General features: G+C 37.0%; 3 protein-coding genes, 1 long non-coding RNA gene and 3 pseudogenes across 18 annotated transcripts in view; 6 read left to right on the top strand and 1 right to left on the bottom strand.

Moving 5' to 3' along the window:
- Positions 1-335: 335 nt before the first annotated feature.
- Positions 336-5363, bottom strand: LOC148790162 (uncharacterized). 2 transcript variants are annotated; one of them, XR_016078350.1, is made up of 4 exons: positions 5173-5363; positions 1227-5064; positions 1026-1093; positions 336-897 (listed from the first exon to the last, which is right to left on the bottom strand). It is a non-coding gene; the product is annotated as an uncharacterized LOC148790162 (long non-coding RNA). The 2 variants fall into 2 exon arrangements; XR_016078349.1 differs by having other exon boundaries at positions 1026-5064.
- A 2236-nt stretch (positions 5364-7599) lies between these two features.
- LOC104608848 (geranylgeranyl transferase type-2 subunit beta 1-like) lies at positions 7600-22369 on the top strand. 10 transcript variants are annotated; one of them, XM_088891870.1, is made up of 12 exons: positions 9480-9520; positions 11477-11574; positions 14332-14397; positions 14498-14648; positions 15156-15272; positions 15497-15563; positions 16493-16641; positions 20675-20808; positions 20883-20981; positions 21134-21209; positions 21721-21827; positions 21933-22369. In XM_088891870.1, the coding sequence occupies exons 2-12, from the start codon at positions 11515-11517 to the stop codon at positions 21960-21962; spliced, it is 1056 nt and encodes a 351-aa protein (XP_088747996.1). In that variant the 5' UTR covers positions 9480-9520; positions 11477-11514; the 3' UTR covers positions 21963-22369. The 10 variants fall into 10 exon arrangements, with proteins under 10 accessions (XP_088747999.1, XP_088747998.1, XP_088748000.1 ...); XM_019199701.2 differs by lacking the exon at positions 9480-9520 and adding an exon at positions 11326-11366; XM_088891873.1 differs by lacking the exons at positions 9480-9520; positions 11477-11574 and adding an exon at positions 7600-7683.
- LOC104608849 (pentatricopeptide repeat-containing protein At1g77405 pseudogene) lies at positions 9381-11301 on the top strand (annotated as a pseudogene). Its single transcript, XR_016078675.1, has 2 exons — positions 9381-9520; positions 9836-11301. The product of XR_016078675.1 is annotated as a pentatricopeptide repeat-containing protein At1g77405 pseudogene (transcript).
- A 2953-nt stretch (positions 22370-25322) lies between the features above and the next one.
- On the top strand, positions 25323-32723 carry LOC104608851 (zinc finger BED domain-containing protein RICESLEEPER 2-like; annotated as a pseudogene). Its single transcript, XR_016078926.1, has 2 exons — positions 25323-29754; positions 32387-32723. The product of XR_016078926.1 is annotated as a zinc finger BED domain-containing protein RICESLEEPER 2-like (transcript).
- Positions 32724-39361: 6638 nt separating this feature from the next.
- On the top strand, positions 39362-40027 carry LOC104608932 (metalloendoproteinase 1-like). Its single transcript, XM_010275059.1, has one exon. It carries the CDS (start codon positions 39362-39364, stop codon positions 40025-40027), a length of 666 nt encoding a protein of 221 aa, XP_010273361.1.
- A 5363-nt stretch (positions 40028-45390) lies between these two features.
- Positions 45391-46478, top strand: LOC148790161 (zinc finger protein CONSTANS-LIKE 14-like; annotated as a pseudogene).
- LOC104608852 (uncharacterized) overlaps positions 46188-60948 on the top strand; it is a 14912-nt gene continuing 151 nt past the window's right edge. Inside the window, exons 1-9 of one of the 3 annotated variants that reach the window (XM_088891333.1) lie at positions 46188-46328; positions 47408-49050; positions 49638-49864; positions 49944-50276; positions 56857-57103; positions 59289-59417; positions 59503-59718; positions 59826-59949; positions 60459-60948. The exon at positions 60459-60948 is cut by the window's right edge and continues 151 nt beyond it. In XM_088891333.1, the coding sequence (XP_088747459.1) occupies positions 47500-49050; positions 49638-49864; positions 49944-50276; positions 56857-57103; positions 59289-59417; positions 59503-59718; positions 59826-59949; positions 60459-60697 (3066 nt within the window). In that variant the 5' untranslated portion in view covers positions 46188-46328; positions 47408-47499 and the 3' untranslated portion in view covers positions 60698-60948. Of the gene's footprint in view, positions 46329-46867; positions 47159-47407; positions 49051-49637; positions 49865-49943; positions 50277-56856; positions 57104-59288; positions 59418-59502; positions 59719-59825; positions 59950-60458 lie in introns of those variants that run through there. The other 2 variants (XM_010274957.3, XM_010274955.3) reach the window with 2 other exon arrangements.

Below are 60948 nucleotides of genomic sequence, written 5' to 3'. Positions count from 1 at the left end.
AAAACGCAAGGAAACCAAACACTTTCATTATCGTTCAGTCAAATCCTTTTATTGTGTGAAAATAAAAAGCATGGCAAGATATTACATTGAACATGCGGTAAGAGGATGCAAACTATGTAATTGCATGGAAAATTTTTGGTCATTGGCGTTTGGGGGGGCTTTTTGGAAATTTGACCTATGTGTTTTGAAAAATCCATTTTTATCAGGCTTTTTAAAAAGAAAAAACCTTTTTTATTGATCGACTGGTCACCAATTTTTTTCTTTAGAATAGCCTCTTGCAAACATGAAAAGTCAAATGTAGTTTTTTTCTGATTTTTCAAACTGGATATCTTGAATTTAGTATTGTGAAGACAGAAAATGTAAATTAAACCACTATATGGACATTTAATAGATTACAGAGGTGTTTTCCATTTTCAAACTCCACCCAAAAATCCAAAGAAGGGAGACTCTTACCAAAGGTGAAGCACAAACTTTAGATTGACTCTGAACAAGATCACCTTTGTTTTGCACTCCTAATTGAATTGCTACAATTTGTTCAAACAACATCAACATTTAATCTCTCACAATTGTATCCCCTACTCCAGCATACACCATGCAGTGGATCTCAAATCCTATTGATGCCAATTCACCATGGTGATGTGGAATTCCAGCTCCCCCAGAACAAACTTGGACCATTTTCGGACTTCAATGAGAAACCAGAGTCTCCAAAAAATGCAGTCCATCAAATTCCAGTGCAAAGCGGGTTCTGTTACTCTGCAACTTAGAAGGTTCATCAAGCGGCGAGATTTTCTCTTTTTCCTTCTCCTCTGAATATGTCGCCATTCTTAAAGAGGTCCTTCCCTCTGTTGTGATCTCTGTTTTTGAAATCTCTTCCATCGCCCATCCCTTGCTCCTACTCTGCAAGATCACAGATCCATTCAGTCAAACTAAAATTTATAAATGAAAAGAGAGAAAGGAAGGAAGAAACCAAGAAAGATAGGAGAAAACAAAAGAAGAAGAAACCCAAGAGAAGCAGGATAATGTACCTCACTGACATAGAGAGCCAAAGCAGCGATGGTAGAGAGCGACATTTGCAGTGGAGATCGATTGAAACCTATAAAAGCTCACAAGAAAAAAAGAACAATTCTTTCGATAACTGTGAGGAATGGTTCTGAATATTCAATTTATAGTTGAGAGATTACATGGAGTAATAATACAAAAAAGGTTCGAAGGTATAGGCAATTTACTTCTATTTACAGTGGGACTCAACTCGGAACTCCTTGTTGTGGGTATGAACTCTGTCTTATGAGTGCAACGTAACTGGGATTCTGCCGTAGTCCGTTCCCTAACAAAACTGAGCGCCGAATGGTTGACGGAAAGAAATATCTAGATAAGATAAAGCTCAGATGCTGAGATGGATTGGTGTTAGCAGTTTTTATGGGGAGAGAAGAAGAGAAGCGTGTCAAAGCCTCAAAGGACCACGTCTGTCTCTCTTTCTCTCTGTGTTGGCCCACAGAACAACGTGATCCAACCATATCTAAGGATCTTCAATCTTCATGAGGTCGGAAGTCCTGCACGAGGAAAATGTGGGTCGGTTGACCTTAAATAACGACAGTTCTGTTAGATGATGCACCGAGTCACCGACACCTGCACGTCTTTATGTAGGGGATCCATGCCAAAGATGCTTCTATAGGCTCTACAGAGAGATTTGATGAGCCATATCTACATGATTTCCTGGGCTGAATTCGTATTGTTCCCATCATTTCCTCATATATTTTGGGCTCATGGTTTAGTTATTGATCTCCTACAAGCAAGACAAGTAAATTTGTTCGTGGATATATGATCCTTCACATCTTTTGTATAAATAGTTGAAATGGTCATAGCTCATTGCTATGCTTGTGCCTTGAATTCATTGTTGCCATCAGCTTCTTGACCCCCTCTGAATTAAGTTGAGAAAAAACCCGAAAGCAAAATTTCATAGTGATTTGTGGTGGAAGCATAGGACAGGACAGTTCGGACCTGATTCATATTCAGCTTATGGGTCTAATCTGAATACGAAGAGTTATATATTTGGGGGTTTTCTCTTGTTTACCGTCTTTGGATTGAATGAGAGATTGAGTCACTTGGTATATTTGGGGTTTATGGTTATCTTTGAGAGAGGGTGTGTATAATTTTGAACCCTTCATCATCGTTGATTCTATAGTAGATTTCTGCTCCTTCGCCCATGGACCTAAGCTATAATGAACCACATAAATCTTGTGTCATCTACTTCTCTTTATTTCTATTTTTCATTTATTTTTGGGTGTCAATCGAATCTGTATCTCTGGGTTATGTGCAACACTCATGATTCTTGATTCCAAGTTATTTTGATGGGTAACTTCATCAACAACCTTCAAAAAAACAAATAAAAAAAGAACAAGGTGATGATGCAGAAAATATACCACAGTACTGATTGAATGGCTAAGAATGTAAACTGAGCTGGCTGTGGTTGGTCTATCCACCATTAAATAATGCTATGACCCATGAATCCAACTGCAACTTTGGGATCATGAAACCCACCTGAAGAACTGTGTAAAACAAAACTTATTTCTTGGGCTTGTTTTAGCTCCAATTGAACTATTACTTAAACCACCAAAAAAAAGGCAACAAATTATATGTTTCAGATTATATTTGGCCAAATTGAAAGATGTTGCCAAGATGTTGCCAAATTATATGTTTCAGATTATATTCAATGGTTAATCCATGCCCTCTATAGACTGAGAGTGTTCTAGACATCCTGAGACCCAATATCCAAGATGTTGCCAAGTTAAACCCATGAATAATCTCAGATGGATTCAACTCATTCACACCTATACACAATAATATTGGATGAAAACCCTAGAGAAATGAATAAAGGCTCTAGATGAAAGCAAAATATGTCTAGAAAGAAGTATATTTTTTCCCAATGCAGTTGGCCTAAAGGTTTGAAGTTGGTTTTTGTAATCAGTTCAAATTAATAACTCACATTTAGGTTCTGTTAAATGCCAGTATCTTGAAATTTAGTCCCTTGTCAACTCTGCTCGGACTTTTATCTTTAAGACTTCATACCTTTAACAAGATGCTAAAATTAATAAAATATCAAAAGTACAAAACCCCTAAATGAAATCATCGGGTGAACGGGAAAAGATTAAGAATTCTAATGTTGAATGGATAGTTGATTATTACTACACATTCTGAGGACATGCTGAATTAAGAAAAAAGGGATAAAAGAGGTAGTTTTGGAGCCCTATTCTCCTAATTCCCACGCATGTTGGGAAGAAATACATCTTTAAAAGGGTAATAATAGTTTTAATTTTGAGAAAAGGGGAGGTGACACAATTTTTCTAACTTGAGGATCTCAGCAGGCAATTCAGGTTGGTTGGTTTGCTTAAGATTCAAATCTTCTAGGTTGTCAAGCTTCCAAATGGACCTTGGAACGATCTTAACTTTTCCATCTCTTAAATAGTTTGACTGTAAGAGACGATGGAATTCTTTTGAAGAGTTTTCCAGTGGGTTCAAATTGAAACCCCAACACTTTCAATAACTGTAAACCCAAGCATATACGTTCATCTTCCAAATTGTACTGAGATTCTTCTATTTCTCCATCAATTTCCTGGCTGCAACATTGCCGTCTTGTATTTTATGGACTAAAAGAGACTCTTCCTCTATGCACCTATTTCCTTGGGATATTTAAAGAAAGTTTTCATGTTGGGAACAGATCAGGGCCTACCAGTATGATGGAGTAGATCAAGAATATACAAGCCTTGTTCAAGTCACTGGAATAAAATCTTTGTATTAAGGAGTGATAGAAAAGGCTCTGCTATGGGCAGAGTGGAAATACTCCAAAGGAATTGATTATAATACAAAAGTTCAGAAATTCAATAGCTCGTCATTATCTATTACTCCTGTCGTTTATTCTAAACTCTGAAACCAAAGATTCCAATTTAGAGGATTCCTTTCATGGAAGTTGTATATACCATATCATTCTTTATCTTTAGAATGTAAGCTACCTTCTTGAGCTGTTGTCAAACTTTGGAGTCTAAAATGTTTCCTTTCTTCTATTTATTTGGATCTGTTGTATGTTCTGCTCTTATAGAAAGAAAGTCTCTTCCTCTTATGCGAAAGCAACAAAAGACAGCCCCTCCAACCTTATCATATTTTGTTTAGTCATGACAGCTTCCTTATTTCACCATGAAGATTTTTTGTTTCTTTTCTCCCATTCTTTTTGGTGCATGCGGCTATGATATTGTTCACCCGATAGTGTGTCCTACTCAGCTATGGATGTCAATGGTCATGTCCACGACCCTCTATCAGTCCATGGTCCTGGGAGGAAGTCTGATAGGTTTAACAGAAACAACTTGCAATTCTAATCCCAAGTCAATTACACATATAAGAGGAATAGATCCGGTTTTGGGTTGAGCATGAATGACATCTTTCACAAATTATTTTAAATTTTCAACATTTAGGGCCACCCCTTCTCCAAAATCTGGCCAAGAAATAAAAATAAAAGATACAGTCCTCAGGCCTAAAGACAAGAACCTACTGGGCTTTGAACAAAAGCCTTTCTGGTAATTATATTCAATTAGGCTGTGTTTGATTTGATACAAAATAAAAGAGAAACAGAAAGTTGAGAGAATGTTTTAAGGAATTTCACGAAAATATTTAGGAATTTTACCTCAACCCTCTGTTTCTCTCTTCCTTTTCTATCAAACCAAACACAGCCTTCTAGTTCTGGTGAACAACAATTATATGGCTACCTTGGTTCTTTTTCTTTTCCCTTGTAAAATTCCCACCACTGATGATAAAAAATCCGGGCTATGGGTCCAACTCCAAACCAACAAACAGGAATTTTCAACGAGGGACTAGTGTCTCAAAGAAATGCAGTCCATCAAATTCCGGTGCAAAACGAGCTTCACTTTTCTGCAAATTCCCAACAGGCGCAGAAGGTGATGATCTCTCTTTTTGCTTCTCTTTCACTAAAAATGTTATCATTCTTAACAATGCCTCTTCCTTTGATTTGCTCTCTGTCATATTATTCTCCTCTGTGCCCCATGCCTTCTCCCAACTCTGCCAGGATCCAGACCCAGTAAACCGAATTAAATAAAGAAAAGAGAAAAAAATGCAGAGAAGAAAGAGGAAACCAAAAGAAAAACAAAAGCCAAAGCAAATGAGTACCTCCATGGCATAGGCTGCAAAGGCAGAGAAACTAGTAGATAACAACATCTGCAACAAAAATTGAATGACCACAAAGCCTTCACTGCTCAGTGATCGACAAGAGGAAACATCTGGATGGACTCCGACAAATGTGAAGATTGAAGGGCAGAGGGTTTTATAATTTATAGGGAGAAGCAGGATCTCTCTCTCTCTCTCCCAACAACGCCATACAAACGTGAGTCAACCGTTACAAGATTTTTCTTAAATTTATGAGGTGGAGTTTCCTGCACGAGGAAAATGTGGGACGACCTTAAACTTATTGACAGTTTTGTTAGTTAAGATTGAGAAATGATAATCTACACCATCATGTACAATCTTGATATGCAAGGGCCCATGCCTGGGATGGGCAGACAGGCTTGTGGGGGCCCATCTGAATGCAGATCACAATCAGATCTCTTGTTTTTGTATGGGCCAAGATATATTGTTACTCTTTTTCTTTTCCCAATCAACGTTTTGTCTGAAGCTTGGGTTTCTCAAAGAAAGAGATCATTAAATCAAATCTTATTTTAAGGGTAAAAAGGCATCAACTCCTCATAACAAAGAGGATAGCCTTCTGAGCTACCATGTACAAGGCATCATCAGAACCAACCATTGAACAGGTCCCACTTTAAGATTGTCTACACCAAAAATTAGCCTGATCAGATGGTCATAACTGTAGACTTTGAATTTCAAAACCAAACCCCACTGAACCATGAAAAGCATTCCCTTACTTGGAGCTTAAAAATTATCCACAATGTGGGTCTCAAATGAGTCCCGTTGATCAAGATTATTGTCATCAGATGTTGAGAATCATTAGCAAATCTTGGGTCTGGGAGGCTCGGATCTGCTACCCACAAGTTGTTTTCACATCCCTATTCGCTACCCACAGAAACCACCACCGTGTATTAGGAGCATCTCTTCTCATGAATGACAAAGGGGATATTCCCAGTGCACATTTGTAATGTCAGGTGGGTAGGGATGTGGGAACAGCTTGTGGATAGCAGATCTGAGCCTCTCCTTGGATTTGTATTTACACAAGAGTTCACTTCTGCTACGACATTTGTCATAGCGCATGGCTAAAACCGAAAATCTAAGCCTTTGATTTATTGTTGTGGCCCCACCAAGATATCAATTTATCTAATTCAAGGTGAGGCCATATAGGGCTGGAAATGGATTGAATTGAATTTAATAAGGGGTATATTTCATCCAATTCGATAAGAAAGAAATCCAACTGATCTGAAATCGATAAAAATCACATTTCTAAAATTATGATTTGCATTCAAATTCGAATATCTTATTGGATATCCAATTTGATTTGGATTGTAGTAAAAAAAACTTGATGATATAATATAAATAATAAGAAAACTCTTAGGCTCCATTTGTTTTCGATACAAACGCCGAACCGGGGTATTTATGTATCCCGGTTCGTTTTTGTGAGTATTTGTTTAATACGTAAAAACGTAATGATTTATCTGAGCAAAAATATATTTTCTGACACTTTTGTATTCTGAGAAGAGAGCATTACTGTACCTAGTTTTTGGATACAATTTTGTGTTTAACTTTTAGACTAAAGTTAAGGCATTGGAGCATAAGATAGTTGGAGCATTTAATGATGGACTCACACTTTGCACCAATTTCAAACAAACAAGACAAATGCAAAAATGATTTAAAACGTGAACCGTATTTACATTCATGAACCGAAAAATGGGTAAATATATAATGTACATATTTACGTTTGCATTGCAACCAAACGCAGCCTTAAATTCAATGACTACTGCACTTGGCACTCATCCCTTCTATTGATGCTTGATAGTCCTCCATGGTCCACTCCATGATTTTAAACTTTGACAAATAAAAAAAAATCACAGACGTCTTGATCTAGAATTAGGTTGCCTGATCAAAATATTTTTAAATTTCAACTGGAATCGGTTCATGCTTTTGAGAGATTCTTCCACTGCCTGCAGAAACAAACCAAAAAAGGAGTGAAAGGACAAAAAAAAAAAAAAAAGATTTGGAGAATCACTTGTCAAGCTATAGGAACAGCTTACTGCAATAGAACAAGTGTCTTTTATGATAGTCCAACCAACCTCAAATTTTCTGCCTATGAGATATTATTGAATAGAATAGAACAGTTCCTGCACCCAAGATTAAATAGAATAGAATAGAACAGATTTGTTTGCCTTGGTTACTCAAATTCCTTTGGTTGAGTAAGCCATCTCAATTACTTTGGTGTAGGATAAGCTGTCATCAAAGTGCTTCCACATGTTACTAGGGACACTCCTCTGTTTTATAGTCAGTGGTGCTTCTTATCTCTCTTGGCTTTGTCAATGAACACATGTAGAGCTAGCAGGCTTTAATGCCCTGTAAGCCATGCACTGATAAAGCTATAATGGTTTTATAACCTTGATACATCCAGAATGTTTTAACAAGGCTTTAAGAGCATATATTCAATTGTTTCTACAACTTGAAAACAGCATTTCTGTATGTACAGAGGTAAGGTTGCGTAAATCTGTCGCTCTCCAGACTCCGCATTGGGAGCCTCCTGAACTGGGCTGCCCTATATTCAATTGCTTCTACAACAATATACTTTGGATTTTCACTAATGAGATGCCCCACCCCAGAGCATGGTTCACAGCTTTTTCATCCATTGCATCTCCAAAGGATTAATTTGATCCTGTCAACCAGTGTTAAGGCCATTTAACATTTCAGCATACAAGTATTCTATTTATTCCTTGCAAGTGATTCTTAATCTCTGCATGAAGACGCATCAATTTGCATTATGCAGCCTATTTCTTTTTTATTTTTAATTTTTTCAGTCCTAGTGGTTATCTTGTGACTAGATCTCCTTCAGAACCTTTTCCATAACTGGTGCCCTTCGAGCCAGGAGAAGGGATGGCACATATCCACCAGATTTCTTGATTGAAACTGAACCCTCATCAACAATAGGAATGAACAACCTGTTCTCTTCTGTGGGCATTTGGTTTAGGTGATGGGATGTACTCAGATCACTCTGCACTGCAAATGGATTTTGACATACACCCAAGGTGTCTCCACTCCCCAGAGGAAGGCCGAATTTTAGGATACCAAAGTCATCATCTGAAGACAACCCTTGTCCAAATATATTGGCATGTTCCTTCCTTTTGTTTATCCCAACAAAGTAATCGTTCATGAAATTAGACCCCCCTAACAGTTGTAGAGCTAGAACAGGAGCTGAAATATATGCAAAAACAAACTTATCATCATCATCATTATCATTACAGATACCAAGCTCCTCTCAATTTGTTTTCCTAGCTGTGACATTTTAACCATAAATCAGATAGACATTGTATGATCATAGAGATTTTCAATGAATGCAATGAACTTTTCACTGGAGTTTTTAATCCTTTTATCTTAACAGAATTTTCTTTATTTATTATAAAAAAAAAAAAACAGAATATGGCAATTGATGCAGTCATTGGAATCAGAACATAGCTATACCAATTACCAAGAACTTTTTTAGAATGACGGAAATGTGAAGCTTAAAAAAACATGCTAAAGTATTTTGCATTCACTAGAAAATCACATATCACCGCCTATTGTTCTAAAACATCATGGTCACCATTGACATCTGGTCCCAGTTTGATATTCTTGTTCAATTGAAAGATGTGAGCAGAATCATCAAAATTGTGTTTTCATATATTTTTTACATCCTCCTGTTAGTATATTGTTGATCTATTTAATTGGCAACTTTCTCTTAATCATATTAAAAGGGCAGAAACATGTGGATTATAGTAGGTTTTAAGGAAAACACAAGAAACTCTTGCCAGATATAATTCTTCTTCCTTGGATCTTGAAGCTGCAAAAGCTGAAGCCTCTGAATTGGTCTCCATGGTGGACAGTAGATGCTTGAGCTCTTCATTCTTAGGACTAATAGAAGCTAGAGGATTTAGCTTACAAGAAGTAGGGAAACGATCAATAGAAGCATGGATTGTTCCATGGACAACTCTTTTAACACCTCTGATATCTCAAGGAGAAAAGATCAAAATTCACAAAACTGGAGTTTGGACACTCTCATGGATCATTCCAATTTCCACCTTGTTCAATTTGTCAATTGTCATATAGGGGGTATCTTATCAATATGTTGAGAAGGGTATTTTTGTCAAATTATTTTTTTAGGATCCACAATTATGATATAGAGAAAAAATGGTTTTTCCCGTTTCCTGTTCGGCTCGTGAGTCGTGAAAGCCACAACTGAAACTTACGTTCTATTCGGTCTTTCCGATACGTCTGGCAAAAATTAGATCGAAACCCACTTCATTTCCACTGTCGACTGAGAGAAGCATCGATACAGGTATGTTCTTTCTCCATCCTTCAATCTTCCATTATTTTCATAGTTATACGCATTTTTCTTCTTCTTTTTCTTCACAAGTAATAATCGAGACTTGCCGTTCATCGTCTTCTACTTTTTCATCGATACTCAATAGTTCCGTAGGGTCAGGGTTTAACATTTGTTAATGTTCCACATATTTCTCCACGTCCAATGCATCGATTTCGGAGTCCGCCCAACTAGTTTGCTGTAACTAGATCTCAACTGTATTTGCTTTCCCTTCCAAAAACTCTCTTTTCTTTCGTTTTCACAGTGAGGACTGACCAATCTCTGTGACAGTGAAATGCTGGTGTCATCCTCATTTCTGAGAATATCAAGAGCTGTTGATTTTCTACTGCTGTTACTCCTCCCAAAGCGACAACCTCTTACATTCCCTGCTCAAAGACGTCGATACGCTTCTTCCCCTTCAATTCCCTGGTCAAAATCTCCCCTTTCTCGTACTTCCTGTGTGAGCCAAGTGATGGTTGTTATGCTCCAAGACAGACCTTTTGATGCTCAAACCGCCGCCTCAATTACTACGCTCAATTTCAATCCATGGACTGTTGAGACTGTCTGTGAGCTTTTGAGATCCATTCCCAGATTCTTTTTCCAATCTGCTAGATCAATTGGACGCCAAAAAGGTTTTAGACACTGGACACCTCTTAGACAGAGAAATCTACGACTAGAATCTGATAATCTTCGTGATGGTTTGCGTTTTTTGGCCCTGCTGCATACAGAGATCCTGAGAAGGTCAACTTAGGATTAGAAAAGGCGTTACATTTTAATTATTGGGTTGAATGCCAATTTGGATTTTCTCATAATGAGAGTACTTGTAGGGAGATGGCCTGTGTATTGTCCAAAGGGAATAGGCTGAAAATGCTGTGGAATTTTCTTAAAGAAATGGCTGGAAAAGGGAACAGGCAACTTGTGACAACGGCTACTATCACTTGTTTGATAAAAGTTCTTGGAGAGGAGGGCTTAGCTAATGAAGCATTGATAGCATTTTATCGGATGAAGCAGCTGCATTGTAAACCTGATGTTTATGCCTATAATACAGTCATATGTGCTCTTTGTAAGCAGGCAAAATTTTTATTGGAACAAATGGAAATGCCAGGTTTTAGATGCCCTCCTAATATATTTACATACACAACTTTGATTAGCTCTTATTGTTAAGCATAGCATGCAGACTGGGTGCCGCAAGGCCACCAGGAAGAGGTTGTCGGAGGCAAACCACTTGTTTCGGACTATGTTGCCTAAAGGTTTCGCTCCTGATGTTGTTACTTATAATTGTTTAATTGATTGCTGTTGCAAGACCTATAGGATTGGCAGGGCATTAGAGCTTTTTGATGATATGATTCAGAGAGGATGTAGCCCTAACCGGGTTACCTACAATTCATTTATTAGGTACTATGGAAAAACTAATGAGATTGACAAAGCCATTGAAATTTTAAACAGGATGAAATTGATGAACCATGGGATACCCACTACAAGCTCATATGCCCCTATCATACATGCATTATGTGAAGCAGGAAGAGTTCTGGAAGCACGGGATTTTCTTGTTGAGATAGTTAGGCGGGTCAATTCCTAGAGAATATACATATAGATTGGTCTGTGATGCACTGAGTTCAGCAGGTGATGATGGATTTTCTGATGAAATTTGGAGATGGATTGATAATGGGATCAAGAATAGATATAAGCAAGTGATACGGGTGAAACCAATAATGAAAGGTAGTTCTGTTACAGCAATGGTTAAATCTAGTGTTTGAGTGTTTGGAAATGCTCAACCATGCTGAAATATGAGAACATTATCTACTTGTGTAGTTTTCATCAAGTAAGCATTGCCATCATGATTTTCTAGATCCTAATCAATTATTCTAAGCATAGACTCCTAATTATTTATTTTTCACTAAAATGGAATGCACATTTCCCCATTGTCTACAGGTTGGTCAGTCATAAATTATAAGCTTGAACTCTGATTTATGCACTTCAATGGAGAACAACAGAGGCAGAGCATAATTTGCTTCCTGGTTTGTAGCTTGGTAAGTCCAGTTTAGGTGAATGGTGGGATATCAACTAATTAGCTGTGGTTTTCTAATTTGGTAAAGTGTGAAGTTCCTCCTTAGGTATCATGCGAAAATGATTCTCAGAGAAATAGAAGGTTTGCTAAACCGAAAAACCTAGAAGTTTCAATGTCTTAGGTATCAATGCAAGAATATTTTGACTGAATTTATGGTTGTGGTTCTCTAATTTGGTAAAGTGTGAAGTTCCTCCTTAGGTATCTTGCGAGAATGATTCTTTTGTCCAGGGAACTGTTGTACTTAGTTGTTTCTTTGAAATAAAATCTTGCCTTACTTTTTCCAAAAGAGTGCAAGAATATTATATGTTTGGCTGATGTTGGCCAATTTACTACCTGTCATGTTTTACCTTTGGGTTGTGGGAATAACTTGGCCTAGATCTGGAGTTTGCTTACTATCCACTAAATATGACATCGAGAATTGTTGAAAATGCTTTGCCACCATCAGTGTCCCTATGCCTGACAAGGATGCCGGCATACCAGAGAACTAATACCCAACAACAAAACATCAGGCCATATATGGATCCAATACCTACTCCCTTTACAATTCCACTTTTTTCCCCAAATTGACAGCTTTTGTGAGTGACCTGGAATATTCTTCAATTGCTTTGTCCTCCCCCACAAAAGAATACATTGTACGGACCTGTGAAATAATATGATCCAGAGAAAATTATATCAGTTTAATGTGAAACAAGATTGGAAGACTAAAAAGTTTAGTTAACTTCATGGGCCACTAATTTGAACTTAATTGATGCCATTTCGCTTTCACATATGCTAAAATAATCTTCTCAACTATATGCAACAGGATTTGTATTCTTGTCATAACCCTCCAACACAGACTAAAAGGGAAGCAAGTAATATCCTAGAAAGGGTTTATATACTAAAGAGTTCTGTTTACCAGGCTTGATCAACTCTAATACTTGAGTGAGGGTAGTGTCACCATGCAATCAAGCTTTTAAACTCTGAGGGCAATATCTATCAGATTTATTTTGAAACAGTACATACACTTGCATTCTCCATATTACAAGGTTCAATGTCCAAACTATTATTGTAGGTGTCAACTTGCATGGAAAATGATACATGATCCTCTGAATTACAATCAACCCCTTGAATTCCCAAACCATCATAATCATCATCCCTATCTTCAGTTGTTTGTTTTTCATGGATTATATTAGTTGGTTGGTCCAATAACTATGAAGTCTATGAACATAATATATGGATTTCAGTGTTTTGAGATGTGTTTTAATGGACTTGGTTTCAGTGTTAGTGGACTTGAAATGTCGGCTCTTGTCCCCTAATGTATGGAACTATGTGAAGTCCACATTGATTTTTTGTATAGGCGAATGCATAAGTGTGACCATAGGTGATAACCACATATGTCAATGTGTATATGGGGGCTACATTGATATCTTGTATAGGGAAATACATGAGTGGGGTCCACTTTAATATTTTGTGTAGGTAAATGTATAAGTGGGACTCACAAGTACCATTTGCATGTTTGATTGTGTTACCAGGTCCCACACATAACATTTCACACGTGTGTAAGTGCAACCCACAAGTATGCTTGGCAAACAATCTTTTGGTCTTTCTTTCTTTTGAGAAGATCTTTGAAAAAAATTGCAACCAAACAGTCTTTGGTCTTTAAAGATCTACCTGTGAAAGCTCACCAGTCTTTTGAGGTCTTGAGCTTTTGGAAGATCATCCTAAAAAGACTTGCCAAACGCTTCCTCAGTCGAAAGACTATTACCCAATGTTGCTCCCTGCTATCTCATTCAGGAGGGCTCTTTTACAAGAGGGATTTTTTGGCACAATTTGACAAGTATCAAATACGATACCCGTACACTAGGCATATTATACAGGTATCCAAGCATCATAGTGATGGAGTAGTGAGACGATTGTTGTATTGGGGGATGAGTACTAGAGATGGTCATAGACTCATAGTTAGGTTATTTTTGTCTAGAATTTGCTTCTTTCTCCTTGTAAGTGTTAGTTTCCTATATGATTTTAACTGAAGGGCAAAGGCTGATATTGAGTATGCAAGGTTAATTTTCAGAACCTTTTCTTTTCTTTTTTTTTTTTTTTTACTTTTGGTGTTACTAAGAAAGCAGGAGAGGTTCCTGCATCATGTATGACAAACATTTGACTAGGAAAGAGAAAAAAATAAAAAGAAGAAAAAGAAAAGCAAGGGAATGTGATTTGAGTGGGGCTGAAAATTTTCTTTGCTGGGTTAGAAATGACAGTAGTGTCCATACTAATTCAGTATCTTGTGATGAGGAACTTGTTGCAGTAGCTCTAGATTTCATTGAAAACTATGGTTTAGTGTGGAAATTGATTTATTTTTATCTTAATTTATTTTCTATCTTGATGCATTTTTTTATTTTTGTGAAATTTCTAATGTAATTTTGTTTTTTTTTTGTATTTTTGGGTTTATTCATGTAAGTTTTTATGTTTCATTCTGTGTGGATTGGGTTGGACCCAATCCGGCCCAATTGCATTTTAATTGGACCGGTTTGGACTCGATTTGTATGGGTTCAGATCAGATTGGGTCTGGTCCATTTGTAAATGGACCTTTGTTCGGTCGGATTGGATTGGTCAAATCCTGTCCAATCAACACCCCTAGCTGGACGTTATTTTATCTTCCCAAATAGTATTTTATTTATCTATTTGAGGCTTTGAAAATAGGTGTGAATTTTTATTCTACTTTATTTATTTATTCTTGCAGAAAGGTTTTACAATGGGGGAGCTTGAAGTGGAGAAACATGCTCAATACATTTTATCAGTTGAGAAGGTTGGTTTTCTTAATGTTTCCATGATTCTTACCTTGAAAAGTTTTGGTATGATCATAACTTTTATACACCCTTTTTAACCTTTGGCAATCTTGTTCTTAGAGAAAGGATGATTTTGAATCTGTGGTGATGGAACATCTAAGGATGAATGGTGCATATTGGGGATTGACCACTCTGGATCTCCTGGGAAAGCTTGAAACTGTGGATAAAGATGAAATTGTTTCTTGGGTCATGAGCTGCCAACATGAATCTGGTCTGTTACTAATTCTGCTCACTTCATCAGTCAGATTAATGTCTAATCAGATATTATCATACTTGCCTTTTTGTCTACCTTGTATGCTTTAGTCATAAATGCGATGCCTTGTTATTTGATGGGTCCACCTTGGATTCCATGTGCATTAAGATCCAGAACATGTGAATGATAATAACTTTTTCCAGTAGTTTCTGTAATTAATCTAAATGTTGTTGACAGACTGCCAGTAAAGTAATGGCTAAGTAATAATGTTGCCCAGCCAAGTCCTTCACCAAAGTCATCATGTTATAGGCCATTTGTGGCTATTAAGCAGTTATCCACAATAATCTTAAGGCCTTGTTTTGATATAACCATTAAGTATATTATATTATATGCAATGACACTATTATTCTCATATTCCTTTGCTTGGGGTGGAGTGACTTTTTTCGTATGTGATAGTAAAGGGAAAATTTTATTAAATGTGAAAAAAAAACATAATGACAATGGTTGTATATTTTGTATATGCAGGAGGCTTTGGTGGTAATGTTGGGCATGATCCACACATACTGTATACCCTTAGTGCTGTGCAAGTTTTGGCTCTTCTTGACAAATTAGATGTTCTTGATATTGATAAGTTGGCAAATTGTATCCTTTTACCTCCAATTTTGTGTGGTTTGAGATTTCCTCTCAAGATATCTTCTCTTTCTTAATAGATGATTATCCTGTTGGGAAATTGGGAATGGAAACAGTCAGACTTTGGAGAGCCACTAACCCTGAATTGTTAAATGATTTCATTTTGTATAATGCCAATCCTCAAGTGATAGGTTGCACCTTCATTCTTTTCTTGTTTCACTTGATTTTACTTTCAGATATTGCTAGTCTGCAGAATGAAGATGGATCATTTTCAGGGGACATGTGGGGTGAAGTTGATACAAGGTTCTTTGTTTTTGCTTTTGTGCCCTTTATCTTCCTCAGTTTATTTAACATTATGTCATTTCTTTGCATTTTTATTGGGTAAACTATTACCCCCTAAGGATTCTAGCAATTATCCTGAGAATTCATTAATCACTCTCCTCACCACTTGGGGATAGATTGTGTCTGCAAGGGGTTGCAGCCTTCTTTAATGGTGTAACTGTTTTATGTTTGTCACTGTCAGTGGGGAATGAATCATAAGAAACCTTATAGGTCAAGGCAAGATTTACCCTCTTTTTATTGTAGTCAAGACATAGAAGCTTAGGGTCTTTCTAGGTGAAGCATGGCCTTGGAAATGTCAACATAGCATTAAACTTCATCCTGAGTTCATGTGAACTCTATATTTTACATGGTAATGAATTTTTTCCCAGTCATATTAGGCATCCAAGATTTCTGTTTTATTTCTTTTTAATTTAGAAGATTTCTATAAAAAAAGTCTTGCTTTGAATGTGTGGCAAGGATACTTGGGCTGAAACTTGCCAAAGCCTAATGACTAGAGGATGAAAAGAGGAATCCATGGGGCTATTTTCATCTCCACACCATGTTGCCATTAAGAAAATACCTGGGTTGTTTGGACTCCTCTAAGTGAGTCAACTGGCACCCGGAAAAAAGGCGAGTCAACTGGCAAATCCATTCCATATTGAAGGGCAATTCCTCTTCCCACTTAAAAGAAAAGCCTTTTAATGTAAATGGGACCCTGCAGATGTTATGCCAACCCTTGACTAGTTGGAAAGATCTGTATTACAGAATATTACTTTTTAACTGGTGATATTGTGTCCTAAGTGTCTGAGGGGTGGCCAGGCAAAGTGGTCACCTGGTAGTTGGTTTGACTTCATTTATTGAAGTACTTTTCTATCAATGAGTTCTCTAACCAACTTTGTCTATGTTTGTAGATTCTCTTATATTGCAATATGTTGTCTCTCATTATTACATCGTATAGATAAAATCAATGTGGAAAAAGCTGTGAATTATGTTGTGAGCTGCAAAAATTTGGATGGTGGATTTGGAAGCATACCCGGTGGGGAGTCTCATGCAGGGCAAAGTATGTATGAGAAATGTAGTCTGCACTTTGTATTGCAGTTTGGATTTCTTATTAGTATATTATTATCCAAGTATATGCTTTACTTGTAGTAATTTAATCATCCTGTTCCTAGTAACCATGTAGAAAATTACCAATTTAAAACAAGTATACTCTTTCTTTACCCAGGAGTTGATATCTTATCATTGTATAACTCATGTGCATCTTGACAGTAGGGAATTTGTTGTTCCTCTTAATATTGTGGTAATTCTTTATATTGCAATAGAGAATTATGCTTCTTTAACTTATCTTAGTGTGGGAACATTGGAACTTTCTTCATTGCACTCATATGGTTGTTTCAGTGTTTTCAACCCATTATTGCCCCAGCCAGTCAAACTGATTACCCATTCAAAATTCCAGTTCCAATTTACCTTTAACCTGCCATATTACAGAAAACTGTTGATTCAATTAACAAACTTTCAACCTTGGTCATTGGACCGCTGACCTGTTTAGCCTGTTCACAGGGTTACTAGGTTTGTCTTTTTTTTGAAAATTTTAAATTGTTATGACATTATGAGTTGACCTGTTGACATGGACGGAGGAACCAGTGAACTGTCCACCTGGAGGGAAAAATGGTTCAGCCTCTTTGCCGGGTTTTAATATATTGGGTTATTTAGTCTGTCCTTAATTTTCATAACGTTCTGGGGTAGTGATTATTTGATAATTTAAGCATTAAGAATCCCATGCATTTTGATGATACCACAATGATTTGCCTTTTTTATCAGAAAGAAGGATTTTTATTAATTTAATAACAGATTACAGTACTTTCCTGAGTATAACAAAAATTGAAAGTTCCATAAAACAAGGATCTTTAACCCTCCTTTTTAGTACAGCCAGCTACAGTTTTGCCCAAAAGAGAGAATGCCTATCAACTCCCTATTTTTCTAGGATATATGCCAATCCATTTGCTGTCCTTTTAGTCCACCCAAAAGTAGAGTTGAAACTCTTAGCTAGTGAGTCAATCTCCCTGAAAGCAAATCTATACTTCCATGGTGCTGAGTTTACTTTCTTTGCCCAAGAGATGACCAAAAGTGAGTCCCCTTCCACTTCCAGTTCTCTAGCTTCTAACTTCACTGCTAATCTCAATCCTTGCAGGAGTGCCAATATCTCTGCCTGAACCGAGTCTGCATACCCAATTGGTCCTGAGAACAGTGCCATGATTTCTCCGTGATGGTTTCTGAATACTCCCCCTATTCCAGCCCTCCCTGGGTTCCCAAAGGCGCTACCATCAAAGTTCAGCTTCAATTTGTTTGGCTCTGGTGGTTTCCTATCTATTTTGATAATTTGTTTGTGCAAATCCATTTGTGCCACTTCCTTCCATTTCCTTATTATATCATTTGTTGAAACATCTTTGAAGAAATCTACTGTTTTTACCTAGTGAGCAGATCTGATTTTTATTGTTTCAATTACTTCCTCTTTAGATCTGCATTTTTCAGTGAAAATCCTTTGATTTCTTTCTTCCCAAATGGTCCAAACTACAGCTGCTCTTGTTACCCTTCATAAACATTTTTCCTTTTTTTTTTCTATTGCCACAGAAAATTGGAACTAAATAGGCTGACCACATTTTGTGGGGAATCCCATTTGCATCCAAAGAGCGAGGAAAAGTATTCCCAAACGCAAGGCACAATAAAGCAAGAAATTAGTAAATGAGGGTGGGTCTCACCATTAGTCAAACAGAGGATGCAAACATGAGGAGAGAAGCACTTGGCTGACCTTCTTTTCTATAGTAAATCACAAGTGTTAATCTTTCCAAGGAACACTTTCCATAAAGAGCCTGCACTTTGGGAGGGATTGGCTTACACCAAATTTCTTTCTCATGACTTATTTGTTACTTTTTCATGTTACCACTTCTTCCCAGCAATGTTGTTAAAATCTTACAATTTACTATATGATTTACGATTTGAATATTGAATCCCGAGGGTTTTGATTCAAATCTTATGTTTGAATCCTCTTCTGCAAAAATCTTACAGTTTTTGCTTGAACCTTAAGATTTGATTCATATATCTTACGATTTATATGATTCATTGTGATTCAAATCAATTCAATTAAGAATTAGTTCTTTACTTTGTCGTTTTGTTTTGGTTATATTAGTTTTGTCAAGGGTGACTTGTTTTAAAGACTTTACTAGAAATTGATTTATTTACGTTATTTAAATCCATATATTGAGTTTATTTTCTATCATATGTTGAATAAAGAGCAATTGTATGTGGGTTATTTGACTTTAAAGTTAAACTTGATTATATTATCTTAGACTTCTGTTGCATAAGTGGTAAATTCTACTGTTTTAGGTACATATATGGTAGATACAACTTAAAAATAGGGTGGAACACTTTATATCTATCTATCTATCTCTCTCTCTCTCTCTCTCTCTTTATATATATATATATATATATATATATATATATATATATATATATATATAATTTTTTGACAAATTTGTAAAAAATATAAATAATCTTACTATTTACGATATGATTTGATTCACTTTCTGTATGATTCATGATATGATTACGATGTTCAGAAAATTGCTTCCTAGAGACTTGATTTTTATCTTTGATTAGGCTTTGTTGGTACTCATTAATGGAGATGATTAGATGCTGTGTTGCAATAATAATAACATTATCATGCATGTTTCTTTGAGATGAAAAAAAATAATAAAGAATAAAAAACCACAGTTTTCTAAATAGTTGTCTTGATTATGTAGTATGATGAAGGCTGAAGGCATGTTGTTAGTGGAAAAACTTTTGGTAGAATTTCTTGTATAACATAATTTACCCAATTAGACTGGAGCTGGGTTTTTTAGTCTTTTGGTAAGCCCTATTCAGGATATCACGTAGATATTCCCTTAATTGCATCTTTGCTAGGGGCAAAGAAAACCTTTTGATTCTGATTTAAAGGTAAATGAACAGAGTATTGGTAAAATTCTGGTGCATTTCTTCCATGGTTTAAGATAAACTAGGAGAAAGAAACAAATGGATAACCTTTTTTCTTTAAAAAATATTTAAGTAGGGACCTAGGACCATAATCAGCCAAATTTCATAAACAAGGCTGAAGGTGGTTTTTCTTTCTACTTAGAATCAAAATTTTATGAAATAGAGAACCATAAACCACTAAGTTTCATGAACAGGGCTGTAGATGGTTTGTTTCCCTGTACAAGGTCTAGCTTCTGTAGAACTTTATGAACTAATGAGGCATAGGGAACCATAACTAGCCAAATTTCATGAACAAAGCTGTTTTTGGTTTCATTCCCTGTGTAGAATTAAGATTTTATAGAAGTTAATTAATGAGATGTAGGGAAGGGATTAAGAAAATCTTATGGTTTCTGAGGGGAATAACAGTAGTGTATCAATGGGTCCCGAGGGAGGAAAATGGGCTAGCAGATTCTCTAGCTAGACAAGGGGTTGAAGGAATTTTCTGCTTCCAAATACACACCCAAGGGGGGATTCTGCATTCACCCACATCAAGTTTTGGATCATGGAGCTGACTGTAAGTGGGCCTTTATTAATTAAGACAAACTTAACTCTTTTAGAGCCTGTTGCCCATTTAAATGGACTCTACTACAGGCCCATTAAGTGTTAATGACATGCTATTAGGGACCGAATCCCTTTTAAATCAATTTAAGGCCTCCTGCCTACTTGAAAAGGCTTTACTGCAGGCCCCTCCCTTTTTTTTAAATAAAATATTCCAACCGACCTATAGAATTGGGCCTAGAAGACTGGTCTGGAAAGAAAGGTTTTACAGCTCTGGGAGTAGCCTAATAGTCTGCTCCCAGTCCAGAAAAATTTGAGGCTTTAACACATACCCACAATTTGCTCTAGAGCATTGGCATGACTACCGGTTTCAGTACATTTATATGTGCATGGGTTCCCATTCTTGCTACATAATTGGCTTGGGCCACTTGGCATCTGTTACTATATGCCCATTTTCTTTTTTGCATCAAGTTCAAATTAGGCTTAAAAGTTAAAACTAACTTCTGTGTCTTGCAATGTCATTGCAGTATTCTGCTGTGTGGGTGCCCTTGCTATAACAGGGTCTCTACACCATGTTGACAAGGACCTTCTTGGGTGGTGGTTATGTGAACGGCAAGTTAAATCTGGAGGGCTAAACGGGCGTCCTGAGAAGCTTCCTGATGTGGGTGCACTTTAACTGAGTATCTTAATAAACGCCAATGCCTACAGTAGATTTATCCATCTTCATTTCTTCAGGTTTGCTACTCCTGGTGGGTTCTTTCTAGCTTGATCATGATTGACAGAGTACATTGGATTAACAAGGAAAAGGTTGCAAGATTTATACTGGACTGTCAGGTTGTTGATGAACTCAGTGACCTATTTTCTTTTCAAGTTATTCAGTGGGAAGTCTTAAATGTTGAACTTGTTATCTTCTTGGAACTTTCTATCTTTAAAAATCTGATCTTGACATGCACCTTGGCATTGACTTTCTATCATTAAAAATCCAGGACAAGGAAAATGGGGGAATTTCAGATCGGCCAGATGATGCTGTTGATGTTTTCCATACATATTTTGGAGTTGCTGGTATGAAAAGTTGAATTTCTGCTGTTTTTCTCTCCTAATTATGTTAGGGTTGTAAGCAACCAAGCTCATGAGCTCAGCTTACATGGGACTGTGTTTAATTAAACAGAGTTTGGATGGGCTTAGCTAAGCTCAATTCTCTTGGATGCTGTAAGATATATGATGTATAACTAGTGTGTTGAATGAGATAAATACAAATATTATATGTATTTTTTGTTTTGTTTTCTTTTAATATATATTATTTATGACTATGAGGCTCGGAATATGGGCCCATTAGCCTTGGTGTTTACAGCCCCAACTATTGGTTTTGGTTATTATTTTGTTTCTTATTGTCAATTTGGTAGTGCTGATGTCACATGATAAAGTGCAAAAAAGTTTTTCCTAATGCTCCCCTATCATGCGTCCATTGTTATTGGAGACACTATTTAATGGGTCTAAGGACTCCAACTATTAAGATTTCAAGATTTAAAACATTGAATTGCCATGAAGGTCTTACTGATCAAAATTTTGCTAGTATCTGATAATGACTTCAGTGACTCGTGTACTCCTCTTGAAGGGATCCATTGCATGGCCATGGTGGATCCCAAACCTCCAGTTCTGTTTTATATAGTGATGGAATTGGTAGGTTGACCCCGTTAAAATGTTAGCAATTCCAAGAATGCAGGGCCAGGCTTCACTCTTCCAGATTCCTAATATCTTTGTATCCCTTTTTTTCTGTTAATGCAGGACTTTCACTTCTTGAATATCCGGGATTAAAAGCCATAGATCCAGCCTATGCTTTGCCCGTTCATGTTGTAAATAGAATTTTCTTTGGCAGATGAAAACTTGTCCAGCGCAGCAGTCAATTCCTCACAGCATTTGAGTTGTCATACATATCATTTGTTCAGTTTGAACTGAGGGAAAGCCACAACTGAGCACATTGGCTAAACAATTTGGCAATGGATTCATCGAGCTTACATGACACTAAAATGGCTTTAGCTCATATTTCCCAAGTTGAACAGGGATATTAGAAGTTGAGTTAAATTATGCTTGGGGATGGGCCTTAATCCCATGTATTTTTTGGTCCTTCAGCAGTTATCTACTTTCTCTAGCATTGGTTCTTGTATTTGGCTTGTGTTACTGTTTGATTTACCCCCTATAAGGCATAGGAGTTAGATTTAAAACCACTGTAAGTTTATGGTTAATTATGATTCATCAAAAAAGTTTATGGTTAATTATGATGGTATAGGATGGATGATTCGAAACGGTAGTCTTTCTTTTTTAGCTTTTTTTTTATACAAGGGAAACAGTTGTTTACATTTTTTTTTTTTGTTTTGTTTCTCCATGTCGCGCCATAAGGGAATCAGATTATTAATTCCCCTTGTTTCATAAACGTCAACAATTGGGGCCCTGTCCCTGCAACTACAAGAGAATCTATGGTACACCATTGCAATACAGTCGTAACCAACTATGATCTTTTGCCCTTTTATGCTGGTCAGGCTATCAAATTTATTTATCTCAGTTCTTTAAATACAAAGAATACCAAATCTATGATACGGGCCCGAATCAATACGATACGCATAAAAAATACAGTATGCACAACTTTTATGTGTTTCCTATATTGATTTAAAAGATACCGATATATCGGGCATATCGTATCAAAATTTTGAACCTTCTGGACCACAAGATCCTTATTTGCGCTTTAGTTACCAGAGTTGGTTTTGCTACCGAAGAATAAAGTTCTCTGCCTTCTCAATTAACTGTGCTGGGTGAAGTAACCGATTCTCGTATATTTTCTCATTCCTCACATCTCAAATCAACCAGAACAAAATGAAAAACTTAGCAATGTTCCTTATTTTTTTACTAATTTAGTAGGCACCCAATCAGTAACAAACTGAGATAGATGGAGATTTTTTAATAGCCTCTGGGTTAATGCCAATTTGGGCAAGTAACCAAACACTGCTTTGACATAGTGTCAAGAAAAGAAAAGGTGTTGCCAAGATTCTATATCAAATTGGCATATCCCATACAATTGATCTTGCTAGTTCAGAAATACCAACTTGTCTTTTGTCTTGATACCATTCGACCAAGCTTTCCACATGAATATCTGGAATCTCAAAGGAACTTTTGCCTTTCAGATAATATTCCAACGGCCATTAACAGAGGATGCTGAAGGCAAATAAGATGTGAAGAGTGTCCTCTGAATCTACTGCTTCCCCAGGAATTTGTACTATATCGCTCACTGGATTAGTCTTATCTCTCCCCATTACATTTTCCTCATTTACAACCCAGAACAAAGTTTCTCTCCCCACCCCTTGTTTAGCTAACATATCACTTGATCCAATTGAAAGAAACTTTCATATCTTTTTCAATCATTTGAATTTCTTCTTTTTCATTGTTGCATATTCCACATCTTTGACTCCTCGCTAAGTAACTACCTCATTATCAATTTCCAATCACCCTCAATAATCAACTTTCTAGCATTCAATTCTTTCACCCTTTGTACACAGTACACAGTACACCTTCCATTAAAGTCAATACTTCTGCTGTAAGGGAATCTCTCTCTCGGGCTGATCTTGAGTATAAAGCAATTATATTGCCTTCTCGTCTCATACCGCCGCCAATACCTAATATTCCTGGGTTTCCCGTATTGTTGCCATCAAAGTTGAGTTTAAAGAAATCTCTTCGTAGTAAAGAATATTGATAATTAGATACAACATTAGTAGAACAAGATTCAGTTACGCCAAAACGGTGGGAAATATTTGATTCCTACCCCATTGGAGGACATGCATCCTACCAAAGCATTTTATATAGTAAATTTAAGATTTAGCATTAGAGTTGAAGGGTTTAGACTTTTGTTTTTAAAAGTTTAGAATTTAAGTTTTGGGGTTTAAGGTGATTTATAATTTTAAGGGCTTAAACTTTAAATTATAGGGTTTAAAGTTTAAGATTAAGAATTTAGGGTTTAAGGATTTAGGCCCTGTTTCGTTTGAAGGAATAAGGGTCCAAAATCGGAATCAGAATGATTCCAGGCGTTTGGTTGGGTGGAATCGATATCTGATTCCCCTTTCGGGCGGAATGGCAATCCCCCATTTGAGGGAATGGCCATTCCCAACCCACCCCAGGAATCGGAGCCCATTCCTGTTTCTTCAAATAAAATAAAAAAATAACATAAAAGCCCTCAAACTCTTCTCACTATCCGATTCCAACTTTTTAACCCTCTCTCCTTCGTCTCTCGTCCCTTTCTCCTTGGAGCTGAAGTTTGAAGAACGGATTTGGACCGAAGCTCCGACGATGGCAAGGTAAGTCATCGTCGATTTCTCTCTCTCTCTCTCCTCTTCTTCTTCTTCTTCCTCTCTCTCTCTCTCACTCTCAATCTTTTTCATTCCTCCCCTATCTTTCTATTGCAGACCAAATGGTGAATTGAATCAATGAGCCCAGCAAAGGCTATTTTGCATCTAATCGGAAATGATCGACTTCTAAGTTGTCGATCGAGATGTCAAGGTTGATGGTGCAGGCGATTGGAGGGTAAAGTGGGTTGTTTTGGTACTGGTCCTATAGAAATAGGACTTGAGAGACTTCAAGGATGAACACGATGAAGGATAGGAGGGGAGAGAGAGGGAGGGAGGGAGGGAGGGAGATGGTGATGGCAGAGACTCTGCTTCTGCCTTCGACCATCATTGATGACAGTGATGCAGTGGGAGTGATCGTCCCCTCTTCCCAAGCCAGGATGACTCAACCTTGCATGGGGTTTGTTCTAGACTTGGCACCTTGTCCGATTGGTGGTGGTGATGATGGTCCAATGAACATCACCACTGCTTCTCCTTGCTGTTCATGGGGGTCGTTCCCTACTTCACCACATCATTCACTCTGACGTTTTCCCCTTAAGTGTTTATTAATAAGGGCAAATTTCTTAAACTACCCCTAATGTTTAGAAAATTGACAAACTATACTCATATTGTTTCAGTATTGTATTAAAGTATTCCTACTAGTTATGACAATTGCCCTCCACTATTTCTCAAATTTTCAAAATAAAACCCAACTGCTGAAAAATTTCACCGCTGTCATGGTTGCTACATCCATCGTTTGCAACCGCCGTCACTACATCCATCAAGGAATTTGCTTATAGCTTTCTTCTTTACATGGCATTTCTGGTTGATCAAAGTTGTTGATGGCGAGACGAGATTCGGTCTCTTAAGGGTACTTTGGTTTTATCTAATCTACTTTGCTAGAACATAAAAGCTACTTTTAAAAAGTTGCCTTTGAGCCATGTCATTACCTCAAATGTTTCAACGTGCAATGGTTAGTTAAAGGAAACCAAGAAACAAGATAAATCGTACATTAAAAAGGAGGAAGGTTTTACTTGAACGATTTCCTCCGACATGGATACACACCGAGGTAGATTGTGATTCCTTGGAAGGAATCTAATTTGAGTCTTAGTATCCACCCTCATTTGCTCAATGATCACCCTACCCTTCCCCAACAAACACCCCACATGCATCCTCGCCACAACAAGCTTGGTCGCTACCCTACCCCCACCACCGCCACCACCACCTCTCGGCTCATAATCTTTGTCATCGTCACTAGTGCTTCCATCGCATCCAAACCCAAATGCAGAATCACTGTCGAGTATCCTTTCATGAATCATGAGCAGAGCCTCCTGCGCTAGTGAGAAAGACGGGATACGTCTATCGGGGTCCCGCTATTAGGAGAATACCTGAATTGGTTGAAGCAAGTTGCAATGAGGATTACACTTGCGATGAAATTTGTTATGAATCTATTACGGTGAAGGATCTGGAATGCCATGTCAGCTCCTTATAATAAATGTGGATATATATTTGATAATTTTAATACAAGAGACACAATTTCTTTGCCATTTTGTCTTGTTACCAATTTATATGGTATCAAAGCTCCAGGCTCTCATAGAAATCTCCGATTCTTGACTCCAGCCCTCTTCCTGGTTCTTGATTCGAATCCTCTTCCGTCAATGTCAAGAATGGCCATACGTCAAGAATGGCCATGAATGGAAGTGGAAACACTGTGTTCACTATCACTTATCAGATCTCCTCTTTCGTTGATCAGAATTCATCATTCTACCTCCATCCTTCGTTTTCGTTTGAACTTTGAAGCGTCAAGCGTAGAAGCTTTCGAAGGTTAGGGTTCAATGCCTCTGTGCCTCCATCGCTTCATCCTCAGTCTCGCCGGCGGACAACGGTATTTCGTTTGAAGCTTCGAATGAACTCCAGCCGTATTTCCCTTTCTCCGGAAATCTTCCTCTTTCCCTCTCACTTTCTCCAATGACAGAGCTTCTTCTTCTCTCAGTGCCCTCTCACTTTCTCTATTGACAGCAGTACAACACTCTCTTCTCTCAATGCCCTCTCACTTTCTCTAGTGACAGCAGTACAACACTCTCTCTTCTCTCGATGCCTCTCACTTTCTCCGGCGGCGACAACACTCCCTCTTCACTCAGGCAATCATATTTTGGTGATTTTTTTCTCTTGCATCTTGCTCTCAAGTGATAGTCTCCTCTGACCTCTGCAATTTGTTCATTCAGGTATCCTCTGTCATTAGAACCTAGCATAGAGTTTGGTAGATACTCTCCTAATTTTAATTGTAGACAGCAATACATGGTTCTGTTTCAATATTTGTTTGCTACAGCCTGAATGTTTCTTGGAATATGCTCTCAGTCTGAATGTTTCTTGGAATATCTTGAATATTTATGTTTGAATATTCAATGGTTCTGTTGAATATTTCTTGGAATGCCAATGGTTCTGTTTGAATATTTGTTTGCTACAATGTTTGGTAGAACCTAGCACAGAGTTTGCTACAGTCTGAATATTTGTTTGCTACAGCCTGAGATTTGAATTTTGAATTTCTAATTTTGTGCCATTAAATATTTTTATCAGAAATATAACCTTGCAATTGATGAGATTTGAACTTAAGTCACCCAAACGCAACGCAAATAAATAATAGTACATTTATGTTTAACTAAAAATTAAAAATAATAATCTTCAAAATCAATATTTTATAAACATTAACAGAAATGGATAAATCTATCAAATGTCATATTTATGTATCTTATAAATTCTAATAGATTTGATGTATTAAGTTAAAATTAAATATTTTTTTCCTTGGGGAAAATATATGCTATCAGAAAGACATGATACTGAAAGGGCTTTGACCAATCAAACCCTCCCATGAATTTTGATAAATATGATCTGATTGGATACCAGTTTTATGATATTGATTGATTGGTGATTTGGTTTTAGGTTTTTTTCGGTATCATAGTTGAACCCTTTTTCTTGTTCTTAAATTTGGTATTCAATTGCATTTTCTTTTTAATTTTACACTAGAAGAGGCATATTCAATGCACAAGTTGTAAACAGTGAAGGGATTTATAATTGTATCCTTGTAAATGGAGGTGTCAATGGACCGGGTTTGGTTGGACCTTATTCGAATCAAAACCAATTTGGACAGGCTGGACAGTCCAATAAGACAATGTTGAATTGGACTAGTCCAGACCTAATTAACATGGTCCATTTTTAATGGGCTCATATTGGAGCAGATCAAATTAGACCAATGTCCTATCCATTGACAGCCTTGTTTGTAAACAATCTATTAGGCTTTCTTATTGTTCATGTTAATGTGAAAATTAATTTATTTCTTTTCTTAATGCATTAAGGATGGATAAACCAAGTGCTGAAAATGCAAGTGTGCCTAAAAACCCAAGTGAATCATCTATGGCATCTAGCACTACTGGAAAGAGGGTTAGGTCCTAAGCATGGAAGCATTTTAAGAATATAAAATTGTATTCTAGGGAGCAAAGAGCTATTTGTAAACATCGCAGAAAACAATATATAGGTGGAAGTTCTAAAGGAACGAGCCACATTTTAGGGCATGTACCAAAATGTCCTAAATTAAAACAAATGGGCACAAGTGAACAAGAAGTTGTAGAAAACTTCAAATTTGACCAACATAGGAACCGAATGGACTTAGCAAAGATGATAATAAAGCATGAGCATCCTTTTAGTATAGTTGAAGAAGAGTTTTTTCAAATATTTGTCAATAATTTTCAACCATCATTTAAGCTTGTTTCCCGAAATACAATAAAGAATTATGTCATGAAGATTTACTTGGATGAAAAGGTTGTACAAATACTTTGATGGGTTGGATTGTAGGATTAGCTTAACCACCGATATGTGGACTTTGGAACAAAATTTGGGGTATCGTTGTTTAACAACACACTTTATAGATGATGGATGGGAGCTGAAAAAGAAAACTATTGCATTTGTGGCGATTGAGTGTCCCCATGATGGAAACACTTTGTAAGAAACTGTTATGGAGAGGTTGTTAACTTGGAACATTGATAAAAAAAATATGTTCTATAACAGTTGGCAATGCCTCTAACAATGATGTTATGGTTAGGGAGCTCAGGAATCAACTTTGTATTAAGGGGCTCCCATTGCATGGTGATCTATTTCATGTGAGATGTGTTGCTCACATCTTAAATCTTATTGTACAAGATGGGTTGAGAGAAGTATCACCATTGTTACATAAGATTCGAGAAAATACTAAATATGTAAAGCTGACACCCTATAAGAAGCAAAAATTTGACAATGCAAGAAGCCAAACAAAAGTACAATATAAGAGAGGGGTGGTTGTTGGTTGTCCAACGCGATGGAACTCTACATATGACATGTTGGACATGGCTTTAGAGTTGAAGGAAGCATTTTGTCAACTAGTTGAGGTTGACCATGGCTACAAGAATCTACCATCTGATGAGGAATAAAAGATGGGGATAGTAGTACAGGATTGTTTAAAAGTTTTTTACATCTGCATAAAAAAATTCTCAAGTACTACTTCTCCAACCTCAAATGTATTTTTTCTCGATATTTGCACAATTAAGCTTTCGTTGCTTCAATGGCTAGATAGTGAATATGAGTATGTTCGTTCAATGACAAATAGAATGAAGCAAAATTTTGATAAATATTGGGATGAATGTTCTTTGGTGCTTGCAATTGTTGTTGTTCTTGATCCCAGGTTTAAGATGGAGATTGTTACATATTACTACAATCTCATTTATGGAGAGACTACTGAGAGGCATTATTACAAGAGTTAGAGAGGCACTAAATGACCTATATTTAGAGTATGCGGGTTTTGATATAGAGGATAGGTCACTTGTAGACTCTAGTGTTGCATCTCAGCCATTGAAGATTCGTGGTATTGTAGATTTTTTGAGAGGTTTTGATTGGTGGTTGACTAAAGAGCGTTCGGAATGCTGTCTAGGGACTCAAAAGTCAGAGTTAGATTTTTATCTTGAAGAAAAACTATTTCCTAGAAGTGAAGGGCTTGATATTTTGAGATTATGGCGAGTTGATGGTCTCAAGTTTCCAAAACTCTCTAGATTGGCACGAAATATTTGGGCACTTCCAGTATCCACTGTAGCATCTGAGGGAACATTCAGTATTGGGAGCAGAATAGTGGATCAGTGTCGTACTTCATTACTTCCAGAGACTATGGAGGCTTTGGTTTGTGGGCAAGACTGGTTAAAAGCTCCAATTACAAAAAAGTAAGTTAAAAATTGGATCTTAAAGAGTTGTTATATTTCCTATATGTTTCTATTTATTTATATGTTTTTTTGTTTCTAATATGTGTTTTTGGTTGTGTATTATTATTTTTAGAATTTGATCTTGAAGCAGCCACTACCTCTCCTATATGTGTGACTTCTACAACTGACACTAACCGAACATGTAAATTATGTATTTCCTATTGATTTGCAAAATGTTTGTCTTTATGTAATTTAACTAAGCAAATGCTTTTGTTTCAGGATATTGGAGCATATGCCATGCATCTAGTTTGGACATTTTTGCTTCATGGGTATTTTTTCTTATATTTTTTTTTATAAAATATTTGCTTATAAAATTTGGATTGGATTGGACCTAGTCCATTTGTAATGATTTATATTGATAGAAGACAAGATTGGGATTATCAATGGACCATTCGACTATGTTTGGGTTGGACACAATCTGAATTGAATTAAAACCAATTTGAACATGTTGAACAGTCCAGTAAGACAATGGATTGGACCAGTCCAATCCAGTCCAGGTTGAACAGTCCAATAAGACAGTGGATTGGACCAGTCCAAATTGATCAACTCAATAAGATAGTGGATTGGACCAGTCCAATCCAGTCCAGATTGATCAACCCAATAAGATAGTGGATTGGACCAGTCCAATTCGGTCCAGGTTGAACAGTCCAATAAGACAATGGATTGGACCAGTCCAATCCGGTCTAGGTTGAACAGTCCAATAAGACAGTGGATTGGACCAGTCCAATCTGGTCCAAGTTGAACATGTTGAGCAGTCCGATAAGACAGTGGATTGGACCAGTCCAATTCAGTCCAGGTTGATCAGTCCAATAAGACAATAGATTGGACCAATCCAATCCAGTCCAGTTTACTAGGTAATATCATCCTCATCGCTGCACTCGTCATCTTCATCATCACTGTCATCAATATCTTCATAATCTGCACTATAGTCACCATCTTTATATTTTAACCATAGGTACTGATTAAACTATGAGCCCTTTAATCATCTCTTGCAACTTCAACTTGTCACTTACCAACATTCCCAAGATTAAGAATTATTTTGTCTATGCTTTGCTACCAACAAACAATGACATTCTCTTAATTTACTCTTGTATTAAATATGCTATGCAAAGAGAGATATATTACAAACCCAAGAAAGAAAACAATGAGATTTATTGGATTGGAGAGAGAGAGATATATTAACAATTACATTTGACAGTCTAAAAGGGTAACTTAAAAATTAAGTTCAATTGAAAAAAAAAATCAGACGTACAAAAACAGTTTGGTGAGCCACATTTAATAAAGCATGAGCAAAAAAGTGATTTTGTGAGAAGTGGATATTAAACATGCATGGTTGTGAAATTGAGATCTTGTTTATTGATTTAGAGGAGGCAATAGAATTGAAAAAGAAAGTAATTGTAGGAAAAATGAAGGGACCATTCTTGGAAGTTGAAACTCTTTCCAGTTTCTACCATGAGTTTCTACCATGAGTGTTGACTGTTGACTGTTGTAGGCACTCAATGGAGTGTATGCTATGTTAATTAATCTTTGAGAGACAACCCAAATTAATTATATATATTGTGGTCCAAAACTCTTGCTTTTTTGGCATACTTATTACTTACAGATTATGAGGAAGGTCAATGGACTAGGCTCAAGTTGCCAAGAGAGTGTAGACTGATCTAATCTGACAATGAGGTCTAAAACAATATGGATTCTAGTTACATGTTACACTAAGACCCCTAGCTAGTGGATGCTCATGGGGTTGGCAGGGGTGACAGTGTAGACATATGGCAAAACCCTTGGCTCCCTTCTTTTCTCCTTTTTTTTTAACTTCCTAGTGAAAGCTTGTGGGCAGTAACTTGACCTGGCTTCTTTCCAACAATGTAAGGACCTGGGAGAGATGTGTGTTGGACAGTGTACAACTTTCAATGTGGACTTGATCAATAGCCTCCCCCCTCCCCCCATGATTTATGCTAAAATCAAGAAATTATATATACCTTCCTAGCTAGTTCAGGTCAGGCTAATAGGTGGTCTTTGGGCTTTTGACAAGAAATGGAATTTTCTCAGTTAAGTTTGCTTACAGGATCCAAAAGATCACAAGATGGATGGAGATTGTCCCACGTCTTCTCATTTTACTGCCGGTAATAGGTCATATTAGAAGTTTTTTAAGTACATATATGGTAGAGATGAATTAAAGATAGAGTAAAATCACTTTATAGATTTAAGTTTTTTAGTATTATCTATTTTTCATTTTTCAGTAGTAAAGATAGGGTAAAATCTATTTTTTAAGTACAACTTTCTTTACGATTTACAATACGATATGGTCCCTAATAAGAAAAGTTGACTTTGTGGCCAAGTAATGGTCCCTAATAAGAAAGTCAGCCTTGTATCAAAATAAATTTTTCTTATTTTGATTAAACTTTTTGTTTGGGTCCATATGGTGATTTTGACTAATGAATAGCATTTCATATTTTCAATTAACATCTTGTTATGGGCCTTTATATTGAACAATTTCTATTTCAAAAGTTTTACATGGATTATTAGTTCTTTCTGCTAATTTCTCTCAGAACAGCATATATCATACGGTTATCGTGGCCTTTGTTTTTTGCTGCAGTTTTGCAAGAACATTGTTCCAGCAGGGATTGGTAATTTGACCCTGATGCATGGTCTGGTCACAGAAGAACTACTTTCTGCAAACTTCTTAATTCCTCCTTATAAAAATGCATTTAATGGAAACTCTCTTACTGAACTTTGTTGTGATTCTTTAAGAGATTTCAACCCAATGGTGTTTCTATAGAAAAGGCGATTCTTTATTATACCTCATGTTATCTTTCAATTCAATGGTTTACATATTCATGTTTTCTCCCAACTTTGTTTATATACTTGTGTCATTGTATGATTTGTATCCCAAGAGTAATCTCCTAGTGGAAATCATTTGGACCTATTTCAAAGTTGTGCCTTTTGTCCTCGAAGGGGATAACTCTATGTGATGCTTCACTTCTGATGCCTGTTCTGGGAGGGCAGTTCATCTTCTTTTTCAATGGCAGCTCTGAAGGCAATTGTGGTCTTGCCTGGGAAAACATTTGATCCCTTGAGATAAATTGATTTTGTAATGGGCAGCTCTGTTCTGGGAGGGCAGAGCTGATTTTCAATGGCAGCTCTGTTTTTCATTGTTTCAGAGTAAATTTATCTTTTATCATACAAACAAATGAGATTGACGGACCACAGTTGTGTAATGGGCAGATCATCTTCTTTTTCAAAGGGAAAACATTTTGTTTCCCTTCATTATTTTAGTTGCAACCAAAATATTTTCTAGGGAAAACATTTTCCTAGGAGAATATTTAATTTGGACAAGATTGGGTCCAATCCAGTACATTTGCATTTTAATTGGATTGGATTGGATCCAATTTGTATGGATTTGGACCGGATTTGGTCCAATTCATTTGTAAATGGACCAATGATGGATAGGACCGGATTGGACCAAATTCAGTCCCATTGACAACCCTAGCCATGATTAATGCTCTCAGTGCTAAGAACAAGATTGGCTTCGTGAATGGAATGATTCAAAAACCAGATTCGACGAAGCAGGGAGAGTTGCTCGCCTGGTCGAAGTGTAATTCCATGGTAGTGTCATGGATATTCAATGCTTTAGCTAAAGACCTCCACGAAAGCATAGCCTATGTTGAAAATGCCCAAGAAATGTGGAAAGATTTGAAGGAGAGGTTCACAGAAGGAAACGCACCAAGAATCTTTTATCTCAAGCAAGAACTCATGTTACTCAGGCAATAAAATCTTCCTGTCTCTGTTTATTTTTCAAAATTCAAGGTAATTTGGGATGAGTTATCAGCCTACATTGCTAGACTATCATGTACCTGTGGACTGTGTACTTGTAGAGTTCAGAAGGATTTTGTTACAGAACAGGAAAGAGATAAAGTGTATCAATTCTTGCTCAGCCTGAATGAAAAATTTAATAACATTAGATCAAGAATTTTAAGCATGGACCCTCTACCGAGCATTAGTAGGGTTTATGCACTTGTATCACAAGAAGAAAGACATCAATCCTTAATTGCTCAACATGGTCCAACTGCGGAAGCCGCTGCCTTTCATGTGGTACCTCCAAGATTTAACTCGAAAGGAGGAAAAGAAAGGTCCAAGATTCGTTGTGAGCACTGCAAGAAACAGGGTCACAGTAAGGATCACTACTTTGAATTGTTCAGGTATCCACTGAATTGGGGAACTCGACCAAAGTCCTCATCCAAGAGGAACACTAGCAATCAAGAAAAATCTGTTGTTGGCACGAGCTTAGTCCAAGCAACTTCTTTGATTTGCAGCTTGTCCAAGGAGCAGTATCAATAGTTATTAAGCACCATCAACAGTCTATTTGATTTACTGAATAATGATAAACACACTTTCTCAACCAACTTTGCAGGTAAGGTCACTACCTCTTCTTGGCTTTTGGGTAGTCGGGCCTCAAATCATATGGTTCCTACTAACTCTGAATTTGATACTACATCTAGTACATTGGCATCGGTGCTAAAACCGGTTTAATTGTCAAATGAAACACTATTACCAATTCAGTCACAAAGTGACATAACATTGTCTTCAGATCTAGACTAAATGACATATTGTTCATTCCGAGGTTTTAGTACAATCTTATATTTGTTGGTAAACTTACCAAAGACTTGAATTGTACTATGTTGTGCTTTCTACTTTTTGTGTTCATCAAGACTTGATTTCCAAGAAGCTGATTGGTGTGGGCCTAATGCGTGATGGATTGTATCACTTTGCTTCCCTTCCACCATCCTTCTCTTTGCACAATACCCATACTCATGATCCATGTGTGTGGCATTCAAGGTTGGGCCATGCTTCCTATGAAAAATTCACTTTAATTCTTGAATTGCACATTATTGTACCTAACAATGATTGTTGTGACACATGCTTGCGAGAGAAACAAACACATCTTTCCTTTCCCATTAGTCATACCAGATCTGATGCACAGTTTGCACTCATGCATTGTGATATTTGGGGAGGTTATCGCACCCCGTCCCATTTTGGAGCTCATTACTTCTTAACAATTGTAGATGATTGTACTCAAGCCACATGGTTGTATTTGTTACGATATAAATCAAATGCTTGTTCTTTTCTTATAATGTTTTGTGAAATGGTCAAAACACAGTTCAATGCTCAAGTTAAATATATCCGTTCGGACAATGGATCCAAATTTCTTTCTGGACCTGTTCAAGGTTACTTGACAGCATGTGGAATCTTGCATCAAACTTGGAGTCGTTGAGCACAAGAACCAAAACTTACTTGAGATAGAAAGGGCTTAACGGTTCCAAACGCACCTACCAATCGAATTCTGGGGAGAGTGTGTTTTGACAACAGCTTACATCATTAATCATTTGCCAACTCCAATACTTGTTGGAAAATCGCCATATGAACTTCTTTTCAACAAGCCTCCTTCATATAGTCATCTATGTACATTTGACTACCTTTGTTATGCAAGTACATCCCGACATGGGCGTGATAAGTTTGATGCTCGTGTCACTAGATGTGTGTTTTTTGGATATCCTAATGGTCAAAAATGATACAAATTATATGACTTGATTACTAAGTGGATATTTGCATCCAGAGATGTAATTTTCTTTGAACACAAATTTCCTTTTGCTGATGGCAACATGCCTTTGGACCCATTTCCACCACTAGTTATACCTCTACCAGCTATTGATGACATGGTAGCTGATGCAATGCCTAATCAAACACTTAGAACTGAACCAGTTTGTGATAATTTACAACCATGTATTAGTTCAGAATTAAATGAACACACTAATGGCATGGACATTATCACTTCCCCAACTCCTAAACCTATTGTTCATAGCCCATCAATCCCACATAACCATTGCCCATTTCGCTCCAAGAGGCCTCCCCTACACCTGGATGATTACATTTGTCCAACACTTCAGTCACAAACTGATCCATGCCAATTTTCTAACTATGGACCTAATCACCTCTACACAATTTGAACCTTCTTGTTATGATGAAGCTAGCAAACATGACTATTGGAACTAAGCCATGCCAGCTGAATAAACAGCGCTTGAGCGCACCCATACTTGGACATTGATTGATTTACCACCTAGAAAGACTCCCATTGGGTGTCGTTGGGTCTACAAAGTCAAGTTCAAGCCCGATGGTATTGTTGAGCATTACAAAGCCCGCTTAGTGGCAAAGGGCTACACTCAAACAAAAGGCATTGATTATACAGAGACATATGCCCCAGTTGCTAAGCTCGTAATAGTATGCTGCCTTTTGGCTCTAGCTGCAACTCGAAATTGGAAACTCCATCAGATGGATGTAGACAATGCCTTTCTCCATAGTACTCTTCATGGGAAATCTACATGGTTCCTCTACCTACACTTTTACCTCATAAGGACCAGCATGTATGTCGTTTGAATAGGTCCATTTATGGTCTCAAGTAAGCCTCACGCAATGGGTTTGAGACTCAAGCTCATGCTCTTCATCAACGGGGTTTCAGACAATCAGTTGCTATTAATACCCTTTTTACCTTAGTACAATCAAGCAACTTTCTTGTTGTACTTGCATATGTTGATGACATGGTGATTGTCGAAAATGACCCAGGTCGTATTTCTACTCTCAAGGACTACCTACGACAGTGCTTTCAAATTAAGGACTTCAAAGTCCTTTGATATTTTCTTGGAATTAAGGTTCCTTGGTCTTCCTCAGGCATTTTTCTCAGTCAATGGAAGTTACCTTTGACATCCTTAAGGATGCAGGTATGCTAGGTTGTAAACCCAGTACGTTTCCTATTGCGCAACAACACCGTTTGGGACCTAAATCGGTCTTGCCAATTTCTCACCCTGATCAGTATAGGTGACTTGTGGGTCGTCTTCTCTATCTCACTATTACAAGACCAAAACTCACTTATTCAATTCATATTCTAAGTCAGTTTATGAGTGATCCTAGACAACAACATTTAGATGCTGCAATACATGTACTTCGATACTTAAAGGCTACACCTGAGCAAGGAATACTTCTTTCGGCTGATTGTGATCTCCAATTGCGACCTTATTGTGACTCGGATTGGGCTGGTTACTCAACCACTCAGAAATCCATCATTGGCTATCTCACAACTCTGGGTCACTCTCCTTTGTTATGGAAGAGTAAGAAGCAAGCAACAGTGGCATGCTCTTCTGCTGAAGCCAAGTATCGTGCGATGGCAGTCGCCACCAGTGAACTATTGTTGCTAAAACAACTCTTCTCTGATCTTGGTCTCTCTCATCCACAACCCATGAAGTTATATTGTGACAACAAGGCACTTCACATAGCTGCTAATCCAGTGTTTTGTGAGTGTACCAAACATATTGAAATAGATTGCCACTTCATACGAGAGCACCTTCAGTCTAAAACTATAACTACTACTCATATTCCCACATCAGCTCAGCATGCTGATATTTTTACAAAATCTATTGGACGAGATAGGTTTGCTTCTTTATTACCCAAGTTGGGCATTTTTAATCCTCATGCTCCAACTTGAAGGAGGGGGTATTAGGAGAGACACTTGCGATGAGGTTACTTGCGATGAAGTTAGTTGTGATGAGGATTACACTTGCGATGAAGTTTGTTATGAGTCTGCTACGGTGAAGGATCTGGAATGCCACGTCAAACTCCTTGTAATAAATGTGTATATATATTTGATAAGTTTAATATAAGAGACAATTTCTTTGCCATTTTGTTCTGTTACCAATTTACATGCCCGGAATCGGAGTCTCAATGATCCACGCATCAGAGATGGAGATGTTAGCGATGAAAATTGTGCTAGACTTCCAAATCAGCTTCTCTTATTAGCGACTATGGCAAAATTAATCAAAACTGTGGCAACACTCTTCATATAATACTCGACAACAAATCTCATCCATAAATTGTTCCTTTTCTTGCATCTCTTAAAAATGAAATGAATTAAAAACTGTGGACACCCTATGCCCGGCAGAGGAATCTCCTCCATAAAAACCAATGCAAGACCGTTATCTTTTTCGTCATCTCATAAAGCCCTGTCTTCTTTCAACTCTAGGCTTTATTCCCTCTCATATCTTTTGTCGTCTTTGCTTTTTCTTGTTTTTTCATATAAAGCCCTCATATCAATGTTTGCCTCGCGACTTCTTCCATCTTTTCTTCTTGATTGCAGAAGACATCTCACTGTAGAGAACTGCTCTACCGTTCAAAACCACATACTAACAAGTATGATTCTCTTCGTTGCAGTGACATTAACTTGTCCTGTTCTCAGTGTGATAGTCAATCCCGACGAAGTTCCTACGTCTTTTTTTGTTCGATTAATTGTTTGGTATGATAACAATTACACTAGGTGTGTTGTAACATCATCAACTCACGAATCCCAACCATTTTGTAGCTCATGAACTTGAAGAAAAGAGAAGGTTAACATTAGGGGTAGAGTTAGTCAATTGTTAGAAATAGTAAGGGTATTTTAAGATAATAGTCAAACAGTAGGGGTCAAGTTAGTCAATTAGCTAAACCTTAGGGGTACTTTAAGAAAATTGTCCTATTAATAATATTAGCATTTTATAAATATTATTTTAAATTATTTTTTTTATAATATTAATATTTGATTACAAATATTAACATCTTGAAGACAACTTAAAATAGCATATTATTTTATAATATTTTTAATTAATATTATTTTATAACACTATTCAACATTGATTTTGGCTTATAAGGTTCAACCAAATCGGCTCAAGAGAACTTCAATAAACTTTCTAATATTTTCATGCATTTTTTATTTTTATTAGGGGAAAAATTGGAAATCATGACTAATTCCGATTCTACAATCCTAATGGACCAAACAACATAAATTGGAATTTGATTCCAAGTCTTATTTGAACCAAACAAGTAGGGGGAATAGACCATTCTGATTCTGATTCCAAGGGGTTTTGCTTCTGATTCCGGTCACAAACCAAACGGACCCTTATAATTTAAATTTTAGGATTAGATTTGAGGATTTAATGGGATTATAGCAGATAAGGGCAATTTTTGGGCCATAATATCCAATAAAAGTAATACTTTTAGTAAAATTTCAAAAATAGGTTACCTTTCTAAAAATAATATCAAATAAGGGCAAAAATACTGGTCATTTTCTTCCTCTTAGAGATCATTTATTAGCGTTGCTGCCCACCGCTGCCTCCGGCAACGCCTCCGCCTACCTCTGCCCACCTCCCCCTTCCCCTCTGCCCAACGCCACCACCTTCGCCCAAATAGAAAACTTACATTGACTACATAAACAAACAATCAAGCAAAACAAAACCATGCATACATGAACGAACCAGAGCCAAGTAATGGTAGCTACATAGTCTTCTCTCTTGGCATTCATCGTCCTCCTTGTCCTCCCTCTCCTCCTCGTCTTTCATCTCCTCTCTCAGTCTCATGGTCATGGCGAAGCTGACAAACCAGAAGCGTTTCAGTTCCTGCATCAGTTAGAAGGATGCCACAAGGGAGACTAGAGTAAAAGGTCCCAACCAAGTTAAACATTATCTCCAGAGATTCGGCTACCTCAACCACCATAATGACGACGACGATTTCGACCATCAAGACATACCAGCTGTGCTACAATCTGAAAGAAATGAGGAGCCTGGATGTCGAGACGGTGAAACAAATAATGCTGCCTCGATCAGGCAAGGAGAAGAAAAGTGTATTCTTGGTGTTAGTGGACACAAGACCACCCTCGGCTTCTCTTCCCATTATACCTTCTTCAACAATACCCTTACCACGAAGTGGCCACCTTCTAAGATGCATCTCAAATGCGGGGTCCCCAACATCTCAAATGCATCCCCTTTGTTATGTGGAATTAGGCAAGTGGGCAGCGGTAACCAATTTCACGTTCGAAGAGACTCAAGACCTGTCCAGTGCCGACATTAGAATTTCATTCTTCAAAGGTGATCACGACAATGGTAGTCCGTTTGATGGACTAGGAGGGGTTCTTGCTCATGCCTTTGCACCCAATGATGGAAGAGTGCATTTTGATTTGGAGGAACGATGGACAAATGGTATCCGTGCCGATTGGATTGATCCGGCATCTGTGGCGGTGCACAAAATCGGCCACTTGCTTGGGCTTGGGCACAACTCTGAGCACGATGCTGTTATGTTTCCCTACATTGATGTGGGAACTCAAAAGGTGAATTTGCACCCATACGATATAGAAGGAATACAATCTCATTATGGTATTCATTGATTACCGCTACCACTTCAACTTGTTGTTTCATCTCGGCCGGTCCCATCCTGCTCTTGCACATCATATGAAGAAATATTTGCCTTTTAATGGCGATCCAATTACAATCGCTTACAGTAATAGCCTAATAGGTGGAGGTGGGTAAAGGCATTGCAGGAGAAGAAGAAAAAGATGAATAGTAGATTTGCCCTTATTTAATATTATTTTTAAAAAATTAATCTATTTTTAAAATTTTATTAAAAATATTACTTTTATTATATTAGGGCCCAAAAGTTGCCCTTATCTGATATAACCCCTTTATAAATCTAAAATGTCGTCCAATGGGGCAGGGGCCAGGTGCTGCCCCCTGTAAAACTTCAGGTGTTTTTATATTTTTAAAGCTAAATTCATCAGCTGTTTTTGTTGCAATTTGCATGAATTTGACATTACCTAAATACAGCAGCCTGCAGGCGGCTGCAGCGGTAGCTGGCTACTGTTGTCGCGAGACTCGCGACCAAGAGCTAAGGAGATGATACCCATCCAACAGTAGGTCCCGATCCTTGAATGGTAGTAAAGGTAGCAAGCTATGTGGTCCGTCTGATTTTTATGCATTGTTTAACCCAGGTCTGTGGGGCCATAATCAACAGTCAGGATAGGCACATCCAACGGTGGGCCCGCTTTTAGAAGTATGGGTGTCAAATGGAAATGGTGGCCCCTCTCTGACTCACGTTCATGCCTGTATTCGAACTTTCGGTAGACGACTCAAACTCAGTTCCGGTTCAATGTTGTCCAGCATAATAACACTAACAGGGATCCGTGCGATGCACACGAGAAAATCTGAAAATTTTAATAATTTATTTTTATTTAATGTTGACTTATAAAAAGTAATAATTGTTAATTGAATATGAATAAATATTTTTTAATAAATTTAGTTTTATTAATAATTTGTAGTAATTTTAATAATTTTTATTGTTTTTATCATTTTTAAATGAAATTTTGATTATTTTTAAAATAAATAAAAATAATTATAAAAGTTAACATTTTTATTAATTTCACTAATAATTAAAATATGTATAGGAATAACAACAGGGTGGATTCAGGGTAGGGCACCCCATCCCCGCCCTATCCCCAGTGTCATGCGGGTTCAAGGCAAGGTAACCACTCCTCAATGTCGGGCGAGTTCAGGGCCAAGGTACCCCACTTCTCATCAAGGATGGAGAATCCTCGAATTTCCCTACCTCGTCCCTAATATTGAGTGGGTTCAAGTAGAGGTATAAATTGGGTCGCGATGAGTCAGCATGACATGACCCACATATGGCCCGCACAAAATGCAAGTTGTGTCATGCTGGTCCAGAGGCGTCCCGGGCCGTGCCTCCTTCCTCTAGGATAATTTGGGGGGTCGGTTCGGCATGGCCCACGGCTCGAGCTCGCACGAACCCGTGCAATGCCGCACACCAAGCCAATCTCAAGGCAAGGCACCCACTCCCCGTCCAAGGTTTTTAAAATTGGACCGGGTAGGGAACCGTTCTGGGGTCAAACGATATGTTTGTCGAACAAATGACCCGCTCTAACAAAAAAAAATAAAAAATCAGAAAAACAAAAAAAAGGCCAAAAACTGTTGTCTGAGTTGATGGTTCGACCGCCCAGGTCAGCGGTTCGCTAACCAAATAAACGGTTTTTGGACAAAAAGCGGTTTTGGGGTGAAACAGTGTTTAGTTCCCAATTTTTTTGGTCTAACCATCTGGTTTGATCCAGTTTTGAAAACACAGTCCTCGTCAACCCAATATTCAATTTGATGATAGAAATGATCCAAATGAAATATTGAGTATCAACCACATGGTAAATTTCTAAAAGTACACTAAATTGTCTTTAATATTCAAAAATGTATTTTTGTGAAAATTTTGGAAAATTTATTGTACTTGTGTAATTTTGAAAATTTATTTAAACTTTTATTAAATAATTCATTTTCTTTTTAAATGGTTTACTTACAGAATTATACTAATTTATCTTATAATTTCTAATATAAACTAACCAATAATTTCCTTTTTCCAATATTATACTAATTTATCTTAATAATTTGTGTAATTATTTGTTCAATTTATAGTTTTCCATTTCCCATAGTCATTTATCTTTAATAATTTTCAATAATTTGCAATGAAAATTACATATTTTTCAATGATTTTCCAAAATCTATCAAATGTAATAAATTTTCCTAAAATTTCCAAAATATTCTAATAATTTTCAATAATTATTTAATGCATTTTAAATAAACTTTCAAATACTTTATATCTTTTAATTTCAAAAATGTTATTTTATAAAAATGTAGTTTTATGAAATTTTTTTAAAATTTTATTACATTGTGTAACTATGTGGATTTATTGAATTTTTTTAAATTGTTATTAAATATATTTTTTATTTGGTAGTTTACTAACAAATTACTAACAAAATTACACTAATTTGTCTTTTATTTTTCAATATAAATTAATTAATAGTTTCATTTTCTAACATTAGAATATTTTCCCCCCATTTGTATTTGTTTATTAACTATAATAATAACAATAACTAAAATTTTATACTTTTTGATAATTGTTAAATATAATTCTCAAATTTATAGAAATTAGTTAAAAAGTTAAATTTCAATAAAATGTTGTTAATTAGTTAATTAATAATAATATTTATTAATTTTTGGTAATTTACTAATCGTACTAATATGAATATTTAATTTTTGATAATTTACTAACTATATTTATTAACTTTTGATAATAACATTATTTAATACTCATTGAATATGGGTGGGATTAAATATTAACCATATTTAACTATTTATTAATTAATATGAATATTTTAAATGAGGGAGAGTGCATATAGATTGGGGGGATGCATTTTAGGGAATTGGTTTAAATGAGATATCTTAGGAAAGAGATTATAGGAATATTTTTAGGTAGTTAGGTGACATGGCATAATGGGAGTGGTGAGAAGGGGAGAGGAGAGAAAGTCAAAGAGAATGTAGGGTGGGGATAATGGAGCAAGGAGAGGCATGGTGACAGGACTCGAGCTTTGTTAGCGCAAGTTAAACAATAGAAATACATAAGAGTATATAATTGTTTTATATTTGAACTTTTTAATAAACAATCCAATCAAACTCAACTTGAGTTAGTCGGTTTTCTAGTATTTTAGATCGGCTTTGGTTTAATAAATATATATTAATATTTTATATTTTAAATTTAATTTTTTGATATGGGAAAGTAGGAAAATTCCCATATTTGTTAGTCTAAAATATTTTATATCATAGATTTAATTTTTGTAATTTATTTTTTAATAATATCATTATAATTTATGAAACATAAAGTTAATTTTTTTAAGTTTAAATCTTTTGAACAAACAAACTAAACCGAAAATAGACCCAAATCGATACAACCCGAGTAGGTGGATTTTCACTAATGGTCAATCGGTTTCGAGTGACAAACTACGGACTTGACTAGATCTATTTGGTTGGCAAAACAGCCTACAACTGAACTGAACTAATCATTGAACACTCCTACTTCCAACTAAATTTATAGTCTAATATCTAATAAATAACAATAGTTTAATCTCCAATAATTATTGTAATTTTATAGCAAATGTACACAATCATTGAAAATAAGTTTATAATGAAAATATAATAGATATATAATAAAAATACAATAATTACAAAAATATAATAAAGACTAAAAATGTACTAAAATAGTCAATAAATAGTGTAATCTTAAACAATAGTTTAATCTCTAATAAGTATTAATATATAAATTATAAAAAATATATAATTACTAAATATAAATTTATAACAAAAATACAATAAATACGATAAATTAAATTCAAAAGTTAAATAATAGTTTTTAATCTCCAATAATTATTGATAATTTTCTATTAAATAAAAAAATAAAAATACATTTATAAATAATTATTGAAAGCATATTTATAAAACAACAATAAGTAATTACTGGAAGTAAAATAAATATTAATTATAGTAAATATAAATATATAATGAATATGCACTATTACTGTAAAATTATTACTAATAAATATAATTTTGTTGATAGTTGTTTTCTATAATTATTTATTGATATAAGTGAAATTAGCTATTTACAATATTATTTACTTATTTAAATAAAATTGTTATTTAAGTTCTTAAAACATTAATTATTTATTAAATTTAATAATCCATAAAATTATAATTGTACTATTATTACATAATTCGTTATTAATTTTGTAAAATATTAAATTATTATTAATATGAATATTATGAATTCTATTATAATTATTTCTACTTTTAAGTTTTTTTAATTTATAACATAATTTCGTTATTTTAACTATTAATAATTTTGTCATGTTAAATATTTATATAATATGTAAAATATTTAAAAATTTTCATTATTTGAATTTTATTTATTTTAATGTTATTATGTAATATTAAATATTTTGTTATATTATTTAGTTATTTTTAATGTTTTTATTTAAGATTTTTAGTTATTGAAATATTTAAATAATATTTTATTTTTTAATGTTAAATTCTTATTATTTTGAATAACATTTAAATTGAATAATTCGTAAAACTATAGTTTATATTATTACTACATAATTTCATGATGAATTTTATAAAAATATTGAATTATTAATAATATAGATATTACTAAATCTATTAATTTTTTGTGTTTTGAATAAATATTTTAAATTTAATATATAATTTCGTTATAACATTTAAATAGTTCTGAATTTTTTAACCGAACTTTGTTTAGATAGATATAAATAAAAAGTAGGGATAAGATAAATAGAAATTAGAAAAAAATTTAGGATGAAGTGGGGGGAAGTGGTGCCACTTGGCTAGACATTAGAAAAGTAAATCCCTATTTCTTTACGGTTATTATAAATAGCAAAACATATATGATTTCCTTATTGATTTAATGGATAATTATGTAGAATTAAAAAAATAAAATGAATAAATTACAAAGACCCCTCCATATTTTGTTTTGCGAGAAAGACACCCTACTATGATCGTGAGAGAAAGACCCCTTTTCGTTGAAATCCGCCGTTATAATATTTTTTAATCCCCATACTACCTTGTACCTGTTCATCTTCCCTAACCTCACGACACGAACAGCAGCAGTAGTAATCCCTCTGTTTTCCGTTCCTCTCGGCCATGCCGCCACAACTCGTTGCAGCGGCTAATGGTAACAGGGGGTCTTTATTTGAAGTCTTCAAATAAATATCTCCTTGCTCTGTTCTGTTTAGGGATTTCGGCTCGCTTCTCTTCGTACTCCATTAACAAACACTTTCCTCCCACAGCCAAGATTAGATTCCTTGCTCCGCTGAGACTGCTAGGATTTTTCGTTCCTTTATTTATAGTTTAACTCTACACGATTTCTTATTTTTCCCCTTTTTTTATTTCCTTTCCATTTGCTAATAATGGATCAAACCCTAACAAGTCAAGAGCCACGCAGAGCATCATCCTTTGTGATTTCTGCAATGAAGATATCACTGTTCTATACTCCAGAGTTAACTCTGCTAAGCTGTGCTTGTTCTGCGACCAACATGTCCACTCCGCTAACGCCTTATCCCGTAAGCACCTCCGTTCTCAGATCTGTGATAATTGCTCTTCCCAACTCGTCTCTGTCTGCTGCTCCACCGATCATCTTGTTCTTTGCCAAGATTGCGACTGGGACGCCCAGCAGCTGCTTGCTGTCCGCCACACACGAGCGTTGCCCGGTTGAAGGGTTCTCCGGCTGCCCTTCAGCGCTTGAACTCGGTTCTATTTGGGGGTTCGATCTTTCCGACAAGAAGTATGCCATGCAACTGCCGCAATCTCATGTTCCACAGATGGGTAGTGACAATTTCATGATGTTCCCGAATTGGGGTCCCTTGAATTCGGTTGTTTCGGATGATTCTTGGGTGTACAAGTCGGCTGCAATGACTCTTCAGGATCTGATGCTGCCCAGTGAAAATGGTAACAGCGGTAGTTCCATGTATCCGAGTGTTCCTAGTGCTGAGATTCTGATGTTTGTCGAAGAGGCTGAGTTCTAGTTGCGGCAAACAGACCCAGGTGATATTTAAGCAGTTTGTGGAGCTGCTTAAGCGGGATCCGGTACACCTGCCCAACAGAGCAATATGGAAGATCTGGAGTTGCCTGGTGGAGGTGATGAAGCTACAGATACCACTCAATTGTTGCATCAGCAAACCATTTACGTCTTTGCTTATGTTGTCTACTCGGATAGATCTAAGAGAGAACAACAATCGTCTCATCGAAGATAATATTCCCTGGGACTGAAACCCCTCTGACCAGGCAGCGCAGGTGTAATTTCATGCTCTTGTTAACTCGTCATCTGTTACGAGTTCCAGTGATACTTGGCTTGCTTTATTATCTTCTATTTTTCTATAATTGTTCATTCTCTTATTTAACTATCTGGGTTCTTGAATAATTAGTAGATTTTCCTCTCTCACACTCTTTCTCCCCTCCTCCTCCTCTCCTCTTTGCTGGCCTCCGATAGGATGAAGAATTTATAAAAATAAATAAATAAATAAAAGGAGAAAATAGAAACGAAAACAAGCATAATGAGGAAAAACTAAAATTTTCTTACCGAACCTATGATAGATGTTAGAAACATGGTTACATGGTGAATGGAGAAGAAAGGGGAGAAGAAAAAGGGGAAGGGAGAAGAAGAGAAATCGGAGGAGAAAGAAGGAAAGAGAAAAATGTGAAAGAATATGAGGTAGAAAGGATTACGGCCGCTGCCGTTCGTGTTATGAGATCGGGGAGGATGAACAGTTACAAGGGTATTATGAGGATTAAAAAATATTATAACGACGGATTTCAACGAAAAACTAACGAAAGGGGTCTTTGTCTCACAGTCATATACAGAGGGTTTTTACCGCAAAATAAATTACAAAGACCCCATAGTACGGAGGGTTTTTATAATTTATCCAAATAAAAATTAAAAAAAAAACAGAAAATTATGAAAGGGTATATATATATATATAACGGCTCCCACAGTTCTACTCTCTATATTTTCTTCATTCTTTGAAAACGAGAATCAAAAGTTTGATCGTCGAGCTCGCGAGCAGCGGAAAGAAATGGCAGCGTCAGCATCTCAAGGTCTCTTCTGTCAACCAACACTCTGACAGGTGAGTTCATTCACTCTTCGCTTCTTTGGGTCGTCTGCTTTTTTTTTTTTTCAAAGGTTTCTCTGCTTTTCCTTGGCCTTCTTCACCTTGGATTAGTATAAAGTATGTTTCAACTTAAGGGTTTCTCCCGACATTGTCCTTTTTTTCTGTTCTTATTCCATTTTTTTACTGAATCTGTTTGGTTCTTCCATCATTGATAGTGGCAATGGAAATTTTCAGTTTTTAATTTTTCCCCACGTATGATTACAGATAGAATGCTTAGCGTTTGAAAGTTGAAACTGGGCTGAAGAAGAAGGGATTTCTGATCAAATCAGGTTGTTTGAGAGTTGGTATCAATAGAAATGGCATGGCTCAGAGCTGTTTCTAGTGCAGCAAAGTTGGCTGTTAGGAGAAATCTGGTTCAAGCGGGGTCTTATGCGAAGAGGGCACGGGTGCTTCCATCACAGAACCGATATTTTCACTCTACGGTCTATAAACCGAAGGCGCAAGCTGCGCCAGTTCCTCGGCCGGTGCCCATATCGAGGTTGACCGATAGCTTCCTTGATGGCACGAGTAGTTTCTACATAGAAGAGCTGCAGAGGGCTTGGGAAGCTGACCCCAATAGCGTGGATGAGTCATGGGACAATTTCTTTAGAAACTTTGTTGGGCAGGCCGCCACATCGCCCGGTATCTCAGGCCAAACGATTCAAGAGAGTATGCGCTTGTTGTTGCTTGTTAATGCTTACCAGGTTAATGGCCACATGAAAGCCCAGATAGATCCTTTGAGGTTGGAGGAACGTGAGATTCCTGATGATTTAGACCCTGCTTTTTATGGGTTCACGGAAGCTGATCTTGATAGGGAATTCTTCCTTGGGGTGTGGAGTATGGCTGGTTTCTTGTCTGAGAACCGTCCTGTACAAACTCTGCGAACCATACTAACACGACTTGAACAGGCCTACTGTGGGAGCATTGGCTATGAGTACATGCACATTGCTGATCGTGAAAAGTGTAACTGGTTGAGAGACAAGATTGAGACACCGACCCCCAGGCAATACAACCAGCAGCGCCGAGTGGTAATTCTTGATAGACTTATATGGAGCACTCAGTTTGAGAACTTCTTGGCCACAAAGTGGACAGCTGCAAAGAGATTTGGTCTTGAAGGTGGAGAAACTTTGATTCCTGGTATGAAAGAGATGTTTGACCGAGCAGCTGATCTTGGGGTTGAAACCATTGTCATTGGAATGTCACATAGAGGAAGATTGAATGTACTGGGTAATGTGGTTCGGAAGCCACTTGCTCAGATTTTCAGTGAGTTCAGTGGTGGTACAAAGCCAGTTGATGAAGTTGGTCTATACACAGGAACTGGTGATGTCAAGTATCACTTAGGTACTTCTTATGATCGACCAACGAGGGGTGGGAAGAGAATCCATCTGTCTTTGGTTGCTAATCCCAGTCATTTGGAAGCTGTAGATCCAGTTGTGATGGGCAAAACTCGTGGGAAGCAATATTACTCTAATGATGCAGAAAGGACAAAGAATCTTGGGGTGTTAATCCATGGAGATGGAAGCTTTGCAGGGCAGGGTGTTGTTTATGAAACTCTACATCTTAGTGCTCTTCCAAATTACACGACTGGTGGGACCATCCACATTGTGGTGAACAACCAAGTGGCTTTCACAACTGATCCAAGATCTGGTAGATCTTCACAATATTGTACTGATGTGGCTAAAGCCTTGAACGCCCCTATTTTTCATGTAAATGGCGATGATGTGGAAGCAGTTGTTCATGCTTGTGAGCTTGCAGCAGAGTGGCGCCAGACATTCCACTCTGATGTGGTGGTTGATATAGTATGCTACCGTCGATTTGGACATAATGAGATTGACGAACCTTCTTTCACACAACCTAAAATGTATCAAGTAAGAGTTTCCAGACTTTCTGTGTATTTTAATACTTATTTTGTTTGAAGGCATTTCTTTTCCTTTTCATCCTTAATCCTTTCTCTTCAACTCCTCATAAGTGTTTTCTTTTCTTCTCATGTATTTTCCTTTTTTTTTGTGCATGTGTGTTTGCATTCTCTTTATGTGAGCAGCCAAGGCTGTCATCCTTAAGCTAAAACCTCAGGACTAAGATTTTCACTGTTGAGATTGGTAAGATATAGTCAGGTTCCAAGGTCCAAGGATGGGATTGTATCCCCTTCAAAATGAGACTGAAGATTCTGTGTAATGATGTTTATACATTGGGTATATAATCCTTGGTGTGAAACAAAATATGTTTTATCCCTTGCTAAACATTTAGAGTATTGAATCACTTTATCTTTTGAAAGATGGCTTTAATAACCCATCTAAGGAGGACACTACCTACCTCAGGTTTATTTTTTCCAGCTGGGGGAGAATGGTATCCATTTCTGGTGTCTGTATAATTTGGCACTTCATTCTATTGTTTACATATCCCACTGAAAAGAAATTCTACAATCTCATAGTGCTGGTGCATTTGGCACTAACAGGTCATTCGCAACCATTTATCTGCTTTAGAGATTTACCAGAAGAAACTCCTAGAGTCTGGGCAAGTCGAACAAGAAGACATTGACAGGACACACAACAAAGTTAGTTCCATTCTTAATGAAGAATTTCTGAACAGCAAAGATTATGTCCCCAAAAGAAGGGATTGGCTTTCAGCTTATTGGTCTGGGTTTAAATCACCTGAACAGCTTTCACGTGTCCGAAACACTGGGTATGTTTATATTTTCTGTTCTTCCCTTGTTTTCTACATGAATGTAAATTTTGAACCTATTTTGTTGATGGTTTCACAGGGTTAAACCCGAGATATTGAAGAGTGTTGGCAAGGCAATCTCTACTCTTCCTGAAAATTTCAAGCCTCACAGAGCTGTAAAGAAGATTTTTGAGCAGCGTGCTCAGATGATTGAAACAGGGGAAGGTATTGACTGGGCACTTGGGGAAGCACTTGCTTTTGCTACATTGCTGGTTGAAGGTAACCATGTTAGGTTGAGTGGTCAGGATGTTGAAAGAGGTACATTTAGTCATCGGCATGCAATAATTCATGATCAAGAAACTGGGGAGAAGTACTGCCCTTTGGACCATGTTCTAATGAATCAAAATGAGGAAATGTTTACTGTCAGTAACAGGTGACATTCAGAAACTTCCCTGTTTTGTGACATTCTGTTTATAACTTTTTTGTTATCTCTTACCATTTCTGCAGTTCATTACTTATCAGTGTCCTTTACTTTCCTGTCTCAATACTAAATTCATCTCTGCATTGATTGAAAATATAATAGTAAATTTCTAGACTTGAAAGCATAGTTTTCAAGGCGTCTAGGCGATTCTGGGCGACACTGGGACGCCTAGTCGCCTAGTTGCCTAGGCATCGCCTAGGCGATAAAAAATTTATAATATAAAAATATGACTTTTGGCTAGTTTCCTAGTTTTATATACCATTCAGCATGTATGTTAATTGAAAAAATAGCAATTCTCTTTATAAGAACATTAAATTTCCTCTAAAAATGTGGCAAATCATCACATCTAAAAGATAAAAATCTTTTACATATATTAATTTCATTATTTTCAAAAATAATACTGCTATAATAAGTATTTAATAGAGAAAATTCATATTAATTAGCAGCTAAAGATGGTTATCAACTTTATATTATAAATATTCAAGATGGAAAGTAAAATAGGAAAAAAAACAAGGATGGAATTTCTGTTTTATTTAAGTAGAGAGAGAGAGAGAATAGAAAAAATAACTTTATTATTCTATTCTTTCTTTCCTCTTTCTTTTCTTTCTTTCTTTTTCTCTTCTCAAAACCCTTTGATCTTTTAAATTTCAATAGTAAAACATTAAAACAAAGTATAATTGATATATATAGCATATAATAAAATGTATTAACACATACATTAATAAGATCTAGCAATATAAATGATATTATAAAAGGCGCCCGCCTTGTCATTTTTGTCGCCTAGGCGGGCGCTCAGTCGCCTAGAAGGGCGCCTAGTTGCTAAAAGTCAAGGCATTTGGGCGAGGTGCCCAGCCAAGGGTGCCTAGTCGCCTAGGCGACACCTTGACAACTATGCTGGAAAGTCCTATTTCTAAGACACCAATAAACTGATTTATTTCTCTATGGGTTCTTTCTTTGCTTCTTTATCTGCATTAGGTGATCTCCCTCCATGGATACTTTAACTTCAGTAGAGCTAAGGTGTATAAATGAATGCTGTATTAGGGCCATAGGGAAGAGCCTACAGTCTAGCATGGCCAACAGTTGAAAAATGTGTTATTAGATGGCATGAACATCTATTTTACATAAAAACAGATCTCCTGGGGGTGAATGTGTTATTAACTTGTTTGGTTGGACATTTTGAGCGTGAAGTTAATAATGTGACAGTAGCAGAGGCTTGGCTCTGGAGGCATGATTATCAGTTTCAGGAGTCAAATGGTAAGTAACTAATTCATGATTCATTTTTGTTCAGCCTCCTGGCCAGCGGTGATGTGGGATATTTATTTAAGAAGGGACCATGGGAAATGGGGGATACTTAGCTATAGTTGGGCAATTGGAGTGCCATGGAACGCTGTTCCTCTAACTAGCAGGAAACTTGTCGGAAAGCTAGGAAGTGATTACAATATGGATTGTTGTTGATTGATGCCTTGAAATTATACAAGCCATTATGGATTTCTTCTGTACTGATGACATGAACAAAGTAACTGCCACCAACAAAAGGACACAATAAACAGCTGAGAAAACAAAAGAGACAAAGCAATCCTACAGGAATTAGGGCTGCAACTTCGGCGGCTCGGTTTGAGCATTTGCTAAAATTTGAATGGGCCCAACCTTGAGAGCCCAGGCCCAATGCTGTAAATTCAAGTCAGCAGTCAGGTACCCCTCTTGCATTCATAAGAGGAATGTGCCCCCAATACAAATTTTTACTCGTAGCCTTACTATTACTAAGACTATCTTTTGTTGAAATCCATTTGCCCATTCCATAGTCTCAACTCCTATGAAGTCTTCCTTCCTATGGAAGACCAGAGTAATCTCATAATTGGGGAAGTTTCCAATTATAAAAACCTGATATGCCATGCTATTCTTTTCATAATTAATAAAACCTTCATGGATGTATTCATGATAAAAACATCATATATTGATGATGCCTAAAGAATCTAATTCAATGTGGCCCAAGATTCGTAAGCATAGTTATCAAGGCAAATGCCTAGGTGACAACAAGGTGCCTGTGGAGTGTCACCTTGCTCAAGTGCCTAGTCGTTTTACCTCCCCTTTTTGTACTTTTAAGTTTCACATAGTTTCATACCATTAATAAAGTTTCTTGTTACTGATAAAAAAAATCTTTAATTTTTGAGATTATAACAATAAATAGATATTTTTAAACTAAAATTAATCATTTTATGGATTTACATATTAGTTTCTTTTTATTATTTTCTTATTTGTTAGGGTTCAATCAGCACACATGTTGGTTTATGCCATCTTGAACCGTCAAAGAATTCAAAACCCAGAATAATAAGCAAGGAAGATGATGGGAACACTTCCAGGCTGAGTATAGCAACTTGGCTCACTTCTATAGTTCCAGACTTCCAATACACCTATGCAAGAAGACATACGTGAGAGGTCCATGTTAGCAAGCTTGTTATACTTGATAAAGAGTTCGTTAGTTCCATTCATGTGCAGAGTGATGCAACTAGTAAACAAGGAACGTAATCAGATGTGGAACCTAGCTTTTGGCCCAACTAAATATTTCTTATCTCCTATTTCTCTCTTTCTCTCAGGAGAAATGAGCTCCCTCAAAGAAGCTTTTTGTGATAGGTAGTTCCTATCAATTGGTATCAACATCCTCTCAATGGTAAGCACTTATTGTCTACCATGCAATAATGTGTTAATCAAATTGAAAGAGATCTCAATAAATTTTCATGTGACATGAGAGAGATTGAAGAAATGCTCTCGACTATCCTCATCAAGATTTTGAAGTCCATTCAAAGTGAGAGCAAGGAGAGCAAATGTGAGGGGTCGAGTTAGGGTCGCAATCATAGAGGTGGAGCAAACAACTGGAAGCAGACAAGACCAGATTTCCCTAACTACTCTAATGAGGATCATGTACCTTGGGTTAATCCTGAAAGGTACTTTGAGTACCATGAAATCCTTGCTCACTAGAGGGTCCCAATCGCTTCTATATGCTTAGACAAAGAAGCAATTCTTTGGTTTCAGCGATTTCGTTCGTCACATTCTCAGGTGACTTGGGCTTATTTCACCGGAGCTTGTCTAATTTGGACCAATTGGCTTCAAGGGTTATGACAAGCAACTATCAAAGCTTAACCAAGTCGGTGTGGTTAGGGAATTTGAATGGCTTGTAACCAAAGTTCATGGTTGGCATCGTTAGGTTGTTTCATCGGGGGTTAGAGGATGGAATCAAACTTTTAAGTGAAGACTGCGCAGCTCACCACTGTTACGGCTGAAGTGGGCCTAGCTTGGTTATATGAAGAGAAGTTGGGTTGATTCAAAAGGCTTCGAACTAAGCCTCTAGACCCAATATTTGTAGACTCCACCCTTACCTAGGTTACCCAAAGACAAGTTGGGCCTACCTATGTTGCCCCAAGGCTCACCTAAGCCGGATATACCTGCCCTAAGACCGATTGTGCCCTTTAAGAAGGTAACTTGGGTTGAGGTGCAAGCCCGAAGAGAAAAAAAAGGGGCTTTGCTAAAATTGTGAAGAGACATAAATGAAAAACCTAGCATGGCTGCCTACGAGGGAGGTAGGTGTCCATATTGGTTAATAGTGGAAGCACTTTAAACTTTATATCAGAGAATGCAATTATTTAGCTTGGGTTGGTTAGACCCACCCCAAGTTCCCTGTGCAAGTGGAAGATGGAAATTGGCTCCCCTGTGTAGCGGTTTGTAGTGGATAGGAACTCAAAATACAAGGGCACATTTGGGTAGACTTGTATCCATTGATCTTTAGTGGAACTGATATTGTTTTTTGTGTTCTGATATTGTCTTTGGTGTTCAGTGGCTATGCCAGCTAGGACCGATGGTTTATGACTAGGTTAATTTGATCGTGGAGTTCTAGAAGAATGACTAGACCTTGAGACTGTGTGGAACTAAAGTTGTACAGCCCCAACCTATCGCCCTGGGGTTGCTGAAGAATAGTGTGGCAATGGGCCAGCCCACTCTGATGCACTTAAGCCTATTACCCCAACCCACTACTAGTTAGTATTTACTAATGAAGTTGAATCTAGCTTGTCTCCTTATTAGCTGCAATTGCAGGCCTTGTTGATTGAATACTCAATAGTGTTCTTGGAGCTTGTGGGCCTACCTCCTAAGAGGGAAAAAGACCATATAATCCCTATCTTGCTTGGGGCCCCACCAGCCAATCTAAGGCCTTAAAAATACCCCCACTACCAATGTTAAGAAATAAAATGTTTGGTGCAAGAGATGTTGCAATGTTGGATTATTCAAAGCAACGAAACATGGCAATTTTGTCTGGATTATAGGGTGTTGAATGCCATAACAGTCAAAGACAGGTTTCCCATACTGCTCATTGATGAATTGGTTGATGAACTCAGAGATGCATGTCTATGTTCTAAACTAGACCTCAATGCCAGGTACCATCAAATTAAAGTTCTCCATGATGTCCATAAGATGTCCTTCTAGACCCATGACCACTATTACCAACTCCTATTCATGCCTTTTGGGTTATCTAATGTCTTCCACCCTTTTAGTAACTCATGAATGACATCTTTAGACTCCATCTTTATTAAGTTTTTCTTTTTTTTCTGATCTTTTTCGACAGTATCTTGGTCTACAGTTCCAATTGGGTACCTCCAACATTTGAGAACCACCCTAGAAATCTTGAAGCAGCACCAGCTAATAGCCAAGGAATCCAAATGTGTATTTGGATAGAAACAAATGCACTACCTTGGCCATGTGGAAGAAGACGGGCAAGATATGGTAGATCTTAAAAAAGGTGGCTACTTAATGAACTGGGCCCACCCCATGACAGTCAAGAACTTGAGGGCTTTTCTAGGCCTCTTTGGGTATTATCAATGCTTTATTGCAGCCCCTTTGACTCAGTTACTCAAGAAGGAAGCATTCCAATGGCCGAATGAACCTTAAAAGGTCTGTGAGGCCTTGAAGCAAAGCAAACAAACAATAGCCACCTCCCCCCCCCCCATTTTATCCCTGCAAGACTCCCCAAAACCTTCTTCATAGAGTTTGGCTGAACTAAACATTTCTCTTCTTCTCTCAAGAGGACCAAACTCCCTAAAAGAAGCTCATGTGGTAGACAGTTCCTATCAGAATTTTGGTCCAATCACTTCTTTTCTTCTTATGGAGTATGTTGATTTTCTATGTTTTAATTGAACTTTATACATTTTTGTGAAGATTATAGATAATTACTAGCAAAAGAATATTGCTGGTTGCTATGAAACCTAGGAAATTACCCCAGTACATCTGGTACTGATGGTTTTTATTTTAGAAGTCCACTACCTACGCGATTAGGAGACAAGGTACTCCCCTGTTGCCTAGCCTTGCCTTGGTGCCTTGAAACCTATGTTGCTGAGGAGGGCATACATAGATTATCCAGTTGATGACTAGGGTCCATTGCTTGGTGCTATGGTACAATCTGGGGTTGATGATGAATGTGGATTCAAGTCTTAGAGTGCCTGTTTTGTGCAAGAAAATGCAGAAGGTTAGGTCTTTATCCAGTCTATCTTTATGAGACAACAATTGGACGCTTTTGATGAACTTTGAGAGTACCTTCTAAGTTTTCTGGCACAAGGTCCAGGATCTGTTGCTTTGATTTCATTGATTGTGTCATTGTTGTCTTTGATCAATCAAGTTGATCCTGCATGGTTGTTCGCTTTTTGTACCATAAGAATTGCTTTCAAGTACCTTCTAAGTTTTCTGGCACAAGGTCCAGGATCTGTTGCTTTGATTCCATTGATTGTGTCATTGTTGTCTTTGATCAATCAAGTTGATCCTGCATGGTTGTTCGCTTTTTGTACCATAAGAATTTCTTTCAAGTTCTCTGATTTATCCATCCAATTTGCAACTCTTTTAAGTCTAGTACTGGAAATGTATATTTCTGGGCAACCATTAGATCTTCTCATTTGCAAATCTAGAGGGTGTTTGACATTGTTCTGTTTAATTGCTGTTGTGTTTAAATAGTTAGTCACATCAGTGTTCTGCATAAATGGGTAAACATCATGCTTGTTATGCTCATCTATGCAAAAGAGAAAAGCCATTGTAAAGGCACTCTGGAATTTCATGCAAGGGGTTGATTTTAGGGATTGCTGCAAGGGCTTCAGTGAAGTGGCACATTGGGAAATGAAAATTAAACTATTTATTTTGGGTGGTCCTATTCTACTTGTAACAAATTCTTTTTTTTTTTTAATATTATAACAATTTAAACGTTTAATCTGCACATACCTCTCTACCAAATGCGAGAAACATTGTGTAATTGGGAGGGTGTTGCATTAGTGATTATGACCAAATGGAAGGCAGATAAACACCACTGTCCTAAATAACCTCTTATATAAGTTTAGATGTTTTGAACTATATTTTAATTCCTCTGATCATTAGCATGCATTTGCATTTTAGAATATGTAATTTCTGTTGCTTTCCTTTTCAAAATGAAACACCATATTTAGTTTGGGCTAACATACTTTGGCTTTTGTTGGATTCCCTCTTCTTCCCCCTGTCCCATCTGCAGTTCTCTTTCAGAGTTTGCTGTCCTTGGATTCGAAATGGGTTATTCAATGGAAAATCCAAATTCCTTGGTACTCTGGGAAGCTCAATTTGGTGATTTTGCAAATGGCGCTCAGGTGATGTTTGATCAGTTCTTGAGCAGTGGGGAATCGAAGTGGCTACGTCAAGCTGGACTTGTTGTGCTGCTTCCTCATGGGTGTGATGGTCAGGGCCCTGAACATTCAAGTGCACGACTGGAGCGATTTCTACAGGTATTGTCCAAACATCTGATTTTCATTTTGCCTTGTGGTGGTATTACTTGGGTTGGTTGTCATATTGCAGTTGCCAACTTGCCATGCAAATTTGTTACCTGATTTGAAGAATTTCTACTGCATTGGGTCTGGGCCCTTGAACCATTTCCCTTAGCATTTCAACAAATGTTCAACCCAGTCCCACCCAAGTTTCACCACCAACTGCAGCCAATTAAAGGTCAAACATAGGAACTGACTGTGCGAAAAGTAATACAATCCAAGCTGAGCTGCATAACCTGGGTTCACTTGACTAAATTGTTCAACTTCAACTTCAACTAACTAGGCCCTGGTTAGGTCAGGTTAGAGTTTGTTGCTTTTTGGGAGTTGGAGGGTTGGAAGGTTGAGTAGTTTTTTGCTTCTTTCTTCAGGGTGATTGCTCATCACTTGCGTTTGTATCCTTCTTGCTCTTTTTTTTTTTTAAAATAAATTATCTTCTTTATTTATCTTCAAAAATATATATTTTTTGTAATTTTAAATATAAACTTAGATTAATTTTTTTAAATATACTTTTATTAGTTTATATATGGTGAAGCTTGTGGATGCTTGGCCAAGCCCAGATATATATTATCAGGCCCAGGGTGAGGGCTGAGCCGAGCCAGGCCTAGGCAGCCCAAAATTCTATTACTACCCTGTAAAAACCCAGCCTGGGCCCAGTCCATGATCATCCCAAATTGGGGTGTTATTTGTCAGCACAAGCCCAACCAAATCTCTAGAAAATGTCAGCCTGGTACAACTTAGAGGTCGTATTTTTCCTTCCTAAATTGCACCCTGTTTCTAATCAGTTTGTTCTGTCTATAAATTCTTCATTTTTTGGGCTCCGCACCTAAATCATCAACCAGGTTTATAATCTGTGAATTGAATCATTAACCAGGTTTATAATCTCCATACGCGCGCGTGTGTGTAATATGTTCCAATGCAATTATCATATAGCAATTTTCAAACATTTAGTTTTATTTCCTCCAAAATGGTGATGGTAGAATTTTAAATTATTTTTTTAAATGAAATACCCTTTTAGATAGGCTGTAACTTGGGTGACTGAGCTGGGCTTAGGATCAACCCAGGCTCTATCCTAAATGTGAAACCTAATGCCTGGGCTTGGGTCCAAATCAAGGTTAAGCTGATCTTGCAGGCCTGAGGCCAGTTTAACCTAAACCCAAACACTTTTGGACCTATGTTGGCGTTGCATTAGGTAGGTATATCATGGCCTCATATATAATTATTCTTGTTTCACAAGAAATCAGTATTTTCAATCTGTCATTTGCCTTGATGGTCAGACCAGTGACCCAGTCACAATACAGGTTTGGATCAACCTCTAACCTGCCATGTTACAAAATCTGTTGACCTGGTCAACAAATGTCAACCTGGATGGCTGAATCATTGACCATCTGATCCATTCAGCTGGTTACTGGGTTTTGTATTATTTTATCTTTTTGTTTTGAATTTTTATAGTGGTGACATCATGGGTTTACCTGTTGACCTGGAGAGAAAACGGTTCAACCTTTGGATTGGGTCTTAAAACTCCAAAAGAAATGAATCAAAATTGGCTTAAATAGTTGAAGGGTTCTTTGCTATAAACATGGTTTTAAGGTTCAAATCCTCTTAGATGAGTATTTTGACTCTATTTGTATTTTACATCATATATTTAGCATGTAACCTCAATGAGATCAAGCCAACAATAGGCTTCCAGCCTACATCATACTGCACTGGGCTGCACAATGCCTTAACCTGAACCTGGCGCAAGATTTTACTTGGCCCAAGTTTTCAGGCCCTGGCCCACTCTGAAGCCAAAAAATTTGGACCCATGCCCAGGCAAAGATGGAATATAGCTGGGCCAGGTTGGTTTAAGGCTTTAAGCCTGCCCAAGTTGCAGCTCTACTTTCAGAGCAGCTACCTACCAAGCATCAATTAAATAAGATCACTGTATGACCCCTATTGATGAGTGCAGGCATTGCTTCTATATTTATCATCTATCAATATTCTTTCACCTGGAGAAGGGCAAACTCTTCTGATCTAGTTGGTGCCTCCCTTTAATAATTTGCTGGCAGTTCCATTATCCCAGAAGTCTCATGATTATTTGCATCCCTTTATCTTTAAGCATTAAATTAAACCCTATTTGTCTTGCTGCTCACTTGTACACTAAATGCAGATGAGCGATGATAATCCCTATGTTATACCCGAGATGGATCAAACTCTTAGGAGGCAGATCCAGGAATGCAATTGGCAGGTCGTGAATGTTACAACCCCTGCTAATTATTTCCATGCTTTGCGGCGCCAGGTATGTACTACTATTCCATCCTAAACCCCTGATGTTCAAGATGAATTTCTTCTATTTGCTTATGCTGTACAGTTTCATCTCCCAGATACACAGGGATTTTCGAAAGCCACTCATTGTAATGGCTCCCAAAAACCTGCTTCGCCACAAGGATTGCAAATCAAATCTATCTGAGTTTGATGACGTCCAGGGTCACCCAGGTTTTGACAAGCAAGGGACCCGTTTCAAGCGCCTTATAAAGGATCACAATGTTCGCTCTGATCTTGAGGAAGGCATTAGACGCCTGGTTCTCTGCTCTGGAAAGGTATTTGTTTGACAGCTGTTTTCTTGTTTTCTATTTGTATTGACAAGAAATCTAAGGTACACCTTTGGAAATTGGTTTGATGTATACTTGTAATTTATTGTCTGTAGGTATGTTATGAGCTTGATGAGGAGCGAAAGAAAGTTAGTGGCAATGACGTTGCAATATGCAGGATAGAACAACTATGCCCTTTCCCTTATGATCTTATCCAGCGAGAGCTAAAGAGGTATCCAAGTAAGCTCATCTAACTTGAGAAATGGAACAGGTATCACTAGAATTGTGTATATTAAGAGGAAGAAATGTAGGCAGTGTATTTTAGCAATACTGCTAAGACTTGATTTTAAAGCCACAACTATTAAAAGGTAAAAGCTATCACATGTTTTGTGAATACCATGAAACTCCATTTGAATCTAGAAAAGAAATTGTTGATTCTTAATAGTTGTTCCATCTGCTGTTTTGAGTAAAATTATATTTTAAAATTAAGACTTGTCCCTCCAGTATCAGGTTCAGTCTCCATTCAAATCTGTATGCATATGCTGCTGTGTTAGTTGCTAAATCCTGTTTCATTTTTTCCTTTTTCTTTCTTTTTTTGTTTTTTATTTTGATGACAGTTATGGTGTGCCATTTTGGTTATGTTTTTAATAGTTTAGAGCTAGGATTGGTTTTGACGTTATTTGAATATGTTCACAGTATGGACCCTGGTTGACTTGTTATGTGTTTTGTTTGTGGTTTTTATCTTTCAGATGCAGAGATTGTATGGTGTCAGGAAGAGCCCATGAATATGGGTGCGTACAATTACATAGCACCTCGGCTTTGTACTGCCATGAGGGCACTGGGGAGAGGTACTATGGAGGACATCAAGTATGTTGGGCGTGCTCCATCTGCGGCCACAGCCACTGGCTTCTACCAAGTTCATGTCAAAGAACAGACTGAACTTGTACAAAAGGCAATGCAGCCTGGGCCAATCAAATATCCATACTGAAGGGAACTTCCATAATTTACTGCAAGGCAACAAAAAAGAAAATGATGATTCATGGAAGGACATGATGTTATCCAAACTTAAAAAATTTTGATCCTAATATAAAACCCATGTGTGTGGTATACGAGAACATTTTTTCCCAAAATCCATACAATTGTTTTCCTCTTCTTTGTCACCTTTTAGGTTTCCAATACCATGATAATATTAATGGATTTCGGAGAGAGTTTAAGAGATTTTCACATGTGATATGCATT

This window comes from Nelumbo nucifera, chromosome 7 (genome assembly GCF_055504915.1).
Source record: "Nelumbo nucifera cultivar China Antique chromosome 7, China Antique-T2T, whole genome shotgun sequence".
NCBI classification, from domain to species: domain Eukaryota; kingdom Viridiplantae; phylum Streptophyta; class Magnoliopsida; order Proteales; family Nelumbonaceae; genus Nelumbo; species Nelumbo nucifera.
Note: the sequence above shows the minus strand (reverse complement) of the source record. Positions and strands in the feature narration are given on the sequence as shown.

Bases quoted from the DNA above. Each gene is read 5' to 3' on its own strand.
- LOC104608848 (XM_088891870.1), top strand. From the start codon at position 11,515: ATGCACTTCAATGGAGAACAACAGAGGCAGAGCATAATTTGCTTCCTG. The intron at 15,273-15,496 runs GTATCCTTTTAC...TTTTACTTTCAG, and splicing joins TATTGATAAGTTGGCAAATT to ATATTGCTAGTCTGCAGAAT. The intron at 21,210-21,720 runs GTATGAAAAGTT...AAATTTTGCTAG, and splicing joins TACATATTTTGGAGTTGCTG to TATCTGATAATGACTTCAGT.
- LOC104608932 (XM_010275059.1), top strand. From the start codon at position 39,362: ATGACGACGACGATTTCGACCATCAAGACATACCAGCTGTGCTACAAT.